This window comes from Salvelinus sp. IW2-2015, linkage group LG26, assembly GCF_002910315.2.
Source record: "Salvelinus sp. IW2-2015 linkage group LG26, ASM291031v2, whole genome shotgun sequence".
Taxonomy (NCBI): Eukaryota; Metazoa; Chordata; class Actinopteri; order Salmoniformes; family Salmonidae; genus Salvelinus; species Salvelinus sp. IW2-2015.
In genome coordinates, this window is record NC_036866.1 from 16,740,544 (window position 1) to 16,801,491 (window position 60,948).

Genomic DNA, 60,948 nt, shown 5'->3' on the forward strand with positions numbered 1-60,948 from the left:
CCACCATTTGATCCCATGGAATCGTTTTTTCGTCAAAATAGCCATGCAGCTCACTGAACATCCCCTGTGCCGTTCCATGCTCGGGAATAATGAGACGGAACAATATGTCCTCGTGAATAGCACCCCACGTCATGTACAGCAAACAACAGCCAATGCATAGGCGTCTTGGCCCTCACAGCTAACATCCATTTGGAGAGCATAAGCTGGATAATATTTGAGTCATTTATGTCAGTTTCCTGATTGATAGCAATAACATTAATACTTTTTTTAACAGTGTTATCTGACAAAGGTATTGATGTGAGTTTCTGTGCCTATGCCCCCCACACATTGTTTTCATCATATCAATTGTAGCTGGTAATATCAAAGTCTGCAATAGTGTGTGGTTTCAAGCGGACCTAGTCATTCACCGTGCGAATGATTCAAGTGTAATGGTCAAGTTCGGCCTTTTCCCATGATCTAAGGGCACACTGGTTGAATTTTATCTTTAAGATTTTAATAATTGTAATTTAGATTTAAGGTTAACCACATTACACTGATTTTGAGATACAAATATGATATTATGACCCTTTTTTGTGTGTGTGTGTATATATATTCAGGATTTTGTCAAATCTCCATCGACCCCATTTTCAAATCAGGCGACCCCACATGYGGTCACGATCCCCCTATTTTGGGAACCGCTGGCATATAGCCTATTACAGAGCACACTATTGCAGTGAGGGAACTTTGGTTAACTGAGTCCATCTCGGGGTAACTGGTCATACAAGTTTCTATGGCATCAAATCCTTCTGAACTAACCTGCTCCAGGGCAGGCTAACTCACATTCCACATMTAGTAATGGCAGGATGAATTTGAAAGTTCATGCACAGTAAAACTTTTGTGATGATTGCATTGATAACCATGCCAAAGTAATAAAGTAATGGTCTGTCTGTGACCTTGAGAGGGAGTGGAAAGGTATTGACTACTCTGGCATGTTGCCATAATGTTTCAGGGCAGTCGCAGCACTATGAGGGTAAGAGAATAGAACCCTACCTGCTGAAATCACTGCCATGGAATGAGAGGGAGTGTAGAAGTGTTGACTAGGCTACTCTCTCTGTGGCCTTGAGTGGAAGTCGGCTACTGTAAAAGTCTATTTCACACGATAGCCAGGTTGAATTTTCAGGAACTTTTCTTTCATTTTTGGCACAAATGAAAATGTGGCACTGACTTGCCCATGGGTTGATGTTTCAGCATTGTCTCAATGAAGAGTTTGGTGTTAGACTAGCCATGTGTGACATGCACATTTAGTTAAGCGTGCAGGCGGATGACCAATATCCACTGTTGTAATACGGATGAAGCCTGAGCTGGAATGTGAAGCTAACTGAAGTTCTCTAGTTTTAGAAAACCCTGAGTAGAGCTATCTTGCTTTGCAGTATACCCCTCTGGTCTGCGCACCACATGTGTTGCCTAAATGCCCATTTGGGGATGTTCTCATCAGTTCTGTTTTAGTAAAGGGAGGGTGCATTTGACCCTGCTACACCCCACCTGTGTCTTGTATGGTTAAGAACAGGGTTTGCCTGTTATAGGCTTTTTCTTTTGAAGACTGAAATATTGAACGGAAGTTTGTATGTCAATGTAAATATATCCACATTCTTGGAAACTCACCAGCGCTGTGTAAATAAAATCAACACGTTCACATACAGTAGACCTATTTGCATTTCTCCCTGGCTGCCTCCCCCACATCCTGGCCCTTATGACTGCTACAAGGTCCCATGCCATCCCTAGGAGGGGTGCGTCCTTGAGTGGGTTGAGTCACTGACGTGATCTTCCTGTCTGGGTTGGCGCCCCCCCCCCCCTTGGGTTGTGCCGTGGCGGAGATCTTTGTGGGCTGTACTCGGCCTTGTCTCAGGATGGTAAATTGGTGGTTGAAGATATCCCTCTAGTGGTGTGGGGGCTGTGCTTTGGCAAAGTGGGTGGGGTTATATCCTTCCTGTTTGGCCCTGTCCGGGGGTATCATCGGATGGGGCCACAGTGTCTCCTGACCCCTCCTGTCTCAGCCTCCAGTATTTATGCTGCAGTAGTTTATGTGTCAGGGGGCTAGGGTCAGTTTGTTATATCTAGAGTACTTCTCCTGTCTTATCCGGTGTCCTGTGTGAATTTAAGTATGCTCTCTCTAATTTTCTCCTTCTCTCTTTCTTTCTCTCTCTCGGAGGACCTGAGCCCTAGGACCATGCCTCAGGACTACCTGGCATGATGACTCCTTGCTGTCCCCAGTCCACCTGGCCGTGCTGCTGCTCCAGTTTCAACTGTTCTGCCTGCGGCTATGGAACCCTGACCTGTTCACCGGACGTGCTACCTGTCCCAGACCTGCTGTTTTCAACTCTCTAGATACCGCAGGAGCGGTAGAGATACTCTTAATGATCGGCTATGAAAAGCCAACTGACATTTACTCCTGAGGTGCTGACTTGCTGCACCCTCGACAACTACTGTGATTATTATTATTTGACCATGCTAGTCATTTCTTGGCCATGTTCTGTTATAATCTCCACCCGGCACAGCCAGAAGAGGACTGGCCACCCCTCATAGCCTGGTTCCTCTCTAGGTTTCTTCCTAGGTTTTGGCCTTTCTAGGGAGTTTTTCCTAGCCATCGTGCTTCTACACCTACATTGCTTGCTGTTTGGGGTTTTAGGCTGGGTTTCTGTACAGCACTTTGAGATATCAGCTGATGTAAGAAGGGCTATATAAATAATTTTGATTTGATATTTTACAGGTATGTTTTGTTCTCATCTTGCACTATTCAATGTGCAATAGCAAAATTGACAGACAGACTTGAACACAATAACAGTTATTAGTGCAATTCATAATACCCACATAATGTTTATACGGTAAGGTCGAGGGTTTTCCTGCAGCAATGGCTGGCTTCTGGTCCCTATCTCTCTGTCCCTCACCACACTACCCCATAGGGTTAATGCACAGGAAGGATTAAGAAAATAAGATGAAAAAAGCCCCACCTTGAGGGCTTTGCAGGGATGTGCCCTGCAAGGAATGTCATTTTGTCTGGAGCTCAGAGGGACAAATATTGCCCCACTCACACAATTTCCTGCCGTTTTCCTCCGAAGAGGAGGACATGGGAAAAGAATAGTGGACAAATTTATCTCCTAATGTCTTCAAGTTTTTGGCTCCTCATTCAACACAGCAAAAAAAAAACTATTTCAAACATACACAGGCTTAGTTTTTCATCTATAGTCTGAATAGTTGTTTTTTTCCCAAATACCAAACCCGGGTCACTGCAGAGAGCATTGTGAAGAAATACACTAGATATACAAAAGTATGTGGACACCCTTTTAAATTACACCGTTGCTGACGGGTGTATAAAATCGAGCACACCGCCATGCAATCTCCACAGACAAACATTGGCAGTAGAATGGCCTTACTGAAGAGCTCAATGACATTCAACGTGACAACGATGACATACGATGTCACCTTTTGTGACATACGATGTAACCTTTCCAACAAGTCAGTTTGTCAAATGTCTGCCCTGCTAGAGCTGCCCCAGTCAACTGTAGGTGCTGTTATTGTGAAGTGGAAACGTCTAGGAGCAACAACGTCTCAGCCGCGACGTGGTAGGCCGCACAAGCTCACTCACTACCAAGTTCTAAACTGCTCTCTGGAAGCAACGTCAGCATCAGGACTGTTCGTCGGGAGCTTCATGAAATGGCTTTCCATGGCCGAGCAGCCGCACACAAGCCTAAGATCACTATGCTCAATGCCAAGTGTTGGCTGGAGTGGTGTGAAGCTCGCCGCCATTGGACTCTGGAGCAGTGGAAACAAGTTCTCTGGAGTGATGAATCACGCTTCACCATCTGGCAGTCCGACGGACACATCTGGGTTTGGCGGATGCCAGAAACATTCTACCTGCCCGAATGCTTAGTGCCAACTATAAAGTTTGGTGGAGGAGGAATAATGGTCTGTGGCTGTTTTTCATGGTTCGGGCCAGGCCCCTTAGTTCCAGTGAAGGCAATTTTAACGCTACAGCCTGCAATGACATTCTAGACAAAAAGGGAAAGCCCTTTCCTGTTTCAGCATGACAATGCCCCTGTGCACAAAGCAAGGTCCATACCTTTCGGATGAATTGGAACGTCGACTTCAAGCCAGGCCTAATCGCCCAACATCAGTGCCCGACCTCACTAATGCTCTTGTGGCTGAATGGAAGCAAGTCCCAGCAGGAATGCTAAAACATCCAGTAGAAAGCCTTCCCAGAAGAGTGGAGGCTGTTACCGTAGCAAAGGGGGAACCAACTCCATATTGATGCCCTGATTTTGGAATGAGATGTTTGACGAGCAGGTGTCCACATACTTCTGGTCATGTAGTGTCCCTTTGTGTCTGACTATGCCCTCTACTTGTGTAACTCCTGATCATTTATTTAGAATCCGGCCCTACGATTCAGTGGCGGTCGGTGCCGTTTTAAGATGAGGATACTTTTTAAATTTCTATTACAGCATATTGGATGACTGTCATTCATATTCCATTCACTCAACTCAATATAATGTCGATAAGTTTAGGCTACTACATGATTCTCACATTTTCCCTATACCCTATACCCATCATGCGGTTCCCACAACCTAGCCTAGAAAGTTTACAAAGTATGTGCACAGTTTGAGAGAAATTGACACATTCAATACTGCCTTACACACTTTTGTCTGCATCTAGCTGATCTAGGGTGTAATCATTAGCCCATCAGTTGCAAACAAGAGTTTCTATTGGACAAATTTAGATATGTTAATTTAAATAAAAAAAATCTTCCGTTTTAAGAAACGTTTTTCAACAGATTACAGCAATTATTGGTGACGTSAATATATTTAGTATAGTTTTATCTAAAAAGGATAACTTTTACAATTTTTCACTTTTTATGAAATTTATTGAGGATGGTCCTCCCCAGCCTCCTCTGAGGAGCCTCCACTGCTACGATCTCATATTGCACAATATGACATTCCACACCCTTCTTTTAGTTTAGTCAGTCACAAGAACACAAATGTTAACGCACATGGGAAGACTTATTTCCCTTATTTATTTCCCAGTTCTCTTTTTGTCTTCTTCCCTCTCATGATGTCCAGACGTTTTAATACCTACTGATATACTCAACTGAATCACTGGTTTGTGGAACTCATCATTCGTTAACCCAGGTATCAGAGGACTAAGCACGATGGTGGTTGGGCAATTTGTGTGCATCATGGCAAGGTGAAGTGGTGATCAACACTGACAGAGTGATGAAGGTACTGCTGCCTCCAGATGTGGAGGTTCTGCTTTCTCTCCCGGCAGGTGATCTAAGGGTGGGACTGACCTCTAATACAGGGCTGGTCAACATAAGGAAGCGAAAACAATCAACCATCCTCTGAATGGAGCCCACAGAGGGCCTGCCAGCGGGGGCGCAGGGAGGTTCTGAGGCTGTTGCTGAGATTGCATGGAACATATGTTTGTACATAGTGTGGCTATTAGGATAAGGAGTCCCATGAACAGCAATCCTTAAAACAATGAGGATAAGTAAATACAGTGACACAACTAAATGAATGTTATACAAGCTCTGTGATGTAGGCTCACATTGTCTGAGGTGAGAAACTTACTCAGAAGTAGCCTAACATTCACTGCATCTTTAAAAATTCAGCAAGTCCATTGAAAAACCAAGAACCGAAGTCCCCAGGGTCTCTGTGTGATGTGATTTGGACTGAGATCAATAAAGACATTTGACATTGCATTTTCTGATTGACAAAACAATGAACACAGGTTATTTTCTTCAGTTCAAAACAACATCTGAAGATCCTGTGAACAAAACATACTGGCATAAGGAGTGCCCAATCTACTGCCAACCATTCTCATAACCAAAGAGCCTGGACTATCCTCCTTTCATGTTTCAAGGAGCCAATTTCAGTTGAAGCTGGGGTCTTCCATTCACATCAGAGAGGACTTCTAGTTCTCAAACCCTATTTATGAGAAACAGATTGAAATATCTGATAAACCAAACAAACTTTTGAGTTGAGGGGGAGAAAGAGCAGCTGGATGGGAGTTCTGAGAATGTCCTGAAGCTGCAAGTTCCTGTTTACAGTCCTAGTATGTGGGCTTTGGGAGACTGGTGGCTCATCTTTTGTTCTAAAAATATCCTCTTAAAACAAAGAACAAAACCAAGAGAAGAAGAAATTCTTTAATTAGACATTTTCTTTCATCTTCTAACTGCCATTCATCTTGTAACTTAAGGTCAGTGGAAAGAGGTCAGCTCAAGCATGAGGACCACAGACGGACATGACGCTTATTCCCATACTCTGAATGATAGCCATGTAGTCACAGAAATATTCACTCTGATCGCCTGTTCGTTTAACTTCGCCATTTGTTTTTACACAGTTCAAAGAACAGCTTCTCAAACTCTCCCACACAATAGTGGGAAACCATGCAGCCTTTTGGGAGATATCTCATCCCACTTTTATATCCCCCGTGGCGAACCATAATAAACACGAATAGGGGTCTGTTTGAATCAAGTTGAGACAAAACTCAAACCAGGTTTCCTAACATTTATAAACACCCACACCCCATTCTCTGTTGTCTTCAAAGGTGCCGTCTAGCCCTTCTGTGGCGGTCCAGGTCCTTATTGAATGTCTGGGCCTAGGCTCTTGTCTGATAGGGAACAATGGAGTGCAGCAATAATCCAGAGCTCTGTGACATTGTTTCTGTTGCAGACCCTCATCTTAGTTCATGTGTAGTGCGTTCTGGCTTGAAATTGCAGCAAAGCATTACATACGTGCATAACAGTGAAGAGGAACCTTCGTGTAATTCAGTGTTTGGTGTACTGAAAAAGTGTATGGAAGTGCTTCATAGGTACAAGCCCTGTAACTTCAGCATATTCTGCTACTTCAGTGCCTACTACTGCCCCACATGCCTCATAGCATGACAAGGCCAATGCTGAGTAACGACTAAAGACAACAAGTACCTTGTTCCACAGGCAAACCATCTTTCCACAATATTGACTATTGTACCCTCCCTCCTTTTCCCACCCTATTGAGGATATCATGAGACACATTCAACACGCCCCAATATGACCATCCTATAACATAACCACATGGGCTCACAAAATCAAATCAAAGGCAAAGTAAAAGGTGATGGCATGTCCCATAAATGACTTGTGGTATTATATGGGAGATYCAATCACCCTTACTTTAACTACATGACTTGGCCCAGATGAGCACCCCATTCCATAGTTTTAATACCACCTGCACATTAAAATAAAATAGGCATTTCTTTATTATATTAATCTTTAATATAGGCTTTAGAATCTTATATATAAACATTTTCTGTCAGCAGTGGATGTAAGGTCCATCCCTGTGGTGTTTTAGGCCTGTGGGACATGATAGTAGCACCACTTCTTGGTTGCACAGCTGGACTGGGCCAATCCAGCACCTGGTGCAATAACAGGGCTGTTGGAAGAGGGGCCCCAACTTATCCCTTGAACCACAGCTCCTCAAGGCCCATGGGGCAGGAATGTGGCCGCCCGACGATCAAACAAATACAACATGTACTACAGCACAACACACAGAACACTCCTCTAGCCTCAGGAAAACACCTGCCAAGTAGCAAACAAAGAAAGGGGAAGTACTGCAAGTCGTATTTATGTAAAACATGTACACTGTGTACAAAACATTAAGAACGCATGCTCTTTCCATGACAGACTGACCAGGTGAATGATAGGATCTCTTATTGATGTCACTTGACAAATCCACTTCAAATCAGTGTAGATGAAGGGGAGGAGACAGGTAAAAAAAATATTTTTAAGCCTTGAGACATGGATTGTGTGTGTGCCAGAGGGTGAATGGGCTAGACAAAAGATTGAAGTATCTTTGAACCGGGTATGGTAGTATGTGCCAGGCGCACCGGTTTGCGTCAAGAACTGCAACGCTGCTGGGTTTTCAGTTTCCCTTGTATCAAGATTGGTCCACTACCCAAAGGACATCCAGCTAACTTGACACAACTGTGGGAAGCATTGGCGTCAACATCGGCCAGCAATGTTAGGAAGGTGTTAATGTTTTGTACACATTGTATATCGATCGAGATCATTGTGCATACTAACTTTTACACGTTTAAAATGGGCATTGATGGCAGACATTAAAATACAGCAGTTCACCAGAGGACATATTAACCAAGACTAATGATCCATTTTTAAAGTACATAGTCATTATAGTACAACAACATTTGTGTCAGTTTAGTATTTATCATTTGAAAACTATAAAAACAGTTAAATGAATGGAAACCTCCCACTGGAAAGTATCATTTCAAATATTAAAAAAGGCAGAACATAACTAAACAGACCAAGACAAATGGAAGCTGAAAATAGGCCACGTACCAGTTACAACAGAAAATAAAATCTCTCTACTACCATCAAACCTATCAGCACCCATAAAAATGCCCACATGAAATGTGTAACCAATCATAACTGTGTTCAAATCCTCCCTGTACCCCAACATTTTCCCCCTAAACTCTGGTGTAACAAAATGCCACRTTTAATTTCATAGGGAACGAAGTGAAACAGGCAAGTGTCAGTTGGGTATAGAGGGCAAGAGTCTTACAGTTCCTCAGTGTTTGGACAGTGCTTTACAGTTTTCAAAACAGGTTAGTGTCAAGCTACTTCTCTGCAATTGACCTAGTGGGGAGAGGGCCAGGTGGCTCTTTCAAGGGAGAGGCCCCACAAGGGACAGTTTATACAGGAACATTGTTATTGAATGATCACAAAGACAACCATTCACTCACTTAATGCTTTATAGAACAAACAATACCAATGTTGCCTCAATGTCTGCTCTCCCTTTTCATTCCCTGTTTATAGAACCAATCAATCCCTTTCTCCTACAATCTTTTTAGCACCTACTTCACTTTCTCTGAACACTGCAAACATAAGACCCCCTCTTTATCCAATCACTCCCTTTCTTTGATGAAAATAGTGAASCACTGGAAGGCACACCCAGAAAACTGCAACTAGAAGTAGGCTAATGGAAAATAGGCAGCAAGGTATTACAACTGCTATATCATGTTTCATGGTTTTGTGTCAACATGTGGAATAGCAGTGCTTATATTACAGTTAACCTTTTGGAACGCTATTAAAGCATAACATTAAGTGTAGTTATGTTTTAAAGTTGATGCATGTAGTTGGTTCCACTGTAATCCCTGTCCAGTTCTGCTGGAAACTTTAAAATCTCAAATTTGATATATACATATTTAAGTACAGAAAAAGCTTAAGTCTCAAAAAATGACATACAAATATCAGGAGGAGAATGATTCCTGTCCGTGTGCTTCTAAAAAGGCAAGTAAAAACCTATCGACCTCCACCAATAAATAAATACAGAACCAACAAGATAACAGGTTAATGATGCATGATGTGATACTCTCCCAGCGCCTAAACCAGAAACTGGCAAACATACAAATTGACCGACTGTTAAGCTTGGTAGGGGCAGAATATTATCGATATGCGTTAGACCAGCAGGCCCCAACAGAATAGACACACTGCTGTGAGCTATTGATCTATGAGAACAGAGGTGACCGCCATGTGTCAGTATGATGCATAAAATAGAAGGCACTATGGTAGATTCCTGTTTAGTAGAACAGAACAATTTGATTACAAGAGGAAATATGCTTAGAAACCCATGCTAAAATACAGATGTTTGCTATAGAATTCAACAAAATAGTTCTGCATATTAGTTGTAACAAATGCCTTTGTGTCCCTGTGCTTATAAGGCCTTAAAGATGTCGATCCTACACATATGATTTTTACCTCTAAGTTACAGATAGTGAGATGTACATTCTAGTCCACTCAATAGACTATGTAATAAAATCAATCACAAATGCATCTAAAACATCTTTCAAAGCAATGAGCAACACTCATTTGTGCAGTTTGGAGCCTTAGCTAGGCCCAAATACAATGAACCAAATCTCTTCGGCTGTGTGCAGTAAACAAGTTCAGAGCTTAAACCTTCAACCTAAATCACACATCCAAATATGGAGCCCCTTCACCTCAAATACTTTGTCAAGGAAGGAGAACAATTACTGCAAGAGTACTGCTCATACGAGGGTGATATTCTTATGCTTTAGATTATTAAATCGGTGATAGTATAAAAGTGCAGGTAACTGCCAAAATAATGGAAACACTTGAGTAAATGAGGGAAACAAAGTGTACTGAATGCAGATGCTTCCACAGGTGCACTTCCTGAGTTAATTAAGCAGGTAACAGCCCATCATGCTTTCTTAGGGTGATGTATTAAAACACTGGGCAGATCATTATTTTGGCTACGCCCCCATAGGATGACAATGCCCCTATCCACAGGGCACGAGTGGTCACTGAATGTTTTGAGCACAAAAACGATGTAAGCCATATGCCATCTCAGTAACCAGATCTCAACTCAATTCAACACTTATGGGAAATCCTGGAGGAAAACACACAATTATGGAATTTCTCATGGAAGAATGGTGTCGCATCCCTCCAAGACTTCCAGACACTTGTACATTAAAGCTGTGGTGGCCCAACACCCTCTTAAGACAATATATGTTGGTGTTTTCCTTTATTTTGTCAGTTACCTGTATTTCAGCAGAATCCCTCATTGGTTTCTGGAAGCATTTCAAGTGGGACTGTTAAGGACTGAATAAAAAAGGTTTACACCTTAAACATTCAAAGCATCTATAAAAAAAACAACCTGATTCACCTAAGAGACAGGGGTTTAAAAAATCTGTTAGCATAGACTACAGCAATACACCTGCCATGTGTTGATGATGCCTTTCACTTATTGACAGGACAGCAGGCAGTGAGACAGCTGTCTAGTGCCAAGGATGGTCAACAAAACAGCTTTTAGATGGTGACATTGGAATTATAAAATCCCTGGCACTTAAGTGAAATCAGAGTGCTTTCTGAATGCATAAGCGTTTGGCAAGATGCCAGCAGTATGACTTCTGTAGAGTCAAACGTAAGACTTTGTTAGCCCAAAAATGTGCTTCCCAGGGTATTGCATTATTTTGGTTTGAAGGGTCCGAGTGAGTCTCTGTCGAAAGGTCAGTGGCCTGTGTGTGGACCCTTTGCAGGTTGCTCCTCCTTCAGGAAGGGGGTAAACGAGGAACGCACAGTGCGGCCCTGCAGCGACTGCTGCACACGGAAGTTGTTGACCATGCTCTTCTGCACCTCCTCCTCTGCTGAGGTGAAGAGAAGGCTCCGAAACACAGCCAGCTGAGGAAGAGACAGGACAGTTATGTGTTATGCAGACATGGAACAGCCGAGTGAAGTCACTAAAGTGTAGTCCACCAGTAGTTCTAACATTCCTTCCCTTTCACCACACACATGCACACGCTCTCACTTACACACTAACCTGGTCATGGCTGACTTCGATGTGCTGCTTCATGATAATCCAAGTCACTGCTTCGGTCAGAGGAGGCGTGGTCAGTGACCCTGCATACGTCCAGTAATCATCAATGTTAGTGGGCAGTAGGCAGGCTGGGTCGAACCTAGTGAACTCAACAACACTGTCCTAAGGAGCAAAAAGGGGAAGAGGAAAGGGTTACATGGTGCTGCCAACCGTGTCATAAGTTATAATAACAATTATTATTGCCATTTCCCAACCACAACCTTAATGTGTGATGTATTGTTGTCTCTACCTTCTTGACCTTTGTGCTGTTGACTGTGCCCAATGTTTGTACCATGTTTTGTGCTGCTACCATGCTGTGTTGTCATGTGTTGCTGCCTTGCTATGTTGTCGTCTTAGGTCTCTCTTTATGTAGTGTCTCTTGTGATGTGTGTTTTGTCCTATATTTATTTATTTTAATCCCAGGCCCCCGTCCCTGCAGMAGGCCTTTTGGTAGGCCGTCATTGTAAATAAGAATTTGTTCTTAACTGACTTGCCTAGTTAAAAAGGTTGAGGGGGAAAAAAATGTAATTTGACTCATGGCCACTAGACGGCAGATAAAGTTGACAGTCTCCCCATCTCAGATCATACAGTAAGTTCCTTTGCAGTAATACTTCTGGAAGGTAACAAGGCTAGATGTGTATAAGAGACATAAATAATGCTAATTTACCCATTCTCCTATTTGTTTAAAATGCAGTGGTAAATATGAAACGTACACCCCCAACTCGGTCATGGTTTAAACCATTTATTTCTGTGGCAGTGTTGTCCATCCAGTAGGCTGGTGCTGAATTTCAGCTTCAGCTGAGCTCCTTTCAGCATAAATGCCTTTTCATTTGTTTCCCATGCAGACTTGATAAAAATAGCCTGTGTCTTTCTTCCAATGCATTAGATTTAGCCATTGATTTATCATTGTTTGCTTTTGTCAGTCAGCTGTTTAAAGCACTCATTGCTGTTTTTTAGGTGTGCGCAGGTACCAGTGTTCACCCTGCCAACCGTGGCCAGAAGTACCAGACCATTTTTTCCCCCTATCAATATTGGTTTTCTTTACTTGATCACCTGATGGTCGACAATATCACTAGACAACTAGCCTACAGCTAGACACCAATGCGCATCCAATCCATCCAACAAGTTTACCTTAATGACAGTAGTTGACTCTTTCGGTTAGAAGCATTCGGTTTTGCAATGGCATAGGCCTACATTACTTTGGATGTGTGCCCATGAGAACCGTTTTCACTGCCAAACAACATAATGAAATGTTACACTTAGTGGACTTTCACAATCCCCAAGATCCATTATTTGTACAGGGTTTAAGTTCAATATTCTAATTCAATTGTTAAATACTTAATAAATGACAACTGTCAAATGTCATTAACATAAGGAAAGAAAGGTACTGTTTTATGTCCCATTATCTGCGAAGACTCCAAACATTAACTCATGACTTATGGACAATTCATGAACTAGGGTGTAAAACATGTTTGGAATCAACTGTATTATATTGAGTGTAAGCTACCTATTCTGTGTGTGTTCATGTGTTTGAAATTGCCTTGGATGAGGGGGTAGGCTACCGGCAGTGGTGTAGCCCTAGTGAAGGATAAACGTAAGTAAATCTTGTTTACCCACCTTACATWTWTTTTWTTTTTTTAATGCATTGAAAGCGTTACTTTTTTCATTTTGAACACTACATCACTGACTACTGGTAGGCCTATTTGAAATTCATGCTAATACACATTGTAGGCTAGTCTAGTAAGTTCACCATGTGTGTTAGGGTGACCATCCCGTTTTCCCCAGGACAGTTTCAGCCCCATTTCAAGTGTCCCAACTTTTCAGGCTACAAAAAATATCAATTTGTCAGCAAGACGCATCAATTAATGTAAGAATAATCAATGGCAATCGCTGAATGACATTAGGAACAATTTTGGTGCTTTGTAACAAATCTATTAAGTCAAACAGCGCAAGTATACATGCAGTTTGGATGCTGGAATTATTTTGGAGTGGACCAACATGCCTACTTTGAAGTAATTTGTTTGACAATCAGATAAATATGACTGGTTGTGTTCATGCCACATTAAAAGGTCATTTATGTTTTACAATTTAAAATTACGTCTATTATCAGGCCGATAGATTTGATAGAGAATCCCCCGAATAGCCCGGTGTAATTCACACTCCAATAGCCACACAAATGTCATGTGTGCCCCACCGGAGAGAGGCTTATCTAGAACARCAACCTGAGTCTGACAGCACTGACTACTTATGTTCTTAAGCTTTGGGCGACCTTCTCAGAAACTCAGCGACATAACACCTGCTTGAAACGTTCTCTCTGAAACCTTGGTAACAAAATCACCTGCATGGTTTAAGTGGTCAATCATTGAACTCACCTTGTGTCTGACAGCAGGTAGGACATCTACTAGTTTCTGCAGTCCCTCGTGTCTCTTCCCTATCTGAGGAGGAAAATAATCGGTGTCTGAGCACTGAGTCCTTTGTCAGGCATGTGCTGTGTGTTTACATTCACTGCATGGGGTGTTTACATTTCAATGTCAGTAAATATTGAAATGGTTTGTATATGACGTGTACAATTGAAGTCGGAAGTTTACATAAACCTTAGCCAAATACATTTAAACTCAGTTTTTCACAATTCATGACATTTAATCCTAGTAAAAATTCCCTGTCTTAGGTCAGTTAGGATCACCACTTTATTTTAAGAATGTGAAATGTCAAAATAATAGTAGTGATTTATTTCAGCTTTTATTTKTTTCATCACATTCCCAGTGGGTCAGAAGTTTACATACACTCAATTAGTGTTTAGTAGCATTGCCTTTAAATTGTTTAACTTGGGTCAAACGTTTTGGGTAGCCTTCCACAAGCTTCCCACAATAAGTAGGTTGAATTTTGGCCCATTCCTCCTAACAGAGCTGGTGTAACTGAGTCAGGTTTGTAGGCCTCCTTGCTCGCACACGCTTCAGTTCTGCCCACACATTTTCATTAGGATTGAGGTCAGGGCTTTGTGATAGCCACTCCAATACCTTGACTTTGTTGTCCTTAAGCCATTTTGCCACAACTTTGGAAGTATGCTTGAGGTCATTGTCCATTTGGAAGACCCATTTGCGACCAAGCTTTAACTTCCTGACTGTCTTGAAACGTTGCTTCAATATATCCACATAAAATTTTCCTCCCTCATGATGCCATCTATTTTGTGAAGTGCACCAGTCCCTCCTGCAGCAAAGCACCCCCACAACATGATGCTACCAACCCTGTGCTTCACGGTTGGGATGGTGTTCTTCGGCTTGCAAGCATCCCCCTTTTTCCTCCAAACATAACAATGGTCATTATGGCTAAACAGTTCTATTTTTGTTTCATCAGACCAGAGGACATTTCTCCAAAAAGTACGATCTTTGTCCCCATGTGAAGTTGCAAGCCGTAGTCTGGCTTTTTTAATGGCGGTTTTGGAGCAGTGGCTTCTTCCTTGATGAGCGGCCTTTCAGGTTATGTCGATATAGGACTTGTTTTACTGTGGATATAGATACTTTTGTACCGGTTTCCTCCAGCATCTTAACAAGGTCCTTTGCTGCTGTTCTGGGATTGATTTGCACTTTTCGCACCAAAGTACGTTCATCTCTAGGAGACAGAACACATCTCCTTCCTGAGCAGGATAGCCGGCTGCGTGGTCCCATGCTGTTTATACTTGCGTACTATTGTTTGTACAGATGAACATGGTACCTTCAGCCGTTTGGAAATTGCTCCCAAGGATGAACCAGACTTGTGGAGGTCTACAATTTTTTTCCTGAAGTCTTGGCTGATTTCTTTTGATTTTCCATGATGTCAAGCAAAGAGGCACTGAGTTTGAAGGTAGGCCTTGAAATACATCCACAGGTACACCTCCAATTGACACAAATTATGTCAATTAGCCTATCAGAAGCTTCTAAAGCCATGACATCATTTTCTGGAATTTTCCAAGCTGTTTAAAGGCATAGTCAACTTAGTGTATGTAAACTTATGACCCACTGGAATTGTGATACAGTGAATTATAAGTGAAATAATCTGTCTGTAAACAATTGTTGGAAAAATTACTTGTGTCATGCACAAAGTAGATATCCTAACCGACTTGTCAAAACTATAGTTTGTTAACAAGAAATTTGTGGAGTGGTTGGAAAATGAGTTTTAATGACTCCAACCTAAGTGTATGTAAACTTCTGACTTCAACTGTATATGGTCAAGTATGTATGACAGTGGTGGTGGGTTGCATATGGTAGGGATGCATCGCTATGTTAACAATAAGCAATAAGTTACCTTGAGGAAAACCCCGATAACAGCCAGTCCATTCTCCTCCATCACCGCCTCCTCAAACCGGCTGTACTTATCAGAGTTCCAGTGGACCATGTGGAGCTATTAACAGAAAAGGCGACGCACACATTAATTACAACGTATTTATCCACACACCAAGAGAATTAAAATGCAATGTGTCACAGATTATATTTGCTGCTGGATAATTATGAATCTTTAATATCATTCTCAAGATAAACGGTCACCTTTGTGGTAGAACAATCAATTATCAAAACTAACAACAAATTATCAGATTCTGAATGAAAATCCACCCCAAAATCCTCCATCCTGAACAGACGGGTCACATGCAGCTGCTCTTTGTTTTACTCCATCTGAGTGTCCAACTCTACCCATACGCACAACACAGATCCCTATTCACCCTGGGATCTGGGGAGATTTCTATAAAGAACAGTACAACCCAATATGTAAACTGAGAAGGATCCATTATCTCTGTTACCCACTGGTGTGCTCCTATTAGGCACAGAGAGTGAGTTGTGTGCTGTAATCGTAACTTGAGCCTTTGTACACATACTGCACCTGGGGAGTGTTGAGAACCCTGACTTGGTCAGATTCTCACAGCCACTAACACCAGCTTGGCATGGCACCCTCCCCCAGACATACTCTCTCTATTGCATAAGTATGCTTTAGGTGGGTGGAACAATATGAAAATAGATCACACATTAAAAGGTGGGCCTTAAGGATAGAACAGAATGCATTCTGCTTCTATACGTAGAGGTTTCCAACAGCACAATCCCCCTGTCACAGAAAATACATGCCAATGTCATCATGGATTGGCTAGGGCATCAGCATTGACTTGATGACTAAGCAGTCCCTACTATCTACTGTTCCATGCCACAGTCTCCTGAAGACTATGACTCTTAGACTTGACATGTTAGGAGGTTCTTACTATAGCATAGCTAGAGTCATTCAACAAAGTTAACAGAGAGTGTCTGTATTTAAATGTTAAGTAAGAGGATGTGGAGTAGCTACTTCAGCAGGGAAGAGGCGGCGGTCCACTGTGTGCTCAGAGCCCCATGCGTTGCTCTCCCCCCAATGGAAGTGGAACTGACACAGCCGGAAGTTATCCTCCAGAGGACCCCCTTTAAGTGCTAAGAGAGAGAGAGCGAGAGATCGACGAGAAGAAATCGACCACTCATCAATGTTGTGTTAGAGACACATACAATAATGAGAAGAAACCGTAACTAATACACACAACAGCTGTGGCGAATTATAAACATGATTATATAAACATACTTGTTAAAACAAATGTATCCTCTTCTCACACAAACACACATTAAAAGCAGAACTAAGAATTAAATTATAGAATAATTAGCCTACTGTATTCTTTGCATAAATATTTATGTAAAGTCTAGCGGTTAATAAAATATACATTTCTGAAATAATATTGGATTGAAAATTAGACTGTCTAAACAATAAGTTAAGACCATGATGTTGAGAAATAAGCCAAGGGCAGGGATACCTAAATGTAAATCAAAGTCAAGTTCCACGTGGCAGGCATTGCAGTTTTAAATCAGGAGGTCACGCGGCAGAACAGAAACTGCTTACTGGATTTGTCGGTGGTGTCATCGTACTCAACCAGGAATGAGTACCCGTTGTTCCAGATCTGTGAACATGTCCTGGGGTCGTAATCCGGGGTCAGCGGCTTGAGATGCGGATCAAAGACACTCTTGCGCACCCGAATATCGATAGGAGATTGTCTGTTGCCCCCAGGAGCAACAAGTGGTCCCTGCCACATCGGATGCACTGGAGTCAAAGCATGAGAGAGGGGATTTAAATCTAGTCTGATATTAAATGTAAAACGACAGCTTGTCTTTAGTAAATCACATTAGGTCCTATTGCTTAGCCTACTATAACAAATGCTGACACTTACTTTTCATAGTGTACTCTCCAGCTTCCTGCATTCTTAAATTGGCAATAATAGTCCAATTCCCAAATAACATAAGATCAAATGTCTCAAAGTAGACAAGCAATTGTGAAAACTTAGTGAGACCAGTAGTCTAAGCCTCCTCCGTTGATTCCGTTTAAGAAATTAGAAAAGCAGGAGGAAAAAGAGACACTTCCTTCACTAACTCCTATTGAAAGGAAATGACAGAATAAGTCAAATGTGGGTAGGCTACAGAAACAGACTCGCGGAATGTATTGGCAGCCCACCAGGTCTACTCCGCAGCAGGAAAGGGAGACACTAGTTCAGCTCTGAATGGAATGTTTCGTAGATATACATCTTCTGGCGTTAAAATAAATCTACTATGACTTCCTGGTTTTGCCATTGGGCTGCAAAACAATAACTGCCTATGATGCAATTTACATCAGTCACTGACCGCTCTGCCAATGGGACTGTGAATGCTTAACCTATATCTGTACAAAGGTCATTTGGAAAAGGTATTTATTGGAAAAATTTATTAATTATCCATTTTGCTACTGTACCTGAAAAAAAAGGCCTATCCTTACTAGCATTTTCTAAATTCAAACGAACCACCTACAACTGAACACAGACCTATTAGAAGATATGTTTGACCGAATCGAGGACGAAGATAGTGTCGCCAAGTTAAGGTTGATCGAAAATTCTCTGTGCTACGCCAAACAGTAGCTATCCTGCAATGACTAATAGATCACATTACTCGTTACTTCATGAATATCCAGCAGATTGTAAGTATGTGGACGGGTGTGTTGCTGACAGGTGTATAAAAATCGAGCACACAGCCATGCAATCGCCATAGACAAACATTGTGTAAAACTTGCCGCCATTGGATTCTGGAGCAGTGGAAACACTTTCTCTGGCGTAATGAGTCATGCTTCACCATCTGGCAGTCCGACAGACAAATCTGGGTTTGGTGAATGCCAAGAGAACACTACTTGCTCCAATGCATAGTGCCAACTGTAAAGTTTGGTGGAGGAGGAATAATGGTCTGGTGCTGTTTTTCATGGTTCGGGCTAGGCCCCTTCATTCCAGTTAAGGTAAATCTTAACGCTACAGTATACAATGACATTCTAGATGATTCTGTGCTTCCAACTTTGTGGCAATAGTTTAGGGAAGGCCTTTTCCTGTTTCAGCATGACAATGCCCCACTGCACAAAGCGAGGTCCATACAGAAATGGTTTGTCGAGATCGGTGTGGAAGAATCCCAGCGAACACCTTTGTTAATGCTTGTTTACGGAAGACAGAGGCGACCACCTGTGCTAAGCGTAACTGGGAAGGTGTAGCGGAAGTGTAGTTCATCAGCTGGATGCACACACAGCCATATGGATCTGTGCAAATCCGCTACATTAAGTGAATATATATATATTTTTATATTATTTCTCGCTTATACAGTATGAAAGAAATTCCATATGTTTCAAAAACCGTATTGCAAGCGATGATTGATGGTTCTAAACATTAAAACAGAGCGCTGGGATTTAAGTTCACATGTTCCCACCGGTATGCGGTGCTTATATCTGAGAACCCTTGGAATAATGCATAATGCCTTGGGTTCTGGAGAGAAAAGTCAGGCCTTATGAATGTCTTGAATAAAGACAGACCATAAACAAACATGCAGTGTAAAATAGGCCAAGTTAAAAAATAAAATACAAAAGATAAACATAAATTGTGATCACAGTTACGATCAAATTGACATGTGTATGTACACACCATAGTTAATCAAAACCAGTACCCGGACAGAAGTTTATAATTCCCCCTGAAAATGTGACGCCAATTCACTCATGCAGAAATCCAGTCCTTGGTTTCCATGTATTCTTTGTGCACCCGTTGCGATGAAAACAACGCCATTAATTAACCCTTTAGTAATGTAGACATTGTGGATGTCGATTAAAACTTTACAACGCAGCCATTTATGTTACTGCTGCTTGAGCGATTGAAACAGTATTATTTCTCGTGTAATCTCAGCGGCCAGCTGGACTGACCATTAATGCCACTGTTCTAGTCTTATGAAATGAAGAGCAAGCAGCTAGCGAATTCAACTGCAACTAATGATAATTCAACTGTAATATGATGAAAGCTACCGTACTTTTAAAGTTTCGACACTTACACGCTGAAAGCACATATTTGCTTGAACATGCAGCGAGGTTGCATCTTCTCACAGGTATCAACCGTTGACCTTTAGTTTGCTTGATGATATGTCTTTGTAGATGCCGGGCAAGTGGGTTTACGATCGATGAGAGAGCCACCATGACCGCGGTTCTTCGAATAGGCTACTCGAAGTTTGCGAGTCAAAATGAGCTGTTGTGTTATCTTTTCAGGTAAGGCAAAKCGTCAAATGAATTAAAACTGCTCCCGTTTCCCGAGTCGTTCAGTTTCATATGTTTTCAATCAGAAACAACAACGGGAGTTGCGTTATGGCACCTCTTCTTCCACACTGTGACAGTGACAATTTCGGATGGCTGCCGGCTGGCTCTCTCCACGCTATCGCTTGATTGGTCTGGAAAATAGACAAACTTTCACACGATTGAAACATTCACATAAATTCCAAACGTTTTCACTTGACCTGTTGATGCGTGCTTACTTTAACACCGCGGCTATTTATATTGGCTACCTACTGCTATCGCYCGCTCCGAATCAATGAAGGTGAAATATTGTTTGCGAAGCGATAATGTGGTTCCAAAAGGAAGAGATCGTTGAGTGGGGCTCGTGTAAAGCTTTCGACCAATCGGCTTTATCCTCTGAGAGGCGTTTCAAACATGCGCTAGATCTAGACCCGTGACATAGATATTTGGTGTACTTTTTGCTTAGTTTTGTTTACATGTCTGTGTGGTTCTTGTCATATGTCATAACAGCAGAATTAATCTGAGCCTCATGATCTTCAATACAATACATGGTCAAATGTGCAGTGCTTTCTCTATAACAAAAACTCACTTATTGACTGTGTCGTTTCCAATTGTGGATGAACACACATGCATCTTTACAAACKGCTCAAGTGTTCTATTCTGATTTAATGTAAATTACTGGATGAGGTTATTTTGAATAACATGGAAGTCTTGCAAATGTTGTACAAACATGGGACTGAGAATATGTTCAGCTAAAGCTCCTTAGGAATGTCATGTTTATTGTAAACATGCTTATGTTATGGCTTTTCTTGTGTACTCCAATTACTGACAGGGCTGAGATGACTCTTTTGGACTATAATCCCTACGCACACCTTCAATTTCAAAATATTTGCTCTGAAAAATGTTTTTCCTTCAGTCCCAGAATGTTGGAAGATAAACGTTAAAGGGATGTTATGAAACTCATTCGCTCTTTAGGCAAACTTGTAATTGCTATGAGGCATTTTCTCAGTCTGAACCCTTTAGAAGACAACTGTGGCAAAAACAGATAATTTATTGTCAAACCAAAACCAAGCAATGAAAGGGCTTTATAGTCCCCTCCCCCAAAAAGCACCACAAATAAGTTAGCAAATTGAAATTTGATGGTGTGTCCAGTAAAAACAAGCCAAAGTACTGATGTTCCAAACAAATACTGTATACCAGTAATAATGTGTATGCTAAAGCTTAAGAAAACAAGTTTGGGGTCATTAGATGTGTAAGTGTTTATTGTGTCGTTATCTATTTGGTCCAAAAGGAGGTTGAGGCCTGGATATGATGGCTCCAACTATAAACCACATGAAAGATTTATAAATAAAGTAACAAACTCCAGTACAATTTCTTTTTTAACCAGCTGTGACAAAGCAACTCACCCTGCAAGTGGTCAATGGTTAACAATTACAAAGAAAATTCAATCAATGCTTGACTCAAAGAAATGATTGGGTTTGATAACTTTTTCCCCCCATTCCTTCAATGGAGGTGTAAGTTTACTGGATGAAATACGCTGAAAAAACATTTGCTATTAAATGTTTCTTTCAGTCTCCCTACAAACCGTGACATGACAAATACATTATAAAAAATACAAAAAGCTAAAAGTATTTTATCAATCTGTGATGGACCAAAATAAAAAAACTGGCACACTTAACAGTTTTTGTACATTTATATTTACACATGTTTGGTAAGAGGAACAGCGTATGAAAACACAAACACAGAGTTTCATCCTTCTGAAAAGGGGAGGGGCCAGGAGAGACATACTAGTCTAGTGCAATGATGTCATCATCGTCCTCATCGGCAGCCGAAGGCTGATCCAGGCGTTGGCGCTTGGCTGAAGCCTCGCCTGTCTCAGCATCATGGAGCTTCCTCTTGTGGCCTCCTGACTCCATGCGGACATCCATAGTGCTGGAGGACGGCTCCTCCTCGTCCGAATCAACTATCAGAACATCATCCTGCTCAGCAGGGGCTAAGAGGAGAAAGGAAAGCAAGAGAAAGTCAGACGAGAGACGATTGACATGTACCATTTTAGAGTTTACGTTCAGTTACAAAATAAACATAGCTGTACATGATTCTCAGTACTATAAACAAAATGGTTTAAAGGACAGGACAGGTGACTTATGACCAGGATTTTGATTATTAGACCGTCTAAAACAGTCTATCTCTGTAGTCAATGTCAGTTTTGCTCACCTTTGGAAGAGGTGGACGGTTCTGCAGAGTCTTTGTTGCCGTTYGCAAAATTCTTGTCCTCTTGTGCGCTGGGTGGGGTTGGGGCCTTGTCAGGGGCGTCACCCACCACCTCAAACTCCACATCCTTCTCCAAGTCCTCACTTTTCCAGACAAGCGCAGAAATACATTTACATTAGGGAAACAAATTTGCATTAGTCATGCAAATGCAAAGACATATACAGTAATCCCTCGTTTATCGCGGGGGTTACGTTCCGAAAATGACCCGCGATAAGTGAAATCCGCGAAATAGAAAACTTTTTTTTTTTTTTTACAATTAGCAACTATTACATGTATACAAATACAGTGACTCACGTGTAGGCCGTTTCGTCGACATTATGGGTTTAGGAGATGTTCGAAATTACAAGATAATTTGGCCAACTTAATGTAAATTTGCCAAGCTGTTTTATGTACGTACACATAACTGCACGAGACGACAAAATGATAGCACAATTCGTAGCATGTTTTGATACAAGAAGCGGGAGTGAGTTTTTAGCGAATCAGAATGCAGAGCACAATGCACCAAAAAAATAAAAAAAATGCATTATGAAAATCCGCGAAATAGCGAATCCGCGATAAGTGAACCGCGAAGTGGCGAGGGATCACTGTACAGCACACAGAGAAATACATCCTCTCTTACCAGTGAATCACGTTAACCAGGAGTGTGTAATCCTGCAGAAAGTCATCCACTTGCAGACGGCTACCATGTCGTATCCCAAAGTCAGACAGAAACTTGCTGTTGTTTGCTATAAGAAGAGAATGGTGCATGATAATAAATATGTATACCTGATAAGAGTATACCGTTGAGTACAATATAGGGTTTAGCGATATTATGATAGTATCGTCTATCGACGATGATCGACAGCCATTGCCAATGGTGACAACATTGTGATGTGACAGACAACGTTTTTGCCCAGGGGTCTCCAACCCTGTTTCTGGAGAGTTACCGTTCTGTAGGTTTTTACAGCAACCGTAATACTTGGTTGATAACCTGAACCAGGTTAGTTACAACTGGGGTTGGAGAGAAAAGGACAGTAGCTCTCCAGGAACAGGGTTGGAGACCCCTGGTTTAGCCTATTTGAACTTGACTAGCACCGCGCAATAAATAACAGAGTCGGGCAGGGCAGCTCAGTGACATTCCAAGTAATTTGTCTATTCCGATTTGCTATAATCTTGTTTTATGAAAGGCTTCATATTAATAAAGGCTGGCCTGTTTCAATAAATATGTTATACAGAACGCAAGAGGAATGTAGGCGAGACAGAGCAGAGTAGTACACCAAAGCAGTGCAAATTGGCCATTCAGAAAATATTGTCTCTCCCCCCTCTGTCGGATGCTTGGGCCTTAGGGCCTAAACCAATTTTTATATTATACAGTGCCTTCAGAAAGTATTCATACCGCTTGACTTATTCCACATTTTGTTGCGTTTTAATTTAATTTATTTCACCTTTATTTAACCTGGTAGGCTAGTTAAGAACAAGTTCTCATTTACAACTGCGACCTGGCCAAGATAAAGCAAAGCAGTACGACACAAACAACAACAGAGTTACACATGGAATAAACAAACATACAGTCAATAATACAATAGAGAAAGTCTATATACAGTGTGTGCAAATGAGGTAGGATAAGGGGGGTGAGGCAATAAATAGGCCATAGTGGCAAAATTATTACAGTATGGCAAATTGAACACTGGGGTGATAGATGTGCAGAAGATCAGTGTGCAAGTAGCGGTACTGGGGTGCAAAGGAGCAAAATAAATCAAATAAATAACAATATGATGATGAGGTAGTTGGATGGACTATTTACTGATTGGCTATGTACAGGTGCAGTGATCTGTGAGCTGCTCTGACAGCTGGTGCTTAAAGCTAGTGAGGGAGATACGAGTCTCCAGCTTCAGTGATTTTTGCAGTTCGTTCCAGTCATTGGCAGCAGAGAACTGTAAGGAAAGGCGGCCGAAGGAGGAATTGGTTTTGCGGGTGACCAGTGAAATATACCTGTTGGAGCGTGTGCTGCGGGTGGGTGCTGCTATGGTGACCAGTGAGCTGAGATAAGGCGGGGCTTTACCTAGCAACGACTTACAGATGACCTGGAGCCAGTGGGTTTGGCGACGGATATGAAGCGAGGGCCAGCCAACGAGAGCATACAGGTCGCAGTGGTGGGTAGTACATGGGGCTTTGGTGACAAAACGGATGGCACTGTGATGGAGGTTATTTTGTAAATGACATCACCGAAGTCAAGGATCGGTAGGATAGTCAGTTCTACAAGGTTATGTTTAGTAGCATGAGTGAAGGATGCTTTGTTCCGAAATAGGAAGCCGATTCTAGATTTAATTTTGGATTGGAGATGCTTAATGTGAGTCTGGAAGGAGAGTTTAGTCTAACCAGACACCTAGAATATGTGGACAACTACAAATACCTAAGTCAGAACCGTCCAGGGTGGTGATGCTGGACGGGTGGGTAGGTGTGGGCAGCGATCAGTTGAAGAACATGCATTTAGTTTTGCTTGCATTTAAGAGCAGTTGGAGGCCACAGAAGGAGAGTTGTATGGCATAGAAGCTTGTTTGGAGGTTACTTAACACAGTGTCCAAAGAAGGGCCAGAAGTATACAGAATGGTGTCGTCTGCGTAGAGGTGGATCAGACAATCACCCGCAGCAAGAGCGACATCATTGATGTATACAGAGAAAAGAGTCGGCCCAAGGATTGAACCCTGTGGCACCCCCATAGAGACTGCCAGAGGTCCGGACAACAGGCCCTCCAATTTGACACACTGAACTCTATCAGAGAAGTAGTTGGTGAACCAGGCGAGGCAGTCATTTGAGAAACCAAGGCTGTTGAGTCTGCCGATAAGAATTTGGTGATTGAGAGTCGAAAGCCTTGGACAGGTCGATGGATACAGCTGCACAATACTGTCTTTAATCGATGGCGGTTATGATGTCGTTTAGGACCTTGAGCGTGGCTGAGGTGCACCCATGACCAGCTTGGAAACCAGATTGCATAGCGGAGAAGGTACGGTGGGATTCGCAATGGTCGGTGATCTGTTTGTTAACTTGGTTTTCGAAGACCTTAGAAAGACAGGGGAGGATAGATATAGGTCTGTAGCAGTTTGGGTCTAGAGTGTCTCCCCCTTTGAATAGGGGGATGACCGCGGCAGCTTTCCAATCTTTGGGGATCTCAGATGATACGAGAGGTTGAACAAGCTAGTAATAGGGGTTGCAACAATTTCAGCAGATCATTTTAGGAAGAGAGGGTCCAGATTGTCCAGCCCTGCGGATTTGGAGGGGTCCAGATTTTGCAGCTCTTTCAGAACATCAGCTATCTGTATTTGGGTGAAGGAGAAATGGGGGAGGCTTGGGCAAGTTCCAGTGAGGGGTGGATGAGAACCTGCTTCAGAGTGCAGGCTACCCCTACTCCGGCTGTTGACCAGAGTAGGGGTAGCCAGGTGGAAAGCATGGCCAGCCGTAGAAAAATGCTTATTGAAATTCTCAATTATCGCGGATTTATCGGTGGTGACAGTGTTTCCTAGCCTCAGTGCAGTGGGCAGCTGGGAGGAGGTGCTCTTATTCTCCATGGACTTTACAGTGTCCCAGAACTTTTTGTAGTTAGTGTTACAGGATGCAAATTTCTGTTTGAAAAAGCTAGCCTTTGCTTTCCTACCTGTGTATATTGGTTCCTAACTTACCTGAAAAGTTGCATATCGCGGGGGCTATTCAATGCAGTACGTGTTACAGGCCGAATTCAAAATTGATTAAATAGATTTTTTCCCTCTCACCCATCTATACATAATACCCCATAATGACAAGGTGAAAACATGTTTTTAGAAATGTTAGCAAATCTATTGAAAATTAAATATCTCTATTACATAGTAGTCACACCCCTGAGTCTATATTTTGCAGGACCACCATTGGCGGTGATTACAGCTTTGAGTCGTCTTGGGTATGTCTGTATCAGCTATGCACATCTGAATTAGGGGATTTTCTCCCATTCTTCCGGTGAACAGCATTCTTCAAGTCTTTCCACAAACTTTCAATGGGATTCAAGTCTGGGTTTTGGCTGGACCACTCAAGGACTTTCACATTCTTGTTCTGATGCCATTCCAGCATTGCTTTGGCTGTATGCTTGGGCTCATTTGCCCCAACCGAAGGTCGTTTGCACTCTGAAGCAGGTTCTCATCTAGGATTTGCCTGTATTTGGCTCCATTAATGTTCCTTCTATCCTTACCAGTCTCACAGTTCTTACCGCTGAAAAGCATCCCCATAGCATGATGCTGCAACCACCATGCTTCACGGTAGGGGTTATGTTTGGCGGGTGATGAGCTGTGGCCTAGTTCTCCCCAGGCGGCGCTTTGCATTCAGGCCAAATATATTGAACAAAAATATGAAACGCAACATTAAGTGTTGGTCCCATCTTTCATGAGCAAAAAAAATAAAAAGATCCCATGCCCACAAAAAGCTTATTTCTCTAAAATGTTGTGCATAAATTTGTTTACATCCCTGTTAGTGAGCATTTCTCCTTTGCCAAGATTATCCATCCACCTGACATATCAATAAGTCGATTAAACAGCATGATCAATATGATTGATCAATATCAAGCATGATGCATCTTGTGCTGGGGACAATAAAAGGCAACTCTAAAATGTACAGTTTTGTCACAACACAATGACACAGATGTCTCAAGTTGAGGGAGCGTGCAATGGGCATGCTGACTGCAGGAATGTCAAACTGTGTGACCTTATATAGACAGGTGTGCTTCTTTCTAAATCATGTCCACACAATTTAATTGGCCACAGATGGACTCCAATTAAGCTGTATTGGCATCTCAAGGATGATCAACAGAAATGGGATGCCCTTGACCTCATTTGGAGTGACATGGCAAAGGGGTGTGAATACCAATGTAAATAAGATTTCTGTATTTCATTTTCAATGTGTAGAAATGTCTAAAGACATGTTTTCACTTTGTCACTATGGGGTATTGTGTGTAGATGGGTGAGATTTAAAAAAACATTTAATCAATTTTGTATTTAGGCTGTAACACCAAAATGTAGAATAAGTCAAGGTGTATGAATACTTTCTGAAGGCACTGTAAATAACGGACAGTCCTTAACTATCTTGTGGCTAGGCGTTTAAAAAAACGTAAGCTATATTCCCTTCTCTCTCTCCATTCGATAGGCTATGAATATGACTTTGGGCTAGGCTATGCTTTCATCGTTTTATGCATGCATGCCGTTCTCCTGATCAAACAATGAATGCTGAATGCTAGCTAAGTTACATCACAAAAAGTAGTTTGAATAGCCTAAAAACATAAAGTAGCCAGGGGACTAATAATGAGAGAACAAACATCAATAGCCTATAGAAAAATTTAATGACAAGTTTAAGCTTATTATGATATAAATCCCTCCATGTGAGTCTGGAAAACCAAATGGCCAATAACCTAAACTCAGCAAAAAAAGAAACGTCCTCTCACTGTCAACTGCGTTTATTTTCAGCTAACTTAACATGTGTACATATTTGTATGAACATAAGATTCAACAACTGAGACATAAACTGAAGAAGTTCCACAGACATGTGACTAACAGAAATTTTATAATGTGTCCCTAAACAAAAGGGGGGAGGGGTGGTCAAAATCAAAAGTAACAGTCAGTATCTGGTGTGGCCACCAGCTGCATTAAGTACTGCAGTGCATCTCCTCCTCATGGACTGCACCAGATTTGCCAGTTCTTGCTTTGAGATGTTACCCCACTCTTCCACCAAGGCACCTGCAAGTTCCGGGACATTTCTGGGGGGAATGGCACTAGCCCTCACACTCAATCCAACAGGTCCCAGACGTGCTCAATGGGATTGAGAGCCGGGCTCTTTGCTGGCCATGGCAGAACACTGACATTCCTGTCTTGCAGGAAATCACGCACAGAACGAGCAGTATGGCTGGTGGCATTGTCATGCTGGAGGGTCATGTCAGGATGAGCCTGCAGGAAGGGTACCACATGAGGGAGGATGTCTTCCTTGTAACGCACAGCGTTGAGATTGCCTGCAATGACAACAAGCTCAGTCCAATGATGCTGTGACACACCGCCCCAGACCATGACGGACCCTCCACCTCCAAATCGATCCCGCTCCAGAGTACAGGCCTCGGTGTAACGCTCATTCCTTCGACGATAAACACAAATCCTACCATCACCCCCGGTGAGACAAAACCGTGACTCGTCAGTGAAGAGCACTTTTTGCCAGTCCTATCTGGTCCAGCGACGGTGGGTTTGTGCCCATAGGCGACGTTGTTGCCGGTGATGTCTGGTGAGGATCTGCCTTACAACAGGCCTACAAGCCCTCAGTCCAGCCTCTCTCAGCCTATTGTGGACAGTCAGAGCACTGATGGAGGGATTGTGCGTTCCTGGTGTAACTCAGGTAGTTGTTGTTGCCATCACACCTGCGGGACAGGTACAGGATGTTCGGATGTACCGATCCTGTGCAGGTGTTGTTACGTGGTCTGCCACTGCGAGGACGATCAGCTGTCCGTTCCGTCTCCCTGTAGCGCTGTCTTAGGAGTCTCACAGTACGGACATTGCAATTTATTGCCCGGGCCACATCTGCAGTCCTTATGCCTCCTTGCAGCATGCCTAAGGCACGTTCACACAGATGAGCAGGGACACTGGGCATCTTTCCTTTGGTGTTTTTCAGTCAGTAGAAAGGCCTCTTTAGTGTCCTAAGTTTTCATAACTGTGGCCTTAATTGCCTACCATCTGTAAGCTGTTAGTGTCTTAACGACCGTTCCAGAGGTGCATGTTCATTCATTGTTTATGGTTCATTGAACAAGCATGGGAAACATTGTTTAATCCCTTCACAATGAAGATCTGTGAATTTATTTGGATTTTTACGAATTATCTTTGAAAGACAGGGTCCTGAAAAAGGGATGTTTCTTTTTTTCTGAGTTTATATTCCTACTAGACATTAAAGAAGCTACAAGAAAAGTAAAAATTATAAACAGTAGCCTTATCCCCAAATATTATAATAGCCTGTTGGTGTTGTCTTAACGTTGCCGCTTTCAAATACAAGAATGAAATCGGAGTCAATACACCTAGACATAGGCTATTCTCAGCCACAGCTTTGAGAGATTGAACAAACAATATTTAGAGAGGACGAGACAAAGCAATTATCAAGTTCTGATGGTAGACTGCTTCTCTCCAGCCCATGATTTATAACCTAACTCACTACAGACCGTTCCACATCAGTTGACTGTTACTTTGCTACGTCATGTGAGCGTCACACACACTCATAGAAATCTGTTCCACGCTGAAGCTCCACCAGAAAGGAATATAAGAAGATGTTTGCCTCTGCCCAGGCTTTCAACAACATCTCATCCTGAATTGTCCAGTTGTAGCCCAACTGTTTATTTTATTTGTTTTTCTCTCTCTAAATGTAGGGCCAATAGGGGGCAATACCATCGTATATCACAATGTTTTACGAGTACATAATCGCAATAGGACAAATGTTGACATCGTCCAACCCTAGTACAATATACAGTCCATAGCTTGACAACGCTTGTCCTTTTGTCCGGGACAAGAAAAAATCAAATAAAGTAAGATTTAAGTCCCCKAAAAAATTAATTGTCAAAGCACACATAACAATATAAAACAATTACTCCGATCGGAATTGGATAAGAGGGGCCAATATTATAATCTTTCATGTACATAAATAAAAGCCTACATGTCAAAGTGTAGGTGCTATGCATATTGGCTACAGCCTCATATTATGTCCAAATCGACGCTGACATGAGGCGCCAGAAATTTTTGCCAAACTTTTAATAACATATAGGCTAAACGGCAGTCATGTTTGACAAATATAATGAAGGATAATTAACATTAACGTACAAAAGCCTGGATTCTGTCAAAATACTCGAGGCACGGTTCGTTCAGAACAAATGATCACAAGATTGGAGAGAAATTTTCCCTCTAAGCTGCGCATGTGCTCCCCCCGGGACTGTCAAGCAGACGAAATATCAGTGCACACAGAGAAGCACGAGATTGAATTTCACTCAACTTTCTAGAGTTTTCCTCATTAGTTAACACTATCAACGTTTCCCTTTACTGTGGGAATTGTGACGGAATCTACACAATATTAGCCACTTTCAATGCAACATGCCGAAACAAAAGAAACTATAAGACATTTTTTGTAGGCAGAATGCATCTGAGTAGGAGTCTATTGCATGACAGGCACGACGCAGGCAGCACTACACAGACCAGTGCATCGTAACCAAATCAGAGCTGCAGTAGGCAGCGAGAATAGCAGAGAAGCCGGTGTTTGGAGGATATATTGGCATGGTTTGCCGTCTCGGGCCTAACACCCGTGCCAATATATCCTTCAAACACCGGCTTTTCTGCTATTCTCTGGCTGCCTACTGCAGCTCAATCACCGGCTTCTCTGCTATTCTCTGGCTGCCTACTGCAACTCAAACACCGGCTTCTCTGCTATTCTCTGGCTGCCTACTGCAGCTCAAACACCGGCTTCGAGGGCATTATCACTTTTATACAAACGGGTTACCAACATATTCAAATAATGATTGCCATATTTTAATTTAAAAGGTTTTGATTTATTTATTCATACCATTTCATCCTTCCAAAAGATATAGTCCCGACACAAATCTAGGGTTGCTACCCAAGCCGGCTGGTCGTTCGTTCTATTGGTTCGGTTGCTAGAGACGCGACCAAGTCATTCAGTCATTTTGTTCTGTATCTATGGACACGACTCAGTCGTTCGTTATAAATGTTCCATTGCCATACTGGCTGGCAATGTTCTTATCCTCATTTGCATTTGTTTAAGCTGTTTTCTAGTGACATTTCTTTGTATAAATACAAACAAATTATGCCAGCTGATTCATGATTTCAACTGGCTGAGAAACGCTGCCTGACTGTCTCGTCCCGACACGTTCATTACTATGGGAATGCTGAAGATAGAATTTCAATAGAGATAATGTTGCAAATGTCGGAGACAGACAGCAAGATTAATACAAATCTCCTCTGTTGAAAACTAAAATGTTAGTCTAAAAGAAATGTCAGTTAATGTTTATATGCTTTTTATAGTGGAGATCAAGTTTATAAAGTGCCTGGCTGGGCTGATGAGACAGTGGATTGCGCAGTCAGATGGAACAAAGTAAATAGGATCTTTTAACGTCATAGATTGGTATGACYGTGGTAACTTGTGGAATAGACACCGGCTGGGAATTCTGTTTTAACCAATCAGCATTCAGGATTAGACCATTGTCATATATAGATCTGTGCCATTCACTTTGAACTGGACTTTTTGCAGCATCAGCAGTCGAGAGTAGATTGTAACAGTTTTGACTTGAGGTTATTTATAGGAGTGCCAGGTAGGTTGTGCCTACCAGAGAAAACATTGGTTTCTCCTTTTGGTTTGGGAGGGAATGAGTCCCATCTCGTCCGTCAAGTCACACCAATACAAAGGACTTATGTAAAAGTCAGGATGGAAATYTACTTTTCATAAACCCTTAAAACATTGGAAAGAACTTCAAACAAGTGTATTCTTCTGCGTGGTTGTATTAACAACATAAATGATCACACCCACAACAATATAACAAATAATGCGCTCTTGTTCATTTAGAAATGTCCTGTACCTCGGGCATAAAGAGTCCAGCGCGGTAAATAAGTTCAGGGACTCAAGTGACCTTAGTCACGCAACGTTTGTCCGTAGCATAAACCCAGTATTATTCATACACTCAAAATAACACTTATTTTGCAACAGAACTATAAAGCGTATCAAAGACTAATCAAAGACTAATACGTCCTCACAACTACATAAATCACAGTATACATCACCCCAAAACAAATGAAATACCGTGTACAAAAAGTTGTAGTCAGTCGGTCAGTCATACAATCCAATCCGCCAACATATCTCCAGCAGAGAAAAGGCCACTTTGAACAACGGAGAGGTGTAGTCCACAGACGCACAGAGTGGATCCAATCCTGGGTAAACTCGCTTTAAGGCTACAAAACAAACGGAATAGCGAAGCTTCATGAACTGAGGGTTGCACACATCCTCATTCATGACTCAATCACAACTTCACCTTTGCGCAGCTGATGCTGGCTATTTAATGGGGAATTAAAGGGGAAGCGCCCTATTAGAAGGAGAAGCACTGAGACGGTTCAGAAATATTCAGGGCCGTCACAAGATGCACTTGTTTTGAGATCAAAGCAAGAGCTTCATGTAGGGACGTGTGTACATTTGTTCATATCCTTTGCTAGTTAGTGAGTTATTAGCCCAGTTATAGATCATTTGTAGTCAGCAATGGGGGAGTGACTGATTCCCTACAAGAGCACAAATGTGTGCATTTCAAGACACCTTTGAAACGTCAGTCAGGTAAAGAGCTTTTTTTTGTCTTAAAGGGGCAACGTATTTTGAGACAGGCTTGAATAAGCTAAGTGGCCAATAGGCAGAGGGTAGAATAATTTGTCTGATTCACTGTAATAATGGTATGGGAATAATGATGCATTTTATATTGTAAAGTGGTTTCTTGCATCAAACAACATGTTCAGTCACCTTGTCTGAAGGACACGTGGATAAACAGTTTCTCAATTTTTTAAAATGTAACCTTTATTTAACTTTTGCACTGAGATGCAGTGCCTTAGACCGCTGCGCCACTCGGGAGCCCTGGTTAATGTTTTTTTCAAAAGTCTCAATGTAGACCTACATTGAACACAACACATTGGCTGCTACTGTAGGCTGAATGATAGAACAGCTATTTCCATGTTAAAATGTTATTGGATGCATTTTCTTCATTGTTTTTGATGGTAGGCTACTCTGTTAGGACTACATTATGATCAAATAGCCACAGTAGCCTACTTGACCACTGTTAAAACTAACTTAAAAGCGAGTGTTTTCCCGCTAATTGCATTTTGGAACATTTGTACGTCGCCTACAGCCATGAGCACATTGTTGAGCTTATAATATGAAGAAATAAAACTTTATCAACATTTAAAGCTAAACGGTCTGATCTGTTGCATCGAACTCATTGCTTTTCGGATTTCGCTACTCCCGCAATAACATCAGCTAAATAAGTCTATGTGACCAATAAAATGTGATTTGATTTTTTCTAAATAATATGTGCAGTGGTTGTATTTTGAACCGTAGACATTGTTTATCGTCCCAGGGACAACGGGACACCCTTCATTTCAAGCCCTGGAGGGAATTATTTTATAAACCAAAAAAGTATTTGGTTGTACTTGTAATGTTGCATTATTTTATAGGCTACGAAGGGTGGCCAACCATCTTTCAGGAGAGCCTTAAAGAGGCAAAGTGTAGGCGTGACTATGCAAAGAAGCTAATAGGCTAGCCTACCTTTTTTGTCTGATTCTCGAGGGTAAAAAAAGATAGTAATGTATTTTATTTGTAAAGTGGCTAAAAATGTTAATTTCAAGGCCTCCAGTCACCATGGGAACAGGTTGGCATCCTCTACTGGTCTCCTTGGGAACAGTCTGATATTATTCTGTGATTGTCTTATACCTTCAGTTTCACCCTCCTCAGAGGAGATGAGGATTGTCCCTTTCCCATCCTCGATCTGCACATCTGGCGCCACCATCCCAAACTTCTCCTTTAATATCTAACAAAGAAACAAGAATCTTTAGCGGAATACATAGATATGCTGATCACTTTTCACTGTGTTGTGGTGGTTGCAACAAACAAGCAAACCAGATTGATGTTGTAAAAATCAACATGCAACTTTCTAAGCAGTCAATATCCATCTGGCTTCATCTCTGCCTCTATGGTCAAAAATGTCTTCACTGGCCAACAACGTCCGTACCAGTCTGTGTGTTTGTCTGTCTTTATCAGTCTGATTGCAAGCATGGTCACACGCATACAGGAGGCAGAGGCATACATTACCTTGTCTTGAAGGGCCAGCACAAGAGTTTTGTGCACATTCAGTTTGACTGTAACCTCTGGCTTGCTGGCACACACATAACAGTTGGCACTGGGTGGGTCCAAAGCACATGGAACAAGCAGCTTTTTCCTGGGGTTAGGCTGCTTGTTCAGGAAGATCTAAGCCATACAGGAAGGAAAATTGGAAAATGTTTCAGAGCACAGTAGGCATACACCAAACACCCATAATCTGCTATTAAATTATTTACAACCATCATGGCTACTATTAGTGAATGAAATGCTGGGCCAAGTAAGTGATATGCTGCATTTTGAAAATAGTGCACCATTCATACTGACAAAGCTTCCCCGAGTGTGCAGACTAGGGGCACATGATTAAAGGTAGAGTACCACCCTCTAAGAGTAGAAGGGATCACTCCTGATTTCTCACCGTGCGACACTGCTCCACATCTCCAGACAGGATCTTCAGAGCCTCCAGCACAATGAGGCCAGCAATGACTGCATTGGTTGTGGCGATTGCTGGGATGATGTTCCCTGCCATGGCTGCAAGGAACAATTTACAAAATCAAAACACCTTAATAGGTATCATACTTAGAAACATAGAAATGCCCAGTGCAGTCAAAAACATGATTTATATACATTTCCACAATATGGGGGTGGAATAATACTGTGAAATTATGAAAATGATCATGCTCTTTTTAGTGTAAGAGCTGTTTGAAAAGACTGCCTAAAATTTCTGCCTGTTTGTGGGATGGAGTTTTGGCCTGCCTTGTGTGACATCAAGTGGTACATTAGTTAACAGACCAATAACAAAGAGTTCCAAACCTCTCAACCAATAACATATAGTTTTCAGTTTCTCCCTGCCCACTCAGACCCCTCCCATACAGTCCTAGCCATATTCTTGCTTGAGAAAATTACCATTTTAATTAAAAACAAACAATCACAGTAAGGTACTTAATTGTTAAGCAATTATTATTAGATATTGAGATAAAAACAGCAGCATTGGAACTTTAAAGCAAGAAAGTAAAATCAATTGTATGAATCTGTATCAATAATAAATTGTCACAATAAGAACTTAAAAGCTCGACATCTTTCACCCAAAATACCCACACTTGATATCAAAACGGCTCTTCATGTTCATGCTAAAGATATGCATGCGCAAGTTGGCGGCTGCTGTCACAAAGTCCATCGCTGGAGGGTCATCCTAGCAACAGGAGGAAAATGTTACTCAAATGCAATGCCAAAAGAGCATAATCTTCCCAGGTCTATTTTCTATCTCCACCAAAATATTTTGTTCCAGTGGGGCAGTGTTGATTCTGCAATGTCCCATTATTAGGTCCTCACCTTGTCCCACACAAGTTCTGCTCCATCCCCTTTGTCAGCCAGCATGGAGCGCAGAGTTTCCACGCTGCGGGAGAAGAGCTGGGAGTAACCTGCCACACCCAACACCTGCTGGTCCTTCAGTCCCGTCCCAGTCACCTCCTGGGGACACGCTATCACACAACCAGAGGAGAGAGAGAGACAATGACAAAACTAAACCACCACAACAAAAATCTTCTAAATCAAATTGGTCCACTGCACTCTCCAGCAGCTTGGAGCAATATAATATATACTGAACAAAAATATAAACTCAACCATTTCTAAGATTTTACTGAGTTACAGTTCATATAAGGAAATCGGTAATTTGAAATAAATGAATTGGGCCCTAATCTATGGATTTCACATGACTGGGAATACAGACATGCATCTTTTGGTCACAGATACCTGTTAAAAGAAATAAAATGTAAGTAGGGGCTTCGGTCAGAAAACCAGTCAGTATCTAGTGTGACCACCATTTGCCTCATACAGTGCGACACATCTCCTTCGCATAGAGTTGATTAAGCTGTTGATTGTGGCCTGTGGAATGTGGTCCCACTCCTCTTCAATGGTTGTGCTTAGTTGCTGGATATTGGCGGGAACTGGAAAACGCTGTCGTACACGTCAATCCAGCGTAGAAGTCGACCGATTAATCGGCATGGCCAATTTCAAGTTTTCATAACAATCGGTAATCTGCATTTTTGGATGCCGATTATGGCCGATTACATTGCAATCCACGAGGAAACTGCGTGGCAGGCTGACCAACTGTTACGCGAGTGCAGCAAGGAGCCAAGGTAAGTTGCTAGCTAGCATTAAACTTATCGTATAAAAAACAATCAATCTTAACATAATCACTAGTTAACTACACATGGTTGATGATATTACAAGGTTAACTAGTTTGTCCTGCATTGCATATAATCAATGCGGTGCCTGTTAATTTATCATCGAATCACAGCCTACTTCGCCAAACGGGTGATGATTTAACAAAAGCGCATTCATGAAAAAAAGCACAATCGTTGCACGAATATACCTAACCATAAACATCAATGCCTTTCTTAAAATCAATACACAAGTATATATTTTTTTAAACCTGCATATTTAGTTAAAATAAATTCATGTTAGCAGGCAATATTAAGTAGGGAAATTGTGTCACTTCTCTTGCGTTCATTGCARGCAMAGTCAGGTTAAAAGCAACAGTTTGGGCCGCTTGGCTTGTTGCGAACTCTGAACTAATTTGCCAGAATATTACATAATTATGACATAACATTGAAGGTTGTGCAATGTAACAGCAATATTTAGACTTAGGGTTGCTGCCCGTTTGATAAAATACGGAACGGTTCCGTATTTCACTGAGAGAATAAACGTTTTGTTTACGAAATGACAGTTTCCGGATTTGACCACATTAATGACCATTTCTGTGTTTATTATATTATAATTAAGTCTATGATTTGATAGAGCAGTCTGACTGAGCGGTGGTAGGCGGCAGCAGGCTCGTAAGCATTCATTGAAACTTTAATGCATTTGCCAGCAGCTCTTKMCAATGCTTGKAMCACAGCGCTGTTTATGACTTCAAGCCGATCAACTCCTGAGATTAGGCRGGAAATACTAAAGTGCCTATTAGAACATCCAATAGTCAAAGGTATATGAAATACAAATGGTAGAGAGAGAAATAGTCCTATAATTCCTACAATAACTACAACCTAAAACTTCTTAACTGGGAAAATTGAAGAACTGGGAATATTGAACCACCAGCTTTCATATGTTCTCATGTTCTGAGCAAGGAACTTAAACGTTAGCTTTTTTACATGGCACATATTGCACTTTTACTTTCTTCTCCAACACTGTGTTTTTGCATTATTTAAACCAAATTGAGCATGTTTCATTATTTGAGACGAAATAATATAATACATAAATAAAATCTAAGTTAAAATAAAAGCGTTCATTGTTCATTCACAATTGTTGTAATTGTCATTATTACAAATCAATTTTTATTTTATTTATTTTTTATTGGCTGATTTAAATTGGTATCGGCTTTTTTTGGTCCTCCAATAATTGGTATCGGCGTTGAAAAATCATACAATCGGCCGACCTCTAATCCAGAGCATACCAAACATACTCAATGAGTGACCTGTCTGGTGAGTATGCAGGCCATGGAAGAACTGGGACATTTTCAGCTTCCAGGAATTGTGTACAGATATTTTCGTCATGGTTAGTGCATTATATGCTGAAACATAACATGATGGCGGCTGAGGAATGGCACGACAATGGGCCTCAGGACCTCATCACGGTATCTCTGTGCATTCAAATTGCCATTGATAAAATGCAATTGTGTTCGTTGTCTGTAGCTTATGCCTGTCCATACCATAACCCCACCGTAGGGAACTCTTAACATCTGCATATCGCTCTCCCACACGACGCCATGCACGTGGTCTGCAGTTGTGAGGCCAGTTGGACGTACTACCAAATTATCTAAAACAACGTTGGAGGCGGCTTATGGTAGAGAAATGAACATTAAAATCTCTGGCAACAGAGCTGGTGGGCATTCCTTCAGTCAGTATGCCGATTGCATAATCCCTCAACTTGAGACTTCTGTGGCATTGTGTGATAAAACTGCAAATTTTAGAGAGGCCTTTTATTGTTCCTAGCCCAAGGTGCACCTGTGTAATGATCATGCTGTTTAATCAGCTTCTTGATATGCCACACCTGTCAGGTGAATGGATTATCTTGGCAAAGGAGAAATTCTCACTAACAGGGATTTAAACGAATTTGTGCACAAAATTTGAGAGAAATAAGCTTTTATTTTTGCTCATGAAACATGGGACTGACATAATACACAATGCGTTTATATTTTTTGTTCAGTGTAGGATGCTAATATCTTACCAAGTTTCTGAATCTCAAGCCAATCCAGAGGGAGTGGCGCTTTCCTCTTCTTCCACAGCTTGTCCATGGTCAGGAGGTACTGTATGTCATCTTTGAAAAGCTGGAGGACCACACAAATCAAATGGCTATTAGCCAAAGTCGAGGGGCTAATAAGCTTGTTGACAACAAGACGAGGGGACACTTTCACTTAAGCAGTCCTTTAGTAATGGCTTGTTCACACTAAAGCCTACCTTGTTGAAGAGTTTGACTGCGTCGTAGCCTGTGGATCGTGCCCAGTCCTTGGTGGACACCCGCTTGATGTCTCCATCCTGATCAGATGCTGTGGCCCGGGCTTCAGTGTCTGCAGGGTTCCCTGAGAATAGGAGACAAGAGACCTCAATGAAAACCAGTGTACACAGCAGCCTTTTACTGCATACGTGTCAGTGCATCTCACCCCTCTGGTCTATGGAGGGCAGGGAGGTGGCAGTATTAGAATTCTCTAGTGTTGCGCTCTACTCACATGAAAGCTCTGGGTCAGCTGTGTCAGGGGATACCTCCTGATCTGCATCCTCCTCTCCAAAGAGCTGGCTGAGGTGGAGATTAAAATAAAACTGGATTGWCATTATCATGGGCTTAATCTCAACCTCCCAGCAATAAAACATATCTCTGCAAGCAATACCAACACTCACCTAAGGATGAAGATAACAATCATGACCTATTCCTCATTGGTTTACAACTAGTGAGATACATAAAAGTTATCTTCCATGATGGCGCAGCAGTAAGACGTGTTTGTTTTCGTCCCATTTAAATATTCAGTCTTTTCCTGTTTTTTTTAAATACATTTCAATCTCTTTTTTCCAATTTCGAATTAAATATACCTTCCTGCAACCCACCTCACACAAGGTGGTATGGATCTGCTATTTTTTTAGACCTTATAACTGGAACCCCCATCAGCAGCTAGCCAGCTAATTAGCTACTAGCTATTTAGTCATTGTTAGCCACCGCTAGCGGTCTTTACCTTTAGCTCAGACTCCAGACGCTTTAGCCCGGATAATACGTGCCAGTCTGCACAGCGCAATATCAGCCCTGAGCATATCGGACTGCTTTCCCCCCCATTACATCCCCGGATTCCTGACGCAAGCTCTGGACCATTACACCGGATCTTCGCAGCTAGCTAGTTGCTACCGAGTGGCTATTGTGGCTAACGCCCTTGTCCAGAAGCATGCACCAGTTAGCCTCAAGCTAGGCCCATCTCCCGGCTAGCAAACGAAGTACACCAACTACAATACCTCTCTTGTCAATTGGCCTGGACCCTTTGTCGACATGGAGCCCCGCCGATCCATCACAACTGGTCTGCTGACGTAATTCGGCCGATGTGCTCTCACCCGGCCTCTGCGTCATGGATGTTGGTGATGATCCATCTGCTAGCCCCGGCCCGCTAGCTTTCTGAACGCCGTGTCTCCCACTCGCCAAGCATAGTAATCGACTACCGAACGGCTCCCTGTTTCATCTATTGCTGCTCATTGGACCCTATGATCACTCGGCTACACAGCTGATGCCTGCTGGACTGTTCATTAACYCGGTACTTAATTTTGTTTATCTGTCGGCCCCAGCCTCGAACTCAGGCCCTGTGTGTAGCTAACTGACCCTCTCTGCCCATTCATCGCCCTTTACCTGTTGTTGTTGTCCTAGCTGTTTACCCATTGTTGTCTCACCTTTGTTGTCTTAGCTCTCCCAATCAACACCTGTGATTGCTTTATGCGTTTCTCTAATGTCAATATGCCTTGTATACTGTTGTTTAGGACAGCTCTCATTGTTTTATTTTACTGCGGAGCCCCTAGTCCTGCTCAACATGCCCTCAGATAGCCCCCTTGTCCCACCCCCCACACATGCAGAGACCACACCTAGCCTAACTGGCGCCTCTAATCATCACTCAATGCCTAGGTTCACCCCCACTGTACTCTCACCCTACCCGTCTGTACACTATGCCCTGAATCTATCCTACCACGCCCAGAAATCTGCTCCTTTTATTCTCTGTTCCCAAAGCACAAGATGACCAGTTCTTATAGCTCTTAGCCATACCCTCATCCTACTCCTCCTCTGGTGATGTAGAGGTTAACCCAGGCCCTGTGTGTCCCCAGGTGCTCTCATTTGCTGACTTCTGCAACCGTAAAGCCTTGGGTTCATGCATGTTAACATCAGAAGCCTCTTCCCTAAGTTTGCTTTATTCACTGCTTTAGCACACTCCGCCAACCCTGATGTCCTAGCCGTTTCTGAATCTTGGCTTAGGAAGGCCACCAAAAAATCTGAAATTTCCATCCCCAATTACAACATTTTCAAGACAGAACTGCTAAAGTGGGCGGAATTGCAATCTACTGTAGAGATAGCCTGCATAGTTCGGTCATACTATCCAGGTCTATGCCCAAACAGTTTGAGTTTCTACTTTTAAAGACCATCTCTCCAGAAATAAGTGCCTCACTGTTGCCGCTTGTTATAGACCGCCCTCAGCTCCCAGCTGTGCCCTAGACACCATATGTGAATCGATTGCACCCCATCTATCGTCAGAGTTCGTACTGCTAGGTGACCTAAATTGGGATATGCTTAACACCCCGACCGTCCTACAATCTAAGCTAGATGCCCTCAATCTCACACAAATTATCAAGGAACCTACCAGGTACAACCCCAAATCCGTAAACATTGGCACCCTTATAGATATCATCCTGACCAACTTGCCTTCTAAATACACCTCTGCTGTCTTCAACCAGGATCTCAGCAATCACTGCCTCATTGCCTGCATCCGTTATGGGTCCGCGGTCAAACGACCACCCTTTATTACTGTCAAACGCTCCCTAAAACACTTCTGCGAGCAGGCTTTTCTAATCGACCTGGCCCAGGTATCCTGGAAGGATATRGACCTTGTCCCGTCAGTAGAAGATGCCTGGTTGTTCTTTAAAAGTGCTTTCCTCACCATCTTAAATAAGCATGCCCCTTTCAATTTTTTTAAAACTAAGAACAGATATAGCCCTTGGTTCACTCCAGGCTTGACTGCCCTTGACCAGCACAAAAACACCCTGTGGCGTACTGCAGTAGCTTCGAATAGTCCCCGCGATATGTAACGTTTCAGGGAAGTCAGGGACCAATACACACAGTCAGTTAGGAAAGCAAACAGAAATTTGCATCCTGCAGTACTAAGTCCAAAAAGTTTTGGGGCACTGTAAAGTCCATGGGGAATAAGAGTACCTCCTCCCAGCTMCCCACTGCACTGAGACTAGGAAACACGGTCACCACTGATAAATCCACGATAATTGAGAATTTCGATAAGCATTTCTCTACGGCTGGCCATGCTTTCCACCTGGCTACCCCAACCCCGGCCAACAGCTCTGCACCCCCCGCAGCAACTGGCCCAAGCCCCCCTTCTCCTTTACCCAAATCCAGACAGCTGATGTTCTGAAAGAGCTGCAAAATCTGGATCCCTACAAATCAGCTAGGTTAGACAGTCTGGTCTAAAATGTTCTGCCGCCATTGTTGCAACCCCTATTACTAGTCTGTTCCAACAACTCTTTCGTATCGTCTGAGATTCCTAAAGATTGGAAAGCGGCCGCAGTCATCCCCTCTTCAAAGGGGGAGACACTCTAGAACCAAACTATTACATACCTAAATCCATCCTGCCCTGCCTTTCTGAAGTCTTCGAAAGCCAAGTGAACAAACAGATCACCGACCATTTCAAATCCCACCGTACCTTCTCCGCTATGCAATCTAGTTTCCGAGCTGGTCACGGGTGCACCTCAGCCACGCTGAAGGTCCTAAACGATATCATAACCGCCATCGATAAAAGACAGTACTGTGCAGCCGTCTTCATCGACCTGGCCAAGGCTTTCGACTCTGTTAATCACCACATTCTTATCGGCAGACTCAACAGCCTTGGTTTCTCTAATGACTGCCTCACCTGGTTCACCAACTACTTCTCAGATAGAGTTCAGTGTGTCAAATTGGAGGGCCTGTTGTCCGGACCTCTGGCAGTCTCTATGGGGGTGCCACAGGGTTCAATTCTCAGACCGACTCTTTTCTCTGTATAGATCTTGCTGCGGGTGATTGATCTGTATACTTCTGGCCCTTCTTTGGACACTGTGTTAAGTAACCTCCAAACAAGCTTCCATGCCATACAACTCTCCAACTGCTCTTAAATGCTAGTAAAATGAAATGCATGCTCTTCAACGATCGCTGGCCGCACCCGCTCACCCAGCATCACTACTCTAGACGGTTCTGACTTAGAATATGTGGACAACTATAAATACCTAGGTGTCTGGCTAGACTGTAAACTCTCCTTCCAGACTCATATTAAGCATCTCCAATCCAAAATTAAATCTAGAATCGGCTTCCTATTCCGCAACAAAGATGCTGCCAAACATACCCTCGTAAAACTGACTATCCTACCGATCCTCGATGATGTCATTTACAAAATAGCCTCCAACACTCTACTCAGCAAATTGGATGCAGTCTATCACAGTGCCATCCTTTTTGTCACCAAAGCCCCATATACTACCCACCACTGCAACCTGTATGCTCTTATTGGCTGGCCGTCACTACATATTCGTTGCCAAACCCACTGGCTCCAGGTCATCTATAAGTCTTTGCTAGGTAAAGCCCCGCCTTATCTCAGCTCACTGGTCACCATAGCAACACCCACCCGTAGCACGCGCTCCAGCAGGTATATTTCACTGATCATCCCCAAAGCCAACACCTCTTTGGCCGCCTTTCCTTCCAGTTCTCTACTGCCAATGACTGGAACGAATTGCAAAAATCACTGAAGCTGGAGATTTATATCTTCCTCACTAACTTTAAGTGTCAGCTGTCAGAGCAGCTTACCGATCGCTGCAGCTGTACACAGCCCATCTGTAAACAGCCCATCCAACCACCTACCTACCTCATCCCCATATTTGTTTTTCTGCTCTTTTGCACCCCAGTATTTCTACTTGCAAATCTGCACATATATCACTCCAGTGTAAATTGCTCAATTGTAATTACTTCGCCACTATTGGCCTATTTATTGCCTTACCTCATTTGCAGATACTGTATACAGAATTTGCTATTGTGTTATTGACTGTACGTTTGTTTATTCAATGTGTAACTCTGTTGTTTGTCGCACTGCTTTGCTTTATCTTGGCCGGGTCGCAGTTGTAAATGAGAACTTGTTCTCAACTGGCCTACCTGGTTAAATAAAGGTGATTTAAATWAAATAAATTAAAAAAGCACATCAACAACACTTACTTGAACAGGTACTTGGCCCACACAATGCAGTGTATAGGCTCAGAGGGGGTGTTGCGAATGGTACAACCAGGGAAGGTTTTCTGTGTGGGTTTGGGCTGGCACTCATAACACTCAGTAAGACCCTATAGTGTGGGAAAGCAAGGAGGGAGGTGATTATTACACTCTGTATCTAATGAATTTTTACTGCACTGAACATGACCATGCATCTAATCGGCATCCACAGGTTGTTTTCATCCGTGTCTTACCTTCTTAATAACAGTCACCTGCCCAAGGTAGCCAGCTGTGCCACTCTCAATAAGGGGAATGTCAGCTGCAAGACACATCCTGTTCACATGGTTACGAGCCGCTGCAAGGAAGAAAAGATTCAGCTGGCGGTAAGACCAGGACCACAACAGGGAAAAGATACCAAACATACTCTACGGACAGACTAGGGGTAGGGAAAGAGGGTGTAGTTAGGGGGAAGTAGATATTACTCTACCTCGATTGTCCAAAGCATTCATGACAAGCATGAAGTTCCTGAAGAATTCCACATTGTACTCTGGGCTGTGAAAGACAAACATACCAAACATTAAACAGGATCAAGGACATTAAGTTCTCACACCGGTAACTCACAACACTAGTTGACTTACTTCATGATGCTGTCATGATAGGCTGTAATGTTGGCAGTGGGACAGAATTGCAGCACACTCTCTTTGGCCACCTGCAAGACAGACAGCAGCCGTAAGTTCACAAATAGTATTTAGATTGTGTACAGGATACACTGAGTGTACAAAACATTAGGAACACCTACTCTTTCCAGGTGAAAGATATGATCCCTTATTGATGTCACTTGTTTAATCCACTTCAAATCAGTGTAGATGAAGAGGAAGAGACAGGTGACTGAAAGATCTTTAAGCCTTGAGACATGAATTGTGTATGTGTGCCATTCAGAGAGTGAATGGGCAAGAAAAAAMATTTAAGTGCCTTTGAATTGGGTATGGTTGTAGGTGCCAGGCGCACCTGTTTGAGTGTGTCAAGAACTGCAACACTGCCAGGTTTTTCACACAACAGTTTCCCGTGTATATCAATAATGGTCCACAACCCAAAGGACATCCAGCCAACTTGACACAACTGTGGAAAGCACTGGAGTCAACAAGGTCCTGCATCCCTGTGGAACGCTTGACACCTTCTAGAGTCCATGCCCTGGCGAATTGAGGCTGAACAGCCTCAGGGCAAAAGGGGGTGCAACTCAATATTAGGAAGGTGTTCCTAATGTTTTGTAAACTCAGTGTATTTTAGAATGCACGACCAAGTGATCTCATGTTTGTGAAAGAACAACAAAGCATCTGTGCCCTACCTGCGCCTTGGACTTCCCCACATGTTTTTTCTGGAACAGGAACTGTCTGTTCAGGTTGCTCACATCAATAGTGTCCAGATCAATCTATAAAAGAGACACAGWAAATCGAAGTTAAAACACAATTACTGATACAAAAAAATGCAATTAATAAGATCAAGACAGGTTCACAAAAAAGTTGAACGTGGTATGAAAGACTGCTACAAAGTGTAGTGTTAGCTACCTACCGTTATTATATATCTAGRTAGCTGCATTGTAGTTTACATTGCTTATCACAAATCACCGGCATTGCTAGCAGCTAAGTAATTAGCCTTCAAGCATACCGGTATGGACAGCTTAGCATTGTCTAGCTAACGTTAGCAGACCACAAAGAGGTCGGGACAACATGGCGCGCAATTGAAATTATGGACGAAGTGGCCTAAATGTTGTCTTTATATACATGCATGTAACTAACTAGCTATATAACTACATTGCTAACTCCACCACTTACATATAGCCAGGTCCATATGAAAATGTTCTAATATATACACTTATTTCAGACTAGTTAGCATGCTAGGCCTTTCACACATCAGCCTGTAGCTGCACAAAGACCCAGCAAATGTCCGCCCCTGCACGACTTACCACTTCTATATTTTTGAAGCCGGTGAGTACAAGATTTTTCAAGAGCTCGCAACCAATTCCTCCAGCTCCGACCACCAGCACCCGGCAAGCGGATAAGGAATCAGCGAGCTCTTTTCGGAGAGACCCCACTAGTTGTACCATTGTTGATCAGAAAAAGACAGAAACTGCAGTAGACCAGAAGTGAGAGGAGCTAGCTATGTGGCTAGCTAGCAGCAGGCACCACCTCCTCACTCCGATAAGGGGGCCCTTCGACATACGCACACAAAGACTGCTCAAACACTATGCCTACAGTGCCGCCTTCTGGAGAGGCGAGGTTTAGGCTTTTGAGTTGAGTTCGTTGAGTTTCCTTCTCTGACAGTACAGTGCTGAACTGCACACCAAAACCATGACCAAAATAGGCTTTGTTGCTGCCTTTCTCACTATGTGGGTGGGAAGATATTGTGGATACCAGTTTTGATGATATAGCTAGTTCAAGATAGTGCAGTGGCAAATTAATTCCATTCAGATTGACAAAAACATCCAGTCAAGCTAAAAAAAAAAAAAGTAGTCATGAAACTTATTGAGAGCCAGAGTATCACTGACATAAAACTAGTTTATTGCTTTGAGTGGTGGTAAACATATATACTGAAGTCCACTTTTGCACTAACTCTCTTGCACTGACTATGCACACTCACTAGACTCTACCCACATACTCACACTGACACCCCAACACACACACACAATTCACACTCACCACATATGCTGCTGCTACTGTCTATTATCTACCCTGTTGCCTAGTCACTTTCATTGAATCAGATGGCTCATTCATCACAAAGCCCACTGATATTGCAACCTACTTTAATTACTTTTTCATTGGCAAGATAAGTAAACTTAGGGATGACATGCCAGCAACAAATGCTGACACTACACATCCAAGTATATCGGACCAAATTATGAAAGACAAGAATTGTACTTTTGAATTCCGTAAAGTCAGTGTGGAAGAGGTGAAAAAGGTATTGTTGTCTATCAACAATGACAAGCCACTGGGGTCTAACAATCTGTATGGAAAATTACTGAGGATAATAGCATACGATATTGCCACTCCTATTTGCCACATCTTGAGAGTGTGCCCTCAAGCCTGGAGGGAAGTCATTCCACTAACCAGAAAGTCATTCCAAAAGTCATTCCACTAACCAGGAATAGTAAAGCCCCCTTTACTGGCTCAAATAGCCGACCAATCAGCCTGTTACCAACCCTTAGTAAACTTCTGGGGAAAAAATTGTTTGACCAGATACAATGCTATTTCACAGTAAACAAATTGACAACAGACTTTCAGCATGCTTATAGGGAAGGACACTCAACAAGCACAGCACTTACACAAATGACTGATGATTGGCTGAGAGAAATTGATGATAAAATGCTTGTGGGGGCTGTCATGTTAGACTTCAGTGCAGCTTTGGACATTATCGATCATAGTCTGCTGCTGGAAAAACTTGTGTTATGGCTTTACACCCCCTGCTATAATGTGGATAGAGTTACTTGTCTAACAGAACACAGAGGGCGTTCTTTAATGAAAGCCTCTCAAATATAATCCAGTTAGAATCAGTAATTCGCCAGGGTAGCTGTTTAGGCCCCTTGCTTTTTTCAATTTTTACTAACAACATGCCACTGACTTTGAGTAAAGCCAGAGTGTCTATGTATGTGGATGACTCAACACTATACACGTCAGCTACTACAGCGACTGAAATGACTGCAACACTCAACAAAGAGCTGCAGTTAGTTTCAGAGTGGGTGGCAAGGAATAAGTTAGCCCTAAATATTTCCAAAACTAAAAGCATTGTATTTGGAACAAAACACTCACTAAACCCTAAACCTCAACTAAATCTTGTAATAAACAATGTGGAAATTGAGCAAGTTGAGATGACTAAACTGCTTGGAGTAACCCTAGATTGTAAACTGTCATGGTCAAAACATATTGATGCAGTAGTAGCTAAGATGAGGAGAAGTCTGTCTATAATAAAGCAATGCTCTGCCWTCTTAACAACACTATCAACAAGGCAGGTCCTACAGACCATAGTTTTGTTGCACCTTGACTACTGTTCAGTTGGGTGGTCAGGTGCCACAAAAAAGGATTTAGGAAAATTGCAATTGGCTCAGAACAGGGCAGCACGGCTGGCCCTTGGATGTACACAGAGAGCTAATATTAATAATATGCATGTCAATCTCTCCTGGCTGAAAGTGGAGGAGAGATTGACTTCATCACTACTTTTATTTATGATAGGTATTGACATGTTGAATGCACCGAGCTGTCTGTCTAAACTACTGGCACATAGCTCGGACACCCATGCATACCCCACAAGACATGCCACAAGAGGTCTCTTCACAGTCCCCAAGTCCAGAACAGACTATGGGAGGCACACAGTACTACATAGAGGCATGACAACATGGAACTTCTACACCTGCATTGCTTGGTGTTTGGGGTTTTAGGCTGGGTTTCTGTACAGCACTTTGAGATATCAGCTGATGTAAGAAGGGCTTTATAAATACATTTGATTTGAACTATTTTCCACATCAAGTAACTGACACAAGCAGTAAAATTAGATTTTTAAAAAACAGATAAAAAAAACACCTTATGGAACAGCGGGGACTGTGAAGCAACACAAACATTGGCACAGACACACGCATACACACACGATAACATACATACATACACATGGATTTAGTAATGTAGATATGTGGTAGTGGTGGAGTAGGGGCCTGAGGGCACACAGTGTGTTGTGAAATTTGTGAATGTATTGTAATGTTTTAAAAATTGTATAAACTGCCTTAATTTTGCTGGACCTCAGGAAGAGTAGCTGCTGCTTTGTCAGCAGCTAATGGGGATCCATAATAAATACAAATACAAATACAAATGGCACATATTGGTAGATGGGTAAAAATAAAAAGCAGACATTGAACATCCCTTTGAGCAGAGTGAAGTTATTAACTACACTTTGGATGGTGTATCAATACACCCAGTCACTACAAAGATAACTCAGTTGGCGGAGAGGAAGTAAACCGCTCAGGGATTTCATCATGAGGTCAATGATGACTTTAAAACTGTTACAGAGTTTAATAGCTGTGATCTCCTGATCTTCCTCTTGAACTTGCAGACGTGTTGCTGTGCGTTTTGTTGCCAACCTTACTTTGCTAGCTGACAACTTTACGGTTTTTACTTTTTACTTTTTAATTACCGTTTATATTTTTAGTTTTTCCCTCATTCAACTGTTTCACTCCGGACGCTTTATCTGGACATGGTTCGTCAGCACCTTCAACAGCCGAAACTAAGTAGTAACATTAACATGATGCCTTCTAATTGCAGTCGCTGTACTCATAATATACAGGAGAACGATCGCCTTATGGCGAGGATAGCTGTGCTGCAAGCCCAGCTTCAGACGCAATCGTTAGACAAGGGTAATTTCAGTGTAGGAAAGGATGAAACAGCGTCTGCCCCAGTAAGTACAGATAGTAGTATAAATCCCCCCGCACAGTCCCCGCAGCCGGACAACTTTCTCTCTGGCTTCTGGAGGGAAATGCTGTAGGAATGCTCAACTGGTGTCGCTCATTCAGCCGACAAACTTTCAACCGGTTTTCCCCATTAAGTAGCGAGTCGGAGTCTGAGGCCGAGTCTTCTTTGTCTCTACTCCTCCCGTTAGGGGGTCAGAGACGCCAAAGCTTCCCACATTAGCTCTGACAATTCAAAACCCTAGTCATTGGCGACTCCATTACCGCAGTATTAGACTTAAAACGAATCACCCAGCGATCATACACTGTTTACCAGGGGGCAGGGCTACCGACGTTAAGGCTAATCTGAAGATGGTGCTGACTAAAGTAAAACTGGCGAGTGTAGGAGTATAGAGATATTGTTATCCACGTACGCACCAACGATGTTAGGATGAAACAGTCAGAGGTCACCAAGCGCAACATAGCTTCAGCGTGTAAATCAGCTAGAAAGATGTGTCGGCATCGAGTAATTGTCTCTGGCCCCCTCCCAGTTAGGGGGAGTGATGAGCTCTACACAGAGTCTCACAACTCAATCGCTGGTTGAAAACTGTTTTCTGCCCCTCCCAAAAGATAGAATTTGTAGATAATTGGCCCTCTTTCTGGGACTCACCCCAAACAGGACCAAGCCTGACCTGCTGAGGGGTGACGGACTCCATCCTAGCTGGAGGGGTGCTCTCATCTTATCTACCAACATAGACAGGGCTCTAACTCCTCTAGCTCCACAATGAAATAGGGTGCAGGCCAGGCAGCAGGCTGTTAGCCAGCCTGCCAGCTTAGTGGAGTCTGCACTAGCACAGTCAGTGTAGTCAGCTCAGCTATCCCCATTGAGACTGTGTCTGTGCCTCGACCTAGGTTGGGCAAAACTAAACATGGCGGTGTTCGCCTTAGCAATCTCACTAGGATAAAGACCTCCTCCATTCCTGCCATTATTGAAAGAGATCGTGATACCTCACATCTCAAAATAGGGCTACTTAATGTTAGATCCCTCACTTCAAAGGCAGTTATAGTCAATGAACTAATCACATGATCATAATCTTGATGTGATTGGCCTGATGAAACATGGCTTAAGCCTGATGAATTTACTGTGTTAAATGAGGCCTCACCTCCTGGTTACACTAGTGACCATATCCCCCGTGCATCCCGCAAAGGCGGAGGTGTTGCTAACATTTACGATAGCAAATTTCAATTTACCCCCAAAAATGACGTTTTCGTCTTTTGAGCTTCTAGTCATGAAATCTATGCAGCTACTCAATCACTTTTTATAGCTACTGTATACAGGCCTCCTGGGCCATATACAGCGTTCCTCACTGAGTTCCCTGAATTCCTATCGGACCTTGTAGTCTTAGCACATAAATTTCTAATTTTGGGTGATTTTAATATTCATATGGAAAAGTCCACAGACCCACTCCAAAAGGTTTTTGGAGCCATCATCAACTCAGTGGGTTTTGTCCAACATGTCTCTGGACCTACTCACTGCCACAGTCATACTCTGGAATTAGTTTTGTCCCATGGAATAAATGTTGTAGATCTTAATGTTTTTTTCATAATCCTGGACTATCGGACCACCATTTTATTACGTTTGCATTCGCAACAAATAATCTGCTCAGACCCCAACCAAGGAGCATCAAAAGTCGTGCTATAAATTCTCAGACAACACAAAGATTCCTTGATGCCCTTCCAGACTCCTTCTGCCTACCCAAGGACGTCAGAGGACAAAAATCAGTTAACCCCTAACTGAGGAACTAATTTAATCTTGGCAATACCCTAGATGCAGTTGCACCCCTAAAAACTAACAACATTTGTCATAAGAAACTAGCTCCCTGGTATACAGAAAATACCCGAGCTCTGAAGCAAGCTTCCAGAAAATTGGAACGGAAATGGCGCCACACCAAACTGGAGGTCTTCCGACTAGCTTGGAAAGACAGTACCGTGCAGTATCGAAGAGCCCTCACTGCTGCTCGATCATCCTACTTTTCCAACTTAATTGAGGAAAATAAGAACAATCCAAAATTTATTTTTGATACTGTTGCAAAGCTAACTAAAAAGCAGCATTCCCAAGTGAAGATGGCTTTCACTTCAGCAGTAATAAATTCATGAACTTCTTTGAGGAAAAGATCATGATCATTAGAAAGCAAATTACGGACTCCTCTTTAAATCTGTGTATTCTCAAGCTCAGCTGTCCTGAGTCTGCACAATCTGCCAGGACCTAGGATCAAGAGAGACACTTTAGTGTTTTAGTACTATATCTCTTGACAAATGATGAAAATAATCATGGCCTCTAAACCTTTAAGCTGCATACTGGATCCTATTCCAACTAAACTACTGAAAGAGCTGCTTCATGTGCTTGGCCGCCTATGTTGAACATAATAAACGTCTCTCTATCCACCGGATGTGTAAGAAACTCACTAAAAATGGCAGTAATAAAGCCTCTCTTGAAAAAGCCAAACCTTGACCCAGAAAATATAAAAAACTATCGCCTATATCGAATATTCCATTTCTCTCAAAACTTTTAGAATAAGCTGTTGCGCAGCAACTCACTGCCTTCCTGAAGACAAACAATGTATATGAATGCTTCAGTCTGGTTTTAGACCCCATCATAGCACTGAGACTGCACTTGTGAAGGTGGTAAATGACCTTTTAATGGCGTCAGACCGAGGCTCTGCATCTGTCTTGTGCTACTAGACCTTAGTGCTGCCTTTGATACCATCGATCACACATTCTTTTGGAGAGACGGGAAACGAAATTGGTCTACACGGACAAGTTCTGGCTGGTTTAGATCTTATCTGTCGGAAAGATATCAGTTTGTCTCTGTGAATGGTTTGTCCTCAGACAAACCAACTGTACATTTCGGTGTTCCTCAAGGTTCCGTTTTAGGACCACTATTGTTTTCACTATATATTTTACCTCTTGGGGATGTCATTCGAAAACATATTGTTAACTTTCACTGCTATGCGGATGACACACAGCTGTAACTTTCAATGAAACATGGTGAAGCCCCAAAATTGCACTCGCTAGAAGACTGTGTTTCAGACATAAGGAGTGGATGGCTGAAAACGTTCTACTTTTAAACTCGGACAAAACAGAGATGCTTGTTCTAGGTCCCAAGAAACAAAGAGATCTTCTGTTAAATCTGACATTTATCTTGATGGTTGTAAAGTCGTCTCAAATAAACTGTGAAGGACCTCGGCGTTACTCTGGACCCTGATCTCTCTTTTGACGAACATATCAAGACTGTTTCAAGGACAGCTTTTTTCCATCTACGTAACATTGCAAAAATCAGAAATGTTCTGTCCAAAAATGTGCAAGAAAATTTATCCATGCTTTTGTTACTTCTAGGTTAAACTACTGCAATGCTTTACTTTCCGGCTACCCGGATAAAAGCTAAATAAACTTCAGTTAGTGCTAAATACGGCTGCTAGAATCCTGACTAGAACCAAGAAATTTGATCATATTACTCCAGTGTAGCTTCCCTACACTGGCTTCCTGTTAAGGCAAGGGCTGATTTCAAGGTTTTACTGTTAACCTATAAAGCGTTACATGGGCTTGCTCCTACCTATCTTTCGAGTTGGTCTGCCGTACATACCTACACGTACGCTACGGTCACAAGACGCAGGCTTCCTAATTGTCCCTAGAATTTCTAAGCAAACAGTTGGAGGCAGGGCTTTCTCCTATAGATCTCAATTTTTATGGAATGGTCTGCCAATCCATGTGAGAGACGCAGACTCGGTCTCAACCTTTAAGTCTTTACTGAAGACTTATCTCTTCAGTAGGTCATATGATTGGTGTAGTCTGGCCCAGGAGTGTGAGGTGAACGGAAAGGCTCTGGAGCAACGAACCCGCCTTGCTGTCTCTGCCTGGACGGTTTCCCTCTCTCCACTGGGATTCTCTGCCTCTAACCCTATTACAGGGGCTGAGTCACTGGCTTACTGGTGCTCTTTCATGCCGTCCCTAGGAGGGGTGCGTCACTTGAGTGGGTTGAGTCACTGACGTGATCTTCCTGTCTGGGTTGGCGCCCCTTGGTTTGTGCTGTGGTGGAGATCTTTGTGGCTATACTCGGCCTTGTCTCAGGATTGTAGTTGGTGGTTGAAGATATCCCTCTAGTGGTGCGGGGGCTGTGCTTTGGCAAAGTGGGTGGGGTTATATCCTTTCTGTTTGCCCTGTCGGGGTATCATCGGATGGGGCCACAGTGTCTCCTGACCCCTCCTGTCTCAGCCTCCAGTATTTATGCTGCAGTAGTTTATGTGTCGGGGGGCTAGGGTCAGTTGGTTATATCTGGAGTACTTCTCCTGTCTTATCCGGTGTCCTGTGTGAATTTAAGTATGCTCTCTCTAATTCTCTCCTTCTCTCTTTCTTTCTCTCTCTCGGGGACCTGAGCCCTAGGACCATGTGTCAGGATACCGGGCATGATGACTCCTTGCGGTCCCAGTCCACCTGGCCTTGCTGCTGTTCCAGTTTCAACTGTTCTGCCTGCGGCTATGAAACCCTGACCTGTCCACCGAACGTGCTACCTGTCCCAGACCTGCTGTTTTCAACTCTCTAGAGACCGCAGGAGTGGTAGAGATACTCTTAATGATCGGCTATGAAAAGCCAACTGAACTTTACTCCTGAGGTGCTGACTTGCTACACCTCGATAACTACTGTGATTATTATTATTTGACCATGCTAGCCATTTGAACATTTGAACATCTTGGCCATGTTCTGTTATAATCTCCACCCGGCACAGCCAGAAGAGGACTGGCCACCCCTCATAGCCTGGTTCTCTCTAGGTTTCTTCCTATGTTTTGGCCTTTCTAGGGAGTTTTTCCTAGCCACCGTGCTTCTACACCTGCATTGCTTGCTGTTTGGGGTTTTAGGCTGGGTTTCTGTACAGCACTTCGAGATATTAGCTGATGTACGAAGGGCTATATAAAATAACTTGATTTGATAAGAGAGAACTGAGGATGAATCAAAAACATTGTAGTTGCCTCACAATATTAACCTAATTGAAAGAGTGAAAAAGGAAGTCTGTACAGAATAAAATATTCCAAAACATGCATTCTGTTTGCAACAAGGCACTAAAGTAAAACTGCAAAAAATGGCCAAACAATTAACTTTTTGTCCTGAAACAAAGTGTGTTGTGTTTGGGGCAAATCCAATACAACACATTACTGAGTAACAACATTTTTTAAGCATAATGCTGGCTGCATCATGTTATGTGTATGCTTATAATTGTTAAGGACTGGGAGTTTTTCAGGGTAAAAAATTAACAAAATGGAGCTAAACACAGGCAAAATCCTAGAGGAAAACCTGGTTCAGTCTGCTTTCCACCAGACACTGGGAGATGAATTCACCTTTCAGCAGGACAATAACCTAAAACACAAGGCCAAATCTACACTATACTCTTAGAAAAAAATATGCTATCTAGAACCTTAAAAGGTTCTTCATCTGTCCCCGTAGGAGAACCCTTTTTGGTTGCAGGTATAACCATTTTGGTTCCAGGTAGAACCCTTTTTACAGAGGGTTCGACCTGGAACAAAAAAGGGTTATCCTATGGGGACATCCGAAGAACCCTATTGGAACCATTTTTTCTAAGATTGTGGGGTGGCTGACCAAGAAGACAGTGAATGTTCCTGAGTGACCGAGTTACAGTTTGGACTTAAATCTACTTGAAAATATATGTCAAGACCTGAAAATGGCTGTCTAGCAATGATCAACAACCAATTTGACAGAGCTTGAAGAATAAAAAATAAAAAAATGGGCAAATGTGGCACAATCCAGGTATGGAAAGTTCTTGCAGACTTACCCAGAAAGACTCACAGCTGTAACCGCTGCCAAAGATGCTTCTACAAAGTATTGGCTCAGGGGTGTAAATACTTATGTAAATGAGATATTTCTGTATTTAATTTACAATAAATTAGCAAACATTTATAAAACATGTTTTCACCTTGTCATTATAGGGGTATTGTGTGTAGATGGGAAAGAACATTTCATCCATTTTGAATTCAAGCTGTAACACAACAAAATATGGAATAAGTCAAGGGCTATGAATACTTCTGAAGGCACTGTACATAGCTACCTCAATTACCTTTTACCCCTGCACATTGACTCGGGACTGGTACTCCCTGTATATAGCCATGTTATTTTTTTAATTGTTATTCGTTCACTCTGTATTTATTCCTCTTGTCACAATTTTTTTATTTATTATTTAACTCTGCATTGTTGGAAAAGGACCTGTAAGTAAGCATTTCACTGTTAGTCTACACCTGTTGTATACAAAGCATGTGACAAATACAACTGTATTTGATTTCATGTGAAATAATTCTCCACTATTAATCAAGCCTTTACAGTGCTTTACCTGCTCAAACACAGTTTGAGAATATGTATCGTGCACATGGCATCAGAGCAGTAAGCAAGGTATTCATCTTCATCCTCCTTGGTCATAGTGGGCTGTTTTTTCTGCAGCACTGCTGTTTCTGCTGAAGGTCCTGGGTCTCCTACAGATATATTATGTATTACATTATACTGTATAACAGCAATACAGACCAACATTAGAAAAATACAGACATATCTATCAAAATTAAAACCATCTTTTACAAATGTATGAACTAAGTAATACTAAATCTTTGTTTGTTTTTGTCAACCACACATTTTTATGACACAGTTATTATCTGTAAAGAACCCTTTAGTTCTTTAGATTTTATCCTATGTTTATCCTATTATCATATGTTTTGAAGTACCCTCTCAAAACGAGCATGTATGAGGTTGGCCTTATCGACAAGCCACTTCTTCAGGTCAGCTGTATAGCAGCCTGTCTGGTCAGGTTCTCTGGGTCACCCAGCTGAAACGGTGCTAAGATGTCCAGCTTCTTCACCTCCTGTCAAAGACGCTCCTCTTTGGCCATGCTCTCCTGGACATGACATGAGGTAGAGAGGAAATACTGTAGGGTAAGAAGGCGGCACCGAGTGTCAGCCAGCCTTCTGTGATGAGAGGGTGAGTGTAATTCTTACTAGTGCCTCTCAGCGACAGCGTGCTCTCTCATTCCTCACTGTGTTGTAGATGGAGATGTGAAGCTCAGTACTGCCCTCTTCTTGTTCTCTTACACCCAGTATTGCCCTCACCTGAGCAAAAATACTGTTTATTACTTTTTTATTTCTCTAATTTGAAGACATGTCAGAAAAGGTCTATTTATTCATGCCAAAGTACATACACAACACATGCACACCTCTTTCTCAGACTCCTTGATTGTGCCACATTCTCCTCCTCCATCATATAGACTAACATTTCATACAGAGATTCTTACTTGGCTTCTAAAATGGATCTACCTGAAAGCACATACATAAAGACCATTGGACAAACACCACAGTTACTTAACCCACATAACGGAAGAACATTATATCTCAAATTGCTGGTGGCACCAAATAGATGATCTAAGCCAGGTGTAAATTCTGTAGATTGTTTAGCTACTGTTTATTGCCCCTGAAGATTACACCTGAAAGGTGGATGCCAGGTGGATAGGTGGGAGCCATCTGAAGGGTGAAGGAGTGTGGGTTTTGGGAATCCCCTGAATCTCTGGGCTTGAAGTTTCTCCAAGCAGGAATAACCCGGTCATCCTCCCTGTGGTATGTCATTTGGATCCTGTCCTCAGACACCAGGAAAATCCATTCTGCTACATCCTCCCCAGCTGTCTTGGACCCGTCTCGATTGAACCACTCCACCACCTTCTGCTCATAACCTGTACAGCCTGAATTTAAAATGGATTCAATTGAGATTGTGTCACTGGCCTACACACAATACCCCATAATGTCAAAGTGTAATATATATTTTTGTCATCTTTTCATGGACTCAATCTGTGACCAATAATCGTGTTTAACATGATTTTTGAATGACCACCTCATCTCTGTACCCCATACAATTATCTGTAAGGTCCCTCATTCGAGAAGTGAATTTTAAACACAGCTTCAAACACAAAGAGCGGGTCGAGAGCGGGTCAAGAGTTTCAAGTTCCTTGGTGTCCATACCACCAACAAACTATCATGGTCCAAACATACCAAGACAGTCGTGAAGAGGGCACGATAAAACCTTTTCCCCCTCGGGAGAATGAAAAGATTTTGCATGGGTCCCCAGATCCTCAAAAGGTTATACAGCTGCACCATTGAGAGCATCCTGACCGGTTGCATCACCGCCTGGTATGGCAACTGCTCGGCATCTGACCGTAAGGCGCTACAAAGGGTAGTGCAAACTGCCCAGTACATCACTGGGGCCAAGCTTCCTGCCATCCAGGCGGTTTCAGCCCATAAAATTGTCAGAGACTCCAGTCACTCATGATTATAGACTGTTTTCTCTGCTACCGCACGGCAAGCGGTACCGGTGCGCCAGGTCTTGGACCAAAAGGCTCCTCAATAGCTTTTACCCCCAAGCCATTAGACTGCTGAACAATTCATAAAAATCACCACTGGACAATTTACATTTTCAATTGCTAGACTAATGGTCATGAGCACTCACCTCAATTTAGCTAACACTTCCCAGCCTAATTGTAACCAAATATCCAATAATATAATCTGACATTGATTGATTTTGTCAAGACGAGATCCCATGCTTTTCTCAAAGCAGGACAATGGCGCTGTCCCAAATCAAAACGGTGCTAAAAATTATAGTTGACCACACACAGCGATTGCTTTACATTTATTAGAGTGGTGGATTACTTTGGGAGCTTCACGTAACCACGGCTATGAACTAAGCGGCGCATTCAGTTGACTACAATTTGTTTTGTACCAGCGCAAAAGATTTGAGTCTGACCCAAAATCATTTGATCAATGGAGTTGATCAAGAATGGTTCGCAAAGGCCACTATTTCACAGTCAAGTCCCAGCCACCATTCACGATCACACTTATCTTTGTCTAAGTTTGACCATCCTAAGGTGCCTTGTTTGAAATATACGGCATGTCCTTATAGGGAAGTTGGGATTAAGGAACAGTTTCCCAGACAAATGCATGAATAACCCCAGCATGAGAGCTCATTCTTCATATGCCAGTCCAATTCAGGTGTCACATGGGCTGGTCAACAATGGGTGTTAGCAAATTAGGTACATATAAGGGCAATGCACATCAGCACTTTCCAATGGCATTTTAGCTGCTGAGTGGCTTCCTGACATGTGACAGTTCAGTTCCATGGTGTCTCTGTCTGTAGTAACTGCCAGAGGGGAGGACTGATGGCGGATTTAAGTTCTGGGAGATTCAGGATGACATTAACATTGGTGAGGTGCAATTCCTATGACATGTGAAMGCCCTCTAAGTTGATGGCATTTCTTGTCATTGAGTGTCAGTTCATTGTGGTGAACACCTGCCTTTATGCGCTTGTCATGTGTGTGGTTTCATCCTCTCAACATACCATGATGTCACCAAGTCAACATATACAGCAACTCCAGGGCAGACTTTTCAACCGGAACAGCATAAGAGTGTCACCGGAACATGTCAATGTGCATCACGAATGCAGTAAGCCAACATAAGGTAATGTTGGATTCAGGCAGCCATATTGGACTATATGAATCAAACTCACTTCTATATGATAAGGAGGTGACATTATAGCCCAATTCTGTAGGCTTAAGTTATATTCCACAGTGGGGGGCAAGCTGTAAAGCGAGGGAGCGGGTGTCCGAGTCCATGGTTGTATTCTCTTTCCTTTCATTGGAGCCTCATCGTTGCCTCATTGATCCTCAAAGAGGCTTGTGAATTGAAATACTTGGTGTTGCCATGCCAGGCAGTCTGCTGCCTTTTATATACACAGGCAAAAGTGTTTGAGTAATTATGGTGGGGATATTGGATTCCCAACATACACTACGTGACCAAAAGTATGTGGACAATTGCTCGTCGAACATCTCATTCCAAAATCATGGCCGTTAATATGGAGTTGGTCCCACCTTTGCTGCTATAAAAGCCTCCAATCTTCTGGGAAGGCTTTCCACTAGATGTTGGAACATTGCTGCAGCAACTTGCTTCCATTCAACCACAAGGGAATTAGTGAGGTCGGGCACGGATGTTGGGCGATTAGGCCTGGCTCACAGTTGGCGTTCCAGTTCATCCCAAAGGTGTTCGTAGTGGTTTAGGTCAGGGCTCTGTGCAGTCCAGTCCTTCCACACCGATCTTGACAAAACATTTCTTTATGGACCTTGCTTTGTGCACAGGGGCATTGTCATGCTGAAACAGGAAAGGGTCATACCTAACTGTTGCCAAAAAGTTGGGAGTACAGAATCGCCTAGACTGTCATTGTATGCTGTGGCGTTTTCCCTTCACTGGAACTAAGGGGCCTAGCCCGAACCATGAAAAACAGCCCCAGACCATTATTCATCCTCCACCAAATTTTACAGTTGGCACTATGCCTTGGCATCCGCCAAACCCAGATTTGTCTGTCGGACTGCCAAAAGGTGAAGCGTGATTCATCATGCCAGAGAACGGGATTCCACTGCTCCAAAGTAAAATGGAGGCGAGCTTTACACCACTCCAGCCGACCCTTGGCATTACGCATGGTGATCTTAGGCTTTTGTGCGGCTACTCGGCCATGGAAACCAGTTTCATGAAGCTCCCAACGAACAGTTGTGCTGATGTTGCTTCCAGAGGCCGTTTGGAACTCTGTAGTGAGTGTTGCAACCGAGGACAGACAATTTTTTACACGCCATGCGCTTCAGTATTCGGCCGCCCGTTCTGTGAGCTTGTGTGGACTACCACTTCGCGGCTGAGCTGATGTTGCTCCTAGATGTTTCCACTTCACAATAACAGCACTTACAGTTGACCGGGGTAGCTCTAGCAGGGCAGAAATTTGACGAACTGACAAGTTGGAAAGGTGGCATCCTATGACGTTGCCACGTTGAAAGTCACTGAGCTCTTCAGTAAGGCTATTCTACTGCCAATGTTTGTTGATGGAGATTGCATGGCTGTGTGCTCGATTTTATACACCAGTCAGCAACGGGTGTAGCTGAAGTAGCCGAATCCGCTAATTGGAAGGGGTGTCCACATATTAAGAGATCTTAATTATGTAGGGCAGACAACTGAATACTTGTATTCCAAATGTTAGCAATATTAGAACTTGCAATATTTGGTTACATGAGCTTATGTGGGCCATTCCCAATCCATCCAGGCATTATTCTGCACTTTGAGTTTAGGGGGTGTGATGATGCACAGAAATACAACAATACTATCACGACTCAGGATATGAGCCAGATGAAAACACGGAAGGTGGATAGTACAGTTCTCAGATGATTTATTAGAAACACAGGGCATGCAAAGGGCAGGTAGAGGTTCGTGATCAGGTCAGAGTCAGACAGGTACAGGACAGCAGGCAGGCAGAATGGTCAGAACCGGGGAAAACTAGGAAACAGAAATAGCGCAACAGGAAGGCGGGAAAGAACCCTGGTAAGACAAGACGAACTGGCAACAGACAGAGAAATACACAGGGGATAATGGGGAAGATGGTCGACACAAGCACAAAGACAGGTGAAACAGATCAGGGTGTGACACAATACATCACAAAACAACAAACAGGGTGTCTTTCAATTCTGAACTGCATTTWAAAAAACATATTTTTCTTATTGTTTTATTATAAACATTTTAATATTTTTCTAGTGATTTAGCAATATCAGAACTTGCAATATTTGGTTACATGACCTTATGTGACCCATCCCCCTCCAACCAGGCATTATGCAATTTTTTTGTTTAGGGGGTGTGTCACAATATCTATCAATTTAACCACTTTATCAGTAAAACATTTTTCCACAACCACTTTTTCAGTAAAATATTTTTACCCAACCATCCATTTCATAAATGGGAGACATTAGAGATATAGAAAAACATGGTTATACTTCGTTATACTTCTGGTCGGGGTATCTAAAAAACTAAAGGCCTTTTTGAG

At 42.5% G+C, this 60,948-nt stretch overlaps 2 protein-coding genes across 4 annotated transcripts; both read right to left on the reverse strand.

Annotated features, from left to right (window-relative positions):
* Positions 1–10,960: 10,960 nt before the first annotated feature.
* On the reverse strand, positions 10,961–20,319 carry LOC111952826 (carbonic anhydrase 5B, mitochondrial). 3 transcript variants are annotated; one of them, XM_023971747.2, is made up of 7 exons: positions 19,751–20,319; positions 17,274–17,471; positions 16,698–16,816; positions 15,675–15,770; positions 13,766–13,828; positions 11,358–11,516; positions 10,961–11,218 (listed from the first exon to the last, which is right to left on the reverse strand). In XM_023971747.2, exons 1-7 carry the CDS (start codon positions 19,890–19,892, stop codon positions 11,048–11,050), a joined length of 948 nt encoding a protein of 315 aa, XP_023827515.1. In that variant the 5' UTR covers positions 19,893–20,319; the 3' UTR covers positions 10,961–11,047. The 3 variants fall into 3 exon arrangements, with proteins under 3 accessions (XP_023827515.1, XP_023827516.1, XP_023827517.1); XM_023971748.2 differs by lacking the exon at positions 19,751–20,319 and adding an exon at positions 17,599–17,806; XM_023971749.2 differs by lacking the exon at positions 17,274–17,471.
* A 906-nt stretch (positions 20,320–21,225) lies between these two features.
* LOC111952825 (SUMO-activating enzyme subunit 2) lies at positions 21,226–45,815 on the reverse strand. Its single transcript, XM_023971746.2, has 17 exons — positions 45,547–45,815; positions 44,929–45,012; positions 44,222–44,292; positions 44,071–44,135; positions 43,838–43,938; positions 43,593–43,714; positions 38,845–38,912; positions 38,576–38,697; positions 38,346–38,445; positions 35,454–35,602; positions 35,220–35,313; positions 34,540–34,652; positions 34,116–34,271; positions 33,738–33,834; positions 22,876–22,981; positions 22,200–22,339; positions 21,226–21,978 (listed from the first exon to the last, which is right to left on the reverse strand). Exons 1-17 carry the CDS (start codon positions 45,685–45,687, stop codon positions 21,773–21,775), a joined length of 1,935 nt encoding a protein of 644 aa, XP_023827514.1. The 5' UTR covers positions 45,688–45,815; the 3' UTR covers positions 21,226–21,772.
* Between the last annotated feature and the right edge of the window lie 15,133 nt (positions 45,816–60,948).

Coding starts and splice junctions, on each gene's coding strand:
- LOC111952826 (XM_023971747.2), bottom strand. CDS start 19,892: ATGGTGGCTCTCTCATCGATCGTAAACCCACTTGCCCGGCATCTACAA. Junction 17,472..19,750: donor CAAATATGTGCTTTCAGCGT/GTAAGTGTCGAA, acceptor CTTTGACTCCAG/TGCATCCGATGTGGCAGGGA. Junction 11,219..11,357: donor TCGAAGTCAGCCATGACCAG/GTTAGTGTGTAA, acceptor TCTCTTCCTCAG/CTGGCTGTGTTTCGGAGCCT.